The sequence below is a fragment of the Haemorhous mexicanus genome, chromosome 2 (assembly GCF_027477595.1).
Source record: "Haemorhous mexicanus isolate bHaeMex1 chromosome 2, bHaeMex1.pri, whole genome shotgun sequence".
NCBI classification, from domain to species: domain Eukaryota; kingdom Metazoa; phylum Chordata; class Aves; order Passeriformes; family Fringillidae; genus Haemorhous; species Haemorhous mexicanus.
Window position 1 is genome coordinate 119,745,535 of NC_082342.1, and position 60,948 is coordinate 119,806,482.

Genomic DNA, 60,948 nt, shown 5'->3' on the forward strand with positions numbered 1-60,948 from the left:
GGTTCTGCTCTCCATAGGAGAGCAGAGTGTGGGTGAGCACTCCTGTGGATGCAGGCTGGTTCTCCAGCTCCAAGTCATTCGCCCAGAGGGCAACAGTTTCATTTTATTTTAGGCAGGAAGAGAATGCAACAGAAGGACTGAAAACAGTGACAGCTTTATGAGGAGGTGGAGAGGAACAAAATGCTGGGAGTCTTTTTAATCAAAAGGTCAAAAAGGTCTTTTAAAATTGCTGGATCTGAGGCACAGCATAGTATGGCCCTGAAATGTCACTCTGCCACTCCTGACTGAGCCATTACTTCCCTCAGACTAAATTCCAGGCCAGCTTTATTTGCATTAATGTTCCTGGGATAACACCACAGAAGATTAAATGTGTTCAGCCTGCCAAAGAGAGGGAAAATTTTGTGAACAACACAAAGCACTGTTTTCCCCCTACCAGTGTGGAGATAATATATTTCTGCCCCCTACAAACACACCAGTGCACCCAGCTGCAGTTTCTAGCTCCAGTTATTAATTTTGTCTGGACCAAATAACACCAGCACACTCAAACTGGACTGAGAGGATGAGCAGGGTGAGTGAGAAATTGATTGCTTCATTCATTGATTCCACAGGGAAGCTTTACCCGACACAAGTCGTACAAATACTAAATGTAAAAGCAAATAATCAAGGTAATTGCAGAAGAAAGAAGGTGAAAGCCAGCGAGTCAGGCAATTTGTTAAAAGTGATCACAGAAGGAAAACAAGATGTTTCCCATTTAGCCACAGCATCCCCGCAATAGGAGCTTGCACTTCATTTCCATGTGAACGGCACTGAGGTCAGATTGCCTGCTCGGGTCAGCCTGAAATCAGCTGGAACTGATGGGCATTTATCACATCAGCTTTATTCATGGCTTGCAGATGTTGCTCTGTGTGAGAAGACAGAGATAATGAACACGGTACCAGGGGCAGCTGGGTGCCCTGGGGGCACCTGTGTGGCCGGTCAGGCCACCAGCTCCTGGTGTGGATCACCCCAGATTTGAGATTAACTTAGAAACGCGGTTTTAGAATTTAGAAACGGGGTTGCAGCTTAGATTAATTTAGAAACAGGGTTGCAGCCTCTTTGGTACCCACACAAATAACACCCAGCGTGGGTAGTTACACTTTTCCTTTCCCTTTCGCTATCTCTGGTGACCTGGGGTGCATCGGGATGGGCACTGCCAGCAGGTCAGGGCTGATCCTGCCCCTGTGCCCAGCCCTGGGGCACCTTTGGCTGCTGTGTCCAGCTCTGGCTCCTCAGCACAGCAGGGCCAGGAGCTCCTGGAGCTGAGCAAGGGCCTGGAGCAGCTCCGTGCCCAGGAAAGGCTGAGGGAGCTGGGGCTGCTCAGTCTGGAGAGGAGCCCAGGGAGAGGGGCCTCAGCCCTGCCTGGCCCTGTCTGTCCATGTGTCTGTCCCTGTGTCTGTCCCCTTATCTGTCCCTGTCTGTCCGTGTGTCTGTCCGTGTGTCTGTCCCTGTGTCTGTCCCTGTGTCTGTCCCTGTGTCTGTCCCTGTGTGCAGAGGTCAGAGCAGGCCCAGGCTCTGCTCCAGGCCCAGCCATGGCCCCAGAGCCACGGGCAGGGGCTGAGCCCAGCAATTCCCCTGCCCAGCAGGCACAACTTCTGCCCTGGGCAGTGCCCAGCCCTGAGCAGGGACCAGAGGGGCTCTGGGGGCTCCTCCCTGGGACATTCCAGAGCCATCTGGACCCAGCCCTGTGCCCTGTGCTCTGGGATGGCCCTGCTGGAGCAGGGAGGTGGCACCAGGGACCCTCTGTGGTCCCTTCCAGCCTGACCCATCCTGTGGCTCTGAAGGTCCATCAGTGACTCTGTATTCCAGAGGTGCCCTCTGAGGCCCTGGAAGGGTTAGGTGCCCATGCAGGAGGAATTCCCTTTGCTCCCAATCCCAAATTTATCAAACTTCAAGGAATCTTGTTGGGGACCCTTTGCTGTAGCTCTCTTTAGAGTCCTTGTAGAGAAACAAGAATAAGAAATATGAGGAGCCCAATATCCCATTACATAACAATCCACAGAAAGTTCTTAGGCCATTATCTTTTTTATCCCAACATTTGCAGAGGTGCAAAGAGAGTGGAAAAACCTCTCAATCCAGGCCATCTTCCCGTGCAGTGAATGTGAGCAGGTAAATCCTCCAACCCCCTCCACTGCCAGAGGCTGGCATTATATAAACCAGGGCTTTCTCCACTTCACCCTGCTGCTGCTGCTGATCATTTCAGCTTCCACCAGAAACCCTGAGTTACAAACTCACTGCCCTCTTGGGCTCCGGGGCTGTGTCCAGCAGCCAGAGGGAAATGTTTGTTCTGCTGCTGCTCCCTGTTGCCGGCTCGAGGAAGCATCAGATAAAATGTCTGTGATGCAGCTTCGTGTACAGTACAAAATACCAGTCCCACAAGCTGGAGGAGGAGTAACAGCTTGAAAATAAATGTTTTAGTCACCATTTCAGAGCTCAGTATCCAGTGGGAAAAAATTGTGTTTATATACAGGGGGGAAAAAAAAAAAAAAAGAAAAAAAAAAAGAGAGGTTTCTGTGCATCTCCCCCACTCCTCCTGAATGCACATTCCTTGTTTTGTGTTCCACATACCTCAGGTCCTCACTATTCATTTCACACATGATTCCCACACATTCTGTGTAGATGGAAATAAATATCCATTTGTTAACACCAAGGAGATCCATCTTGGGATACGTGGAGGTGTGAAAGTCAGAAACAAGGTCCAAAACTTCATCCAGGCCTTTTGAAAATCATAATAATCATCACAGAATCACAGAATCACAGAATCATTAAGAGACCTTCAGTGCCACCCCAGCCCCCCCACCAGCAGCACCCCGAACCCTGTCCCCAAGGCCACATCCAGACTGCTCTGGGACAATTCCAGGGACTCCAAACCTCCCTGGGCAGCTCAGCCCAAGGCCTGACCACTCTGCCAGGGACATTTTCTTTCCCAATCTCCAACCTGAGCCTCCCCTGGTGCCATTTGAGGCCATTTCTTCTCCTCCTTTCCCTTGGGACACAGCAGAAAAAAACAACCCCCACATCACTCCAACTTCTGCAAGTGACAATCCAGATGTAAACTGGAGGATTTCCCCCTTTTTTCCACACAGGCTGTGTCCAGGTAACTCTCAGGAATTAATTCTGAGCCACACTGAGTCTTCCACTATTAATATTTCAAAGGACTTCTCTTCTAAGGCTTCTCCTTTAGTGTGATTCCAGATGTGCCTGAAAGTTACACAGACTATGAGGAAATTTAACAGGAAAAAGCCTTTTTACTGAACATAATATTCTAGCTTTAATATTCTAGCTGAAAATCTATACATTTTCATCAAACTAGGAAATACTTTTCAACTAAACAGCAGCTTTTCTAAGGAGGAAAATATAGATATTGTATACTGAAATAATGTGATATTGGTGGGTTAGATTAATAAAGAAATTCAGGTGATATGCCCAAGAGTCAGAGAGTAAAGACCCTTCCTATCTCTCCTTCACCCCTCTTCACTCCCATCGACTATAAAGGACAGCCCAAGTTCAAATCCTGTCTTTGCTTTACTCCAAAGGTAAATCCAAGATTTCTCACTCCAAGTCTGCTGCATAAAAAGGGGAACATGTTTTATACCCAGCCTTTGCTCCTCCCTTTGTCATTTTGTCTGAACACTGGGTTATAAACCCAAACTGTTATTTTTGTCAGTAGAATTTGTTGGCTCTTATGTTTAATTACTAGATATTCTGAAAAAAAAATCCCATCTGCATCAATCTGAGGACATTTTCCATTTTTCTGCTCAAGCAGTGATCTGAAAGCCAGTTGTTTACAAAACCATGGTGTGAGGCAAATTAGGATGTCTGAAAAGAAATGCTCTGAGAGAACTGCTTGGAAATTTTGATTTTTGCCAATAAGTTCTTTGTGTCCATCTTGTTCATTGCTGGCTAATTACCACCTTTGCAGACAATCTGCATGCTTAGATCTCCTTGGAAACTAGCAAGGCTAGGAAAAAATAAATGTAAGACTCTATATTTGAACTCAGAAATTGTTTTTTTAGCACTGAATTAGGGCCAAATAATTTCTGATGTCAACTGATCACAGTATTTACATTAACAACATTCTCTCAGAAGAGAGGCAAAATATCTTGCTTAGCATCTGTCCACTTCTAATGAACCCCCTGTGAGCTCTGGAGAGTGTGCCCATGGCTACAGAAAGAGAAATGTGTGTATTGGGAAAATATTTTAAAAATGTAAAAATGCCATGACAGAGGGAGCACATGATCTTGGGGATCCATTTCTCACTTATTCCTGGGTAAGCTGGCATTAGAGCCCATGGAGGGTCTAACCCTGTCTATTCAAAGACCTTTTCTATGCTTAAACTGAATGAGGGAATGGTTAAATGGGATCTTGGGAATTGGGAATTGTTCCCTGGCAGGGTGGGCAGGGCTGGGATGGAATTCCCAGAGCGGCGGTGGAGCCCCTGGATCCCTGGCAGTGCCCAAGGCCAGGTTGGACACTGGGGCTGGGAGCAGCCTGGGACAGTGGGAGGTGTCCCTGCCATGGCAGGGGTGGGATGAGATGATCTTTGGGGTCCTTCCACCCAAACTCCTCTGTGATTCCATGATTCCATGGGTTATCCAGGTCCAAGACTGTCTGATGTCTTTCATCAGCCCAAAAATCTGAACAAGTTATCAGGTGCCAAACTCTCCTCACCAGAATAATAATCCAGCGACTCTTGAGCTTCACAGTTGTGGGTAGAAAAGCAGAATTTTGAAAGAGTCTTAACAGTGTTAATTATGGATGGCACTGGGTGATCTCTTTCAGCCCAGACCATTCTAGGATTCAATGGGTTTGCCAAACTTCCAGATTTCCTGACATTATCCAAATCCACAGCCTCCCAGAGGGAGCAAGCTACAGAAGCCACTCCCTGCTGTTAAATGAAAACTTGTTGGTTTTAAAACCAAAAAACTTCAGCTGTTTTGAAACCAAACTAATGGTGTGAGATCCATGGGATTTTCCATTTTCCACCTCCATGTCAACCCTTTCAGCCTTCACCCTCTTTTGGCTGAACATTCCAGGCTTTCCTTAACATTTGTTTGATGGCCTGTTCCACTATCCCAGGTTGCTCCAAACTCCATCCAACCAGGCCTGGAAAACTTCATCCTGGACAAAGAGAAGAAAGTTACAGCTCAAAGATAAGAGCTGTTTTGCCACCAGATTTAAGAGGAATGAAACAGAAATATTCTCCATAACACACAAACAACTGTCTCACCCTGTGAACAAACTCAGACAAGGCTGGATCCTGAAAATTCTTTCCTGTCACCCCTCAAATACAAACACAGCCCCTTCTCTCTGTTGCTGTAGTGCCTTTTTCCTTCTCCCTTCCCCCTTCCTTCCCCCTTCCTCCTTCCTCACCCTGCTTCTCTTTCTCCTTCTCTCTGTTAAAACACACACATTACAGCCTCAAATATTTCACTCTTCCCACCATTCCCCCAAATCTTGGGCATTCCAGCATCCTTATTTCTTTCCCTCACATCCATGTCCTCTGATGCTTCAATGCAAGCCAGAGCACAACCAGACCTCCAGGGAAGGCACTTTGAAGCTTTTACCACATCACTGAAAATGAATCCAGGTACATTTCTGGCATGGCCTTGAGAGGCTGCCTGGAACAGAGGCCAGGCAGAGTTAAAGGAATAAAGCAGGGATTTATTAAAAAGGTCTTTAAAGGATCCACCTTGGGCAGCACAAGAGCCCAGCTGGGGCTACACCCAAGATGGACCCTGGGTCACGAGTTTTCACACTTTTATAGGTTTTGCTCCATTTCCATATTGGGGTTAATTGTCCAATTACAGCTCCAGGTTATGCAGTCCCATCCTCCCAGACTGCTCTCCTCAATTCGCTGCTGTTTGTACTTTTTGAAGTTGCAAGAGTCCTTGCTTCTCAGGCTGGAAAAGGATTGTTTTGTCTGACTAAACTGTGAGGAGAACTTGCTAACACTTCATATGAAGTTCAGAGTTACACACTAATGCAGCACAGAATCTGGAAAATATGAAAGCTAAAACTTAAGGCTGCAGAATGTGCTCTGATCTGGAAGACTTCACTTGCAACTTGTCCATATTGAGAATGTCTGGGCATCTACAAAGCCACCAGTCCCACTTTTAAACCATCCAGGGTGGCTTTCATGGTGTTTGGGCACCAGGAAGGCAGAAAAAGCCCCATCAGCCCCTTCAGGTTGGACACCAGGAGCAATTTGCCCATGGAAAGGGTGCTCAGGCCTTGGCAGGGGCTGCCCAGGGAGCTCTGCAGTGCCCATCCCTAGAGGTGCCCAAGGAAGGTGTCAAGGTGGCACTCACTGCTCTGGGGTGGGGACAAGGTGGGCATTGGGCACAGCTGGGGCTCAATGATCTTGGAGGTGTTTTCCAACCCAGATGATTCTGAGATTCCATCATCATCCCTAGAAAAGCATTTCCATTCTGCCACTGGCCTCCACCTCATGGATGGGTCTTTGAGTTATCTTTACACAGAAGAAAACCAGAAACCTTCCCAACACACAGGCTAATTTGTTTGCAAATGTTCAAGCCTTATTTCATGCACTGAAAGCTGCTCTGAAGCAGCCAATGTCTATTTTTACCACCTCAGTTCTCCATTTAATTTGGGGTTTGGATGCACAAGAAGCCCGTTCTCGTTACCAGTCTATTCATTTATCAAAAGCTCCCCTCCGTGGGCTCAATATTTTTGTTTACTGTTTTCTCTTTAAAAGGTCAGTTCCTTTATCAACTATTTCTTTAAGTGAGTCTGTACCTGTCTAAAAAAGACACGAAATTCACATTTTAGTGCAGCGCATTCCTTGTCTCACGTAGCAGCTCTAACAAGAGCAATCTGTATTTCTGCTGTCCATGGCCACATCCCTGAAAGGCAGCTGGCTCATTTCACTTTCCCTGCACAACTCAGGAGAGATGGGAAAAGCAGAAACTCCCCTTTTTCTCTCAAGACATCTGAAGGCTACAAAGCTTTGAATTATTTGTGCTTCTGCTGAGCTTTGCCTGCTCCAGGAGGGATAGATGGGCTTTGCAAGCTGAATGTACCATCTAAAATCTCAATTATTTAAAAATCATAACACCAGTGCAGCCTGTTCTAGTGAGATCCATCCACACCACAGAAATAAAACATAACTCCACAAAAACATTTTATTTTTGTGTTAAACTCTCCACTCAGCCACCCAGAATCAAAGGCCATCAAGGCTCCCTCAGATATTTGCAAGAAATTGGATGTTGCAATCTGGGGTAACGGGAAAATCCAGCACAGCCAAATCTTTCTCCTTTTTCCAAAAGGTTCCAGTTAGCCCTCAAAGGACCTTATTTTTAGAGAGGAAACTGGTGACTCGTGCATGGAAAAATCCTGGGGAATGATGGATTATTTTTAGCCAGACTAGAAAAACCTACAGGAAAAATCAAGGGCAATCAAAAAGTCTTTTATACTTTTTAGCAAAGTAAGAAAAACAAGCAGAAAACCCCTACTTCACTCAAAATAGAGATTACAGAGTCTTTCAAATAATCCCTCCATTTCAAGTTTATTTCATTCTTCTGAACCTATTTGTTTCCTAAAGCTGGGTAAAATATTACTGTGAAAAAGAAGTGCAAATCTGAATTATGAAACTATTGTTAAAGGTATCAGAATTTCAGCATTTCACAGCCAAAATAAAAACTTTATGAAAGCTTGAAATTAAATTTATTTTTCCTTATCAGGTATTTTGGAAAATGCTGTTGATCAAATCAAATCCAATTTACAAAAAATATTTCCCCTCTTCTAAATCTTTTTTTTTTCCACTACTTATATCCCTATAGAAAAAGATAATGGCAATTAGAGCAATTCTAGCAATTTCACAGCAACTCATTTAAGATTTTTTCAAGCAAATTTATAGACCTATTTACTTTATTATGTATCTTAAGTGAAATAGCACAGTAAGTGGTAATTTAGACACCACTGAATTGCTTATTTCAAGACAAAATGTTGTTATTTGTTAACATGGAAAGATTTTTTTTGTGGTTTTAACTTATATTTCTGCTCTTGTTGGGTCTGATATTGTCCTTGTGTGAATGCATCTTTGAACAACTTCTTAGATGGGTATAAAATGAGTATAAAATCCTGTGGGGCTGATGCTCGTTGCAGAAAAAATATGAGGTTTTTTTCATTCAAATTAAACAAAAGTAAGAAAAAAACCTGGACTGAAACCAAACATATCTTTACTCAAACTCTTACTTAAAAATAAAAAGCACGAGTTGAATCAGTTTTATTTCCTTGCACTCCAGTTGTTTTGTGGACAAACCCACAAAGTCTGACCTGAACTAAGCTGAGGTTGAAGGTGGAGAATGAGAATCAGGCAGATGCAGCCTGGAAAATCCAAGCACCCAAAGCAGGAGCAGGGGTTTTTCCTCTTGAAGACACTTCACAGGGACAAGGAGGGGAATTGTGGTTTGAAAAAATATTTTACTGGAATATTTGACTGAAAAATATTTGCTGGAGCTTTGGGAGCAGCAGCACTCATGAAAAAAAAAAGAAATATTTCTTGCAGCTCCCTCTCAGAGAGATGGATTTCTTGGTGTCCAAAATTGTGGTTAACTCAGCCTGTTGTCATGACATTGGTAGGAATTTGGTATTTCTGAGGGCTCCAAAATCTCACTGAAGTTCTGAAAGGGATCCAAAAGCCTAAATACCAAGCACAGTTTCAGAAATGATTCAGAGGAGGCCAGACGGGGTGATGGATAAGGCTCATTTCCTTAGGAAACATTGCTGAAGTGCCATTCTGAACTCACCATTTCCAGGTTATCAAAACACCACAGCCTGAAACCAAACATGGACCCAGCTGAAATTATGCAGGGTTTTTAAAAATTTCTTTTTTCTGAATGTCACTTCCAGCCTGATTTCTCAGTTATTTTCTCCTCTGCAGTCTATAAACTGCACAAAAGGGGAAATCATCAGCAAGAAACCAGGTCTCTGTATTTCTCTGTGACTTCTTTTGGCAGGGAAAGGGGATGCAGGCAGTGATGGCCTCATTATTTAGCTTAAAAATGCATCCAAAATCTCATTATCACCTGAAAAAATGGTGAAGGAGCAGCATGGAAAGAACACTAGAGCTGCTGAGATAAACTAATTGTAAGAGGGGTAATTGCCTGGCCCCTGAGATCTTATTTGAGGCAACATTTGCATGCCATAGTTTGGGTTTGCGTCTTAGGCCACCTCAACCAACAGAAAACTGAGAACATCCAGCAAGGCACCATCATGAGGGACAGCAGAAGCCCCAGAAATGTTGTTTCCCCAGCATCCATGTGAAACATTACAGTAATTTTTCTTGTCAAGTGTGTAAAAAATAAAGTCCTGCCTGATTTTTGTAAAGGAGGAGCATCGTGCTCTCCTGAAATAGAAGCACAAGCCATTAAAATTCTCCTTTGGCTTTAGGGAAGTTGTCAAGAAAGAAATCTCCATTACCAGATTTAAAAAGTAATTCTTATCCTTCTCTGTTTCAATTTTTCCAGTCTTTTCAACCCCTTCTTTAACTTTGTGCAGCAGTAACAGCAGCAAGCAAACCAATATGCTTGGGCAATATCTGTGTCCTGGGGGCAGCCAGATGGGCTGGAAACAGAGAGAGGAAAAGAATATAATTTCAGGAGGGAAGTTTCTGACATGTTTTCATTCTTCTGTCAAGAATTGGAGGGCAGGAGGAATCACATATCTGTACTCCAAAGTCGTTCTGTTTCCTGTGGTCTGTATTTTTTTGGGAAAAAAAAAATAGGAATTGACATTTCTTCTTAGCTCAAACACTTTGTCTTTATCAGTGGGATTTGAGCTGTTCTCCCAAAATTTTGCTTCCCAAGGAAGCTGCAAAATTGGTATCAAAGGGCAGTCAGGAGTGTGGAAATATTTGCTTTGCATTGGTACAAGTGGCAGGGCTTTCCCCAGCCAGTGGCCATCCTGACCAGGAAAGGTTATTCAGGGCAAACAATGCTTTGCAGAGCAAAAGTGAACGCTCTCAAAGTCATCTCATATCCTCTAACCTGAAACTGATCAGATCCAAGGTCTTTATCAACATCTAAACTCTTCTGCCCCTTTTGGTAGGAAAGTGCTAGAAGCTCTTGGCCTTGCTCCTCAGCCTTAGACCATTGCATAAGTTATTGGTTTCACTTGACTGCTTCAGCATCTTGATTGAATCAAGCCCTTCCTTTCTGACCAAAAATATTCCTCTCCATCATTCCTCTGCCTTTTATTTAGGAGAGTTCATTGATCAAAGCCAAGGAGCTGTCAGAGTGTGTTGGCGTAGTCAAGGTGGTTTCAGCACCTGCCCAAGGAGCTCTGTGAATGTTCAGGCACAAGGCTGCCTCAAGGTTGTTCAGCAATGCAGGAAAATATTGGATTTGGCCATGCCAAGGACAAAGATTCAAGTGAAAACACCCTGACTTCAGGGGAAAGAGGGAGGAAAGGACAAGAACAGAGTTGGGATAGAAAACAGCTAGGAAAAAAGGGCTGGCTTCTCCTGCCAGCACGAAAATAGGTGAGAGCAACTCCTTCTGAGAGGTGCATTTCTCTCCTCTCTGGTGACCTAACAGGACACACAGACTTTGACAAGCTGCCTGCCTTGATTTCCAAACTTCTCCCATGCTCACCACCAAGCTGACTCCATCTACAATGTTAAATAAATGTTAAATAAAACCAGGAATGGTTCTACAGCCTTCAGACCAAGCAGTACAAGATGTCCAGGTCATACTGCAGAGCACCTGGCCCTGAGTCCTGTGGGGACTTTCTCTTGGTTTTAAGACATAATTAGTTTACTAACAGTGATTTTTTTTTTTTTTTTTTTTTTTTTTTTTTTTTGCCACTTCAAATTATCTGGAACAAGGTGAGGTCTGTGTTGCAGGCCAGGGGTTTATGTTGCTTGAAGTAGGGGTGAGATGAGAGCCTGGAGGTGTCTGAGAGAGCAAAGGTGGAACTGTGCTGGCTGACAAGAGTGAAAAAAGCCAAATCTGATTCAATCTCATCCATACTGCTGAATGGGAGCACATCCTGTCTCCCAAACCCTTCCCAGGTATTTTCTTGGAGCACTAATTGGTCCAAAGCCAAAACAATCAATTTGCTAAATTAGCAGTACAGTCACCACTGGACAGGGCAGCCAAACTCCTATTTACACTTCCAGAAACAACCAGGAGAACTCCCCAGATATCAGAGGGAAGAATTAAATGAGTCAGAATTATCTGTGTGAAATGTTTGGGCCAGAATTATCTACACAAAATAGCTCAGCTGATCAGCTCATTTTTATTCTTACAGTTTTCAGTCAGGAAAATTGTGATGGGAAAAAAAATCTTGAGAATCTCTTCCCACAAAAGTTGGGAATACTCCTTTTCCATGCAATCAGTAAGAGAATACATGGAGAAATCAGGATTTAGCCCTCATGTAATTTCTCTGTAAGACTGAGCTCAGGTGCAAAAATGAAGCTGCAGAGAAAATGAAGCCCTACTCTTCTCAGAGATGCACTCTGAAGTGGTTCTGTGTTGAGCAGCACATTGAAACCTTTAGAGGTTCCTTAAAACCCAGAATATTCACTGATTTAAGCAGATTTTGAATTAATTTATCCATTATTTCTAGGAGTTAAAGCATATAAACACAGTTCAAAATTGATAGCAATAAGGTCAGTACAAGTCTTTCATGCTTTCCCCTTTTCCTGGTACACCCCACGGAGAAGAAAAGCTGAGCTCTTGGGAGATTTTAGAAGAAATTTTGTAGCTGACAAAAATTCTGGCATTCAGACACCTGACAGCAACTGGCAGAAATAATTGGGGTTGAGTGACTGGAAAAAAAGTCTCAGGGATCACATTAGACAAGGACACCTTGCAGCAAGTTGGGGGACTCGTCTGACCCAGAGGCATCAGAAGCAAAAGTGTGGCCAGAATTTGCAGTTTGTCTTGGTTTGAAAAGCCAGGTGTCTGCTAAGGAAGGCAGGAGCCTCCCCTGAAATGGAAAATGTAAACCCCTTCCCTCTGAATTATTATAATTTTGAAATGAAGAGACTCTCAGGTAAAGATATGGGAGTAGGAAAACCAGTTCTTTACTAGGAAAACTAAAAATACAGTTGTAACAGTACAAACAAAAAAAAAACCACTGCCAGAGTCAGACCAGGCCCTGACCCCCTGTGTGTCAGGGTGGTGGCACAGTCCCATCCCAGGGGGGCTCAGGGTGGTGGCACAGTCCCATCCCAGGGGGGCTCAGGGGGGTGGCACAGTCCCATCCCAGGGGGGCTCAGGGTGGGAGCACAGTCCCATCCCAGGGGGGCTCAGCCCTCCTGCAGTGCCAGCTGTGGTTCTGCTGGAGCAGGGATCCTGCACAAGGGGGGAGTTTTCCTCTGCAGCTCCAGGGCTGCTGGAGATGGGCCTGCTCTCCCTCTGGGAATGCAGGGCAGAAGAAAGCTGCTCCTCTGGGAATGCAGTGGGCAAAGGCTGCTGGGCTGTTCCCAGCTCAGATTGGATCCAGGGAGGAATGCTTGGCTCCTCCCCTGGGCGGAGCATCTCCCCATGGGATGGTGGAATTTGATCAGCCCTGCAGGGACACTCAGTGGCCATGGACAGCAGAGATCTCCTGGAGGGAGGATGGGCTGTGGGAGAGATAAGGAAAACTGACTAATAAACAGCAGAGAACTGCTCCACCTTTAACAGAATGGAACAGAACACACACCCCCATTTCCCACCTCAGACACAGCTGCTGGATCCCTGGCAGCACCGTGACCATGACAGTGATCCCTGTTATCCCTCTGGCAGCACCTGGCACTAGTTTGGCACATGGAAATACCAGAGAGGAGCCCAGCTCTGGTGTTGCCAGGTGGCACAACTCAGGCTGGCACACCTGGGCTGTCTCTGCTGCTGTCCTTGTGCCACTGCTGGCAGCAGCACTGACAATAGTAAGCATTTACTGAGTGCAAAAAATGCTTTATCTCAGCTTTGTCACCTTGATAGAGGAAACAGGGCTCTGAGGAGGCTGATGTGTGCTGTGGTTGTGGATAGGACAAGGACATGATGGAATCACAGAATTGTCTGGGTTGCAGGAGCCTTAGAGGTCATCCAGTTCCAAGGGCAGGGAACCTTCCACTAGACCAGGTTGCCCCAAGCCCTGCCCAGCCTGGCCCTGGACACAGAAATACCTGCTCTGAAGCTCAGGCTCAAGCTTTTCTGGGAGGCAAAAACCTGTTAGAGCACTAATCTGACAGGAAACCTCTCCTTACTCCAGAAATCTGTGTTCAGTGCCAGGCATTTGCTCTAGAGGTGGCTCTGAATAAACGCTGACTCCAAGAGCTCAGGCTTCGGGGAGCAAACAAGTTTCATAATCTAATTTGGGACCCACAGCCTTGTGAAAGGCTAAAAATGTTGATAATCAACTCTCTCTGCACATCTTTGCAGGTTCACAACCTTCCTACAGCCAGGTGCAGACTTCCTACATTGCCCCATAAATGTCACCCAGCCAAGGCTGTTTGGCTTCCCTGTGATTCAAATGAAGATAAATTTAGCAAAGCAGATGTAAAAACAGCATTCTGGAGCCTTCAGTGGTAAATTCTGCAGTGAAGTTGGTTAGAATCCAAGACAAAAACTACAAGGTCAAAGGACTACCAAAAATGGAGTCATGTGTTTTTAAATTTGAGTTATCAGATTCGTTTTTCCACCCTTCATAATAAAAGGGCCAAGAATCAGGAGTGAATGGAAATGTTTGTACTGCAGAGACACAGAGTGTTACTCAGACTGATTTCTTGCAGCTGTACAGGCTTAAAAAGAATGAAAATAGTAGAACATTATTTTTATCAAGTTGGATTAGAAGGCAGTGATGAAGCAGGTAATGTGAAAAAAACAAAGTGTCATCCTTACAGTCTCTTTTCTAATCATAAATATATCTCATGTCATGTCTTTTTTAGCGAAAGCTGCTGCTGAGATAAATCTCAGTCACACGCATGCTCCCTCTGAAATTAGGTTTATGATTCCATGGGTGCAAAGAAGCAATCTGGGTCTTGAAGAGATTTGCCAAGTCAGTGTTTATGGAGCACTCCAACGTTTCAAAGTGAGGCCAGGCAATGCTTCCAGCTGAGTGAATAGTCAATCTTGCATTGATTCCAGCAGCACAAGACCAGATCCTAATTCTTTTCTTTTTCAGGGAAAAGGATCTGTGCTCTGTGATAATGACTGCTTACAGTTGTTAGCTGATCATAAAAGACTCCACTTTTTTTCTCTAAACAATTCTTTCTCCTCATATCTTGTGGTGCCTTGCAGTGTGGATTATCTGGCTGGGCTCATCCCACAGACAAATCCCCCTCTATTCCCAGAATTCCTGTGTTCCTGTGCCCCCCCTGTGCTCATCACAAACAAGTTTTTAAAGAGCTCTGAAACAAAAGCCATCCAGAGATGAGGTAAAGCATTCCAAAATCTCCCCTTCCCCGACTTCTTCCACTGCAATCAGGAGGAGAAACGGAACAATGCGGATTTAGGGTGTTGAAGAAATTCCTTGTGCTGTGCAAAGCCCAACAACCCCACAGGGGAGCCCAAACAGCCACCAGGTCCTGCCAAATATTCCACAGATGGATGCAGTGCCAGGGAGGTTGGGGACCACAGCAAATTGAGAGGTAAAACACTCAAGACTTCCCAAAAACCAAAGTTGGACCTTCGCTTAAAAGCAGCCCTCATCCCACCAGGAAAGGGGGGAACGCAGACAGGAATCACAGTGCCTGCCCAACACATTTCTCTACATGCAGTAAAGCCCATGAGAGCAATTTTTAGATTGTAAATGATTTTGGCAATCAGGACATTTCCAATGTATTTGCACGCCAGATGTTCACAACTGTGTTACAAGAGTTGAAATCACTAAATTGCAGTGAAACATCCACAGAACTTTCTAGGTCAGCTTCTGTTACAGAAAGGCCAGTTATGATTTGCAACATTCTCTGTTGGAACTCCTCATGATTTTGCAAATCATTCACCACCAAAATAGGCTTACAGAACTTAAACTGGACAAGCAGGCCCTTCATGTTCCTCCTTTTGCTTTGTGTTTGCACAGCACCACAGCAAGTTCTCTGCAGCACTACCAAAATACACCAAAAATCACATTGTTGATGATAAATTGATGGCTTAAGGGTTATAGTGATGTGTTACATTCACAGCCTCAGAGGGAGAGAGCGTGTCCTGTCCTGTTTTGTTGTTGACACTGGTTTCATGTTGTTCTACAGGCTCTAAATAAAAGGATGTGCTTGGAAAATCAGGACTGTGCCTTTCTAGTGCTGCTTGGAGTAGACCAGAACATGACAACAACATTTGCTGCAATTTTACTAGAAAATTAAAATGTTCTGAGCACTGGCACAGTTCAGAAGCCCCTGGCATGGTTTGGACCAGTGCAGAACTGAGCACACACAATTCCTGGCTCTTTTTCAGGACAGAGATTATTCCTGTTTGGCAGATTGTATGACACTAACCTACCTGGAAAACAATTGGAGTTCAATAATCCAAGTGTGGGCTGCACCACTCTTCACCCTCCACACTAAATAATAGGTCTGGGCACACTTAATTAGCTAATTTGGCCACAGCCAGGACACAAGTGAACTGTTCAGGGACTTGTTTAGGAGAAGTCCTTGTCATTTGCTGGGAAATTCAACAAATCACTGAAATCTCATATGTCTTGTAGGTTTTGCTTCAGAGAGTAACCAAAGCAGAACATTTGAACAGAATCCTCTAAATTGGCCTGGATTGGCTCATTACCTGGCTGTTGTGTTCAAACAAACATCATGGTTTTTGGTTTTGGTTTGGTTTTTTTTTTTTCAGTTCTGATTAATAATATGTATATATTTTTGTCAGGAAGAAAAGCAGAGAGAGCAAAAATAGCTCTCAAGTGAGGCTGCTGCTACTCACTCCCCTGTTCCTGGATCCATGACAGCCTTTATGTAACCAAAAGAAAAATTAGATGAAATAAACAGCAGAAGTTAATTGGGTTGATATCAAGTAAAAATATAATTAGTCAAAGTATTTTGTGGCAAAGGCACTGACAGTATGTGGCTGTTCCTCAGCCTCAGTGGTGAGCAGGGATCCTGCCGTGTGTTTAAAACTTATTCATCAGGCATTTCCATGGAAACACACAGATGCACAATCTTTGGATCACTTATTTTGGGAATTGCTGCTCCCAAGGTTCTCTCTGGAGTGAAAACTCAGTCCAAGAGAGGGTAACAAACTGTGGTTCTGATCCAGAAACTTCTCCACAAAGGAATTCATCCATAGCAGGATGGGGTGAGGGAAAGAAGGAAAGGGCATCTTGCAATAAAGAAAAAAAGACAAAAAACTTGACCTTAATTTTTTTTTCCTCTCAGATACTGAGAGTTGAGAAATGACAGCATTGGGAAGAGCCTGGAGAGTTTAGAAATGGCCAGATTCCCTCAGGAAGATTGAAATGTCTGCAAGAGTGTCAAATAAATGCTGTAATGAGAGACATCTTGGTTAAACACTGGGTTTGTTGCCCAAACCTGCCCCCTTACAAAGCCAGATGAGAGCCAGCCCCACTACAACTTCTCCAGGTGAAGAAAAACCCTCCCACACTGGAATTGTCACAAGCTGATCCCACTTACTGTGACAGCAGCTCCCTGCCCCTACAAACCCATGGACAAAATGTGGTCCTTCCCTCATGCTGTGAAAGCCAGGTCAGGCTGGTTGTGATGCACAAATCCACAAAGAGCCTTTGGAAAGCATCAGTAAAAATTTGCTGTCTGAATTAAAGGTGCTCAAAGTACCTCCACAGGAAATAAACACTGCATGGAAAGCAGGAGTGGTGTGGTGGGAGGGCAGCCCTGGGTGTCCCCTCACATTCCTCAGCACCTGGGTCTCCTCCCAGGATAATTTCTGGTCAGAGATGCTCAGACAGGGAGGTTTGGGACATGATTCCCTTTCACAGCAGGGCCAGGAGAAAGGAACATTCTCTAAACCAACAGGATTCTCCCACTCCTGGTCTCTGTGTCCATGCCAGGCTCTGACTGGGAAGGGAAAGCAAATTATTCATAATGCCTGAAAGATAATGAACCCCATTATATCAGCATTAGTAGTTTAACATAAAGCCTCAAAAGCCAGAGCCTTCAGAGGATGTTCATAATTATTTGAGGATTCTGTTGCTGCAGTGATGTGATAACTCCTGTGGACTGGAATTTCCTTAGGCACAACGGAGAGCTGAGCATAAAATGTGAAGCCTTAACTTCAAATTTTCTGGCTTTGGCTTAAGTCTGCCTCACAAAGGCCCTGCAATGCCTTTTGATTGTGTTTTGTCATGCATTGCCCAGCATCAGGGATAATGCAAGCTGTCACTGACTGGGGGAGTTCATTCAGAACTGAGGGCCCTGGGACACAGCTCCCAGTGCTGCCACTGCCATCAGCCCTGATAAGGCTCTCCTGAGACACACAGCAAACTGAAAAGGTGACAGGATGGGGGGCACAGCCTTAAAGCATGGAATTGCTCTCAGATTCTGTGCCACTGTAGGGCTTTGAGACTTTCAAAGAAAGAGGAGCAGGTCAGGAGGAGAGACAACCAGGCTACAACCCCCTTTTCCCCCTGGATATTTCTATAAAACTCTGCAAGAGCTTGTGTTCCCTCTCTACAGGGATGAACCTGCACATCATGAAAAAGCTGCAGGTGCTGTGAGACTCCACGCAGGATCTGCTGCACAGCACACATTTCTAGGAGTGTAAAAGGCTTCTAGAGCCACACTGACCCAACTGAGAGCAACACTCCATAAAGAATGGTGCAAAATCACAGCAGTGCTGCTTTTTAGATGGGATATTGGGAAGAAATCCTTCCCTGTGAGAGTAATGAGGCCCTGGCACCGGGTGCCCAGAGCAGCTGTGGCTGCCCCATCCCTGGAAGTGTCCAAGGCCAGGCTGGATAGGTCTTGGAGCAACCTGGGCTAGTGGAAGGTGTCCCTGCCCATGGCACAAGGTGGGGACTGGGTGATTTTAAGGTCCCTTCCCACCCAAACCATTCTGAGATTCTTTATTTAGAGTCAAGCACCTGGGCAGACCCACCAGAAGACTTTTCCCTTTACAGTCTGGCAGAAGAATGACAGCAGCTAGCCAGAAGAGAAGGAATTAGGAATTCAAGAGCTGAAATTCCTGCAGGAAGAAGCCCCAGAAAACAGAAGGATTTCAGCTGAAAACAACAATTACCCCAGACCTCACCATGTGCTCCATGCAAAACACATTCGATTAAAGCACTCTCCTCCTCAGTGCACTCTTTTTTTCTCTGGCACACAACCATAACAAAGCTATTTATCTCTAAAGGCTGGGAAACTAAAAAAAAGGCCCAGATCATTAGAGGACAAGGTACACTTGAATTAAAGGCCAGAGGCACAGTGAATTCAAATGAAATCTGAAGTACCGTAGGTTTTACATTGCTGGGAGAAGGACACACAATTCCTTGTCTCATTATCAGCAAGACATTGATTTTCTGTGGAAGTGTGCTTGAATTGCTCTTGGTAGATATTACAACTTTCCTTCAACAAGAGGAGGATGGGTTCTTTCTAAAAACTGTTGGCTTTTTTTTTTTTTTTGTTTAAATCCTCCTTGTGCTTATTTAATACTTTCCCCACAGCAATGCAATTGATGGGAAAAAATAGCTCAGCAATAGCTCATTTTCTCTGCTCACCCCCAAGTGAATCCATTGCCTCATTTATATCTTTTATCTCCGTAAGATCTTTTTTGGTGCATAAAAAATTTCATTCATTAAACTGCAAAGGGGCGAGGGGGGAAGGAATATCTGCTTAAACCCATCTTGTGGAATTTAAATATGGGTGTGGGTAGGATGACCTGATAAGAAACAAGAGTTTGCTTTAATTTTATTTCTCTGTAGCAATAAAATGAGGGTGCTTGGCAACTGATTAGCAAAGAACAAGGATGATCATTTTATTGATCAACACAGGAAAAGGATGTGTGTTGACTTAGAGCAGTAATAAGAGGAATAATGACTTTTCCGTGGTTTTTTGTTTTCCATGGCAGCCAACGTCCTGGAAGAAGACTCAATGGAGCAGGACATCGAGAGCCCTGTCACAATCCATCAACCAAAGTTGCCCAAACAAGCGAGAGAGGATCTGCCAAAAAACATCAGCAAAGAATGTGCCAAGAGGAAAATCCAGAGGTACGTTCGGAAAGATGGGAAATGCAACGTCCACCACGGGAATGTCAGAGAGACTTACCGGTACTTGACTGACATCTTCACCACCCTGGTGGATCTCAAGTGGAGGTTCAACCTGCTGATCTTTGTCATGGTTTACACGGTGACCTGGCTCTTCTTCGGCATGATCTGGTGGCTCATTGCCTACATGCGAGGGGACATGGATCACATAGGGGACAGCACGTGGACCCCCTGCGTCAGCAACCTCAATGGGTTTGTCTCAGCCTTTTTATTCTCAATCGAGACCGAAACCACCATTGGGTACGGTTACCGGGTCATCACGGACAAGTGTCCCGAGGGAATTATCCTGCTTTTAGTGCAGTCTGTCCTAGGTTCTATCGTCAACGCCTTCATGGTTGGCTGCATGTTTGTGAAAATATCCCAACCCAAGAAGAGGGCGGAAACCTTGGTTTTTTCTACAAACGCAGTCATTTCCATGCGGGATGGAAAGCTGTGTCTGATGTTCCGAGTAGGAGACCTTAGGAATTCACACATTGTAGAGGCATCAATACGAGCCAAGTTGATCAAATCCAAACAGACAAAGGAGGGGGAATTTATACCACTCAACCAGACAGATATCAACGTAGGTTATTACACAGGGGATGATCGTCTCTTTTTGGTTTCACCACTGATCATCAGCCATGAGATTAACCAGCAGAGTCCTTTCTGGGAGATTTCCAAAGCCCAGTTGCCCAAAGAGGAGCTAGAAATTGTTGTAATCCTAGAAGGAATGGTGGAGGCAACAGGTAACATTTCTTATACTTTGTATGAGGTAAATGCTTTAATTTTAGCAAGGAAAATCAGTGGTTTTGCTTCGTTTTAAAGGAATCACTTCCACGGTCGTTACGTTTGAAAAAGGCGTCCGTTCTCTGGTGAGCCTCAAAATTAAAAGCATGCCCAGTTTAATTGTCTGTTCCATCTTGCCTAACGGAATTAGTGTTGTTTCTGCTCTGCTTGGAAAATGGGATAGCATCTCTCATTTTCTAAATTTTTCACAGCATGTCACCCAGTTATTTGTCATTCTATTGCAGGAGCAGCTCAACCACAGGGACCTTGTGGGATAAAAATGCTTAGGGAAAAACAAAAAACATTTCAATGCAAAAACTCTGTTTGTGATTAACGTGGAAGCACCGTGGTCCTGCTGCTTCCAATCACCCCTGGGTATCTGCAGAACAACTGCCAGCCCTGTGGCATTCTGGATCCAGTAGGAAGTGATGATGTGTTCAGTTCTCTCTCTTTTTTTTTTTTTTTGGTTTTTTTGCCTGCTCGTTTTCCTTGGTTTTTGTTTTAACTTGTAACGTGGGGCTTGTTCTGCTCTAGCTCACAAAAGGTCTCGTCTGATTTGGTGCTCCACAGGAGTGCACAGAGCACTGGAAGCTGGGATGTACAAACAAGGAATGTTGTGTCACCGGAGTCTTGTGGAGGTGCTGGGTGGTTGTTCCCTGCAATTATGCAGCAGAACAGCAGAAATCACTTGGTGCAGGGGAAAAAAGTGCTTGAAATCCACAGCAAATGCACCACTAAAATAAGGTTTCTTTTTTGTATTAAAGCCAGAATTATAGGAGGGTACTTTTATCTGTGTTTTAGAAGCTGGAGGTGTTTTTTTCCTGTTAATAACAGCCTCAATGCTTAAAATGAGTAAATATAATCAACACATGGGAATGGCTATTATAAAATGAAGATTTGATGTGCTTGGGCGAGGAGAATGCACTGATTATAGAAATAAAAGAATGAGATTTGCCATTTTCCCCCACAACTGCAGCAAAACCCAGGGAAGTTTGAGCATGTGGATTCCACAGCTCTGACAGAGGCACAACCTTTCCAACCCTGACTCATGTTTTGCAACTGGAGCCAGGAAATAAAGAGCAGTCTCTTACTAGAACATGTGTGTGTGTTTCACACATCTATTATGTGGTGTCAGAAGAAAACTGCATTTGTCACCATATAATAAACGTGTGAGACAAAAATGGAGCAGGGAAAAAAAAAAAAACCAACAAAAAACTGAAAGGAACTTGGCAGGGAGTTTGAAGTGGTAAATGCAAGGCTTCCAAATTTTCCAGGAAGTAGGTGGTACTGAGGAGAAATCAAGATGAAATGTTTAGTGCTCCTGATCTGTGCAGTAGGCATGGAGATTTCAAACATCTGCATCACCTTCGGGTGAGACAATGAGGAAATTGCTGTTTGTTCCCTGAAACCATCCTGAGATCTCAGAACTGCAGCTGAAGGAACTCGACATCCCAAGGGGGTGGGGGATATTTTCAGGTTTGCTGAACAGCGTGTTTTCCAGCAAAGTGATTGGCAAGTAGTGGCAGAATAAAAAATGTCTCACCATACCACCTACAAGATCAAAAGACAGAATATTTCTGCAGTGCAGCAAATGTGGATTGGTTGGTTTAGAGTCTCATCTCTCTCAGTTTGTGACCCCCCCTTTCCTCACCTCATTTTCACCCCTGCACATCCCAGGGCTCTGTCCCAGGGGTGTTCTTTGCTGCTCTGGCCTGAGCACCTCTCCCACTCAGCTATCACCAGCCTCCCCTGCAGCACAAAACCCCTCAGACTGCTTGGGCTGGCAGGGTTTGAGATAAAATCACATTTGGCATTATCTCAAACCTTTCCAGTCCCTATCATGAGAAGAAGTGAATGCAGTGATTTGGAAAACCATGGAAGATATTCAGAATTAAAGAGTTTCCCCTGCACTGGATGGGTCCATTTCCCATTTCAGGCTGTTCTGTTTGGGTAGAGTCTCCTGCTGAGTTAGATATGAGCAGAGGGCATCAAATAATGTCAGAATTACCAGCACAATTTCTAAAACATATTTGTGAGGAAGAAGCTTCTTGTGCTGGGTTTGACCCCTTGCATTGAGTTATTTTTGTTGAAGGTACAATCAGGCCAACTTTCTCCCAACACTAGGAATTTTCACTCTTTTAATTTACAAATATTTACACAAATTTACACAAATATTACAAATATTTATGTTTATTTGCATCCTGGCAAACACTGAAAGCCAATCTAGGCAGTCAAATATTCCCCTTTCCTTCCTCCACCTGCTGCAGAGTGAGAGCAGGGAAAGAAGCTGCTCACAGCAGCAAAGCCCAACCCTGCATTCCTGCCAGCAGAGTTATGGAAACTGAAACTATAAAAGCTGAAGCCAGGAAAATGTGATGTCACCTACAGCAGTGTCCTCAGTTGGCGTCATTGCAGAGGGATCCAAACCAGACTGAGGTCAGCAGGTTGTGTCACCCATCAGAAAAGCCACTCCCAAATCTGAGCAGGAAAAACAATCCTTTGTTCTCAGAGCTTCCCCACTCAGATCTAGCTTCAATGAGAAATAAAATGGGAAATGATAAGGGTAAAGCTTTGCTAATATTGGTGTTAATTATTGATTCTGCTTAAATTTGACTCAACAGGTAAATACATTTATAATGGTTTCCACCCTAAGTGCTCCAAAATCACATTTATCTGTTGTATGAATCACAATTTTTATGGATTCTCATGGAAATTCTGCATTGCATGTTAGGACAGGAAATGAAGGATAATGCATGCTCTTAAGTGACATTAAAATAATGAACCAAATTAAAATTCAGCAGAAAGTTCAAGTCAAGGAGCCCTTGATTCCCCATGGAAGCATTGCCATAACTTCCTGAGATGCAAAAAGAAGTGGGTGTGTCTTTTCTAAGGCACATAACAAAGCATTATCCCAGAGACAATCCCTACACCTTGGTTATTCCCATTCTTTCTACCATGAAAATCACTTTGAGGGAGAATCCTCAGCAAGGCATTCTCCAAAAACATGAAGTCAATCTGACTCCTTCATCCAGCACCATCAAAACTCAAAATAAGGTTGGTTTTAAAAAATATTTGCTATGGATCCTTTCAATATGCATTTTTCTTGATTTATTTACAACAATATTCAAAAATATCTCTTTGGATTTGAAGGCTAAAACTTTTGCAAAGATTTATCTCTGTGCTTTTCCTGGTGGTGGTGCACATCTCTCCAGTGTCCAAAAACATTGATTTTGGGACAGCAAAAGCACTTTAGGCTGCTGTGGCACCACTGAGGAGCCTGGGGGAGTGGGGGAAAAAAAATCCAACCAAACCTGACTGCAGCTGGGGGACACATCTGGTATTTCCACATTCTGCAGACCCATTTCCCAGAGTTTTAAATGTAAAATAATCTACAGTTAGGAATATCTTATGATAATTGAATCCTAGCCATGGGCTTAAAAAAGCTTAAAAAGTTTTTCACCTGGTGAAATCTATTTCTAAGGGAAGCCTTATCATCACAAGCAAAGTAGGAATTTTTAAAAATTAAGCAAATGTATAATTCTGATAAGGAAATAGACCCATAAGCGGGTAAGGAAAGCCTTTTAAATTTGGGAAGGTCAGGCAGTGTACAAGAGCAAGAGAAACTGAGAGAAAGGAACTCAAAGAGAGAGAGGTGAAAAAAGAAAGGTGGGGGGGAAATGGTGAGAAAGAGGAAAATTCTGAACAGGACTTGTGAAGTTGTATCTGGCCAGTGGGATGCACTTGGTGACACTCTGGCAATTCCCTCTGCCTAAAAATAAACATTTGAGCATTGAACAGTTCCAAGGAAAGAAAATGATCTGCACAGTTGTAGCTGTCAAAAAAAAAAAAAACCAAGCAACAAAGCCAGGCAGAGAACTTCAGGTTCAGAGGGATAATTTTACAAATAAACTCAGAAAAGGGTTCATTTATAATTCTGACACTGGGGCAGCTTTGAGAGCAGCATCTGCAGGAGGTTTTACAGCCACAGAAACAACCACATTTGCCAGCTGTGGAAAACATGTGTGCAAAGCAATAAAATGTTCACTTGGATGGTTATTTATCCAGCAAAGAGTGCTATCAACCAGACAAATATTGTATAAAGCTGTTCATCTCTTCACTACAGCCCCTTGGACTGACTGGTTTATTGTGGGTTTGATTTCTCTGGGATGAAATGCTATATTTACCCCTTAGCCTTGCCCAGTCCTAGCACACATCTCCCTCTGGTATGGATTTAAGCAGTTCCAACCCTTCAAAACCTCTCAGCAGACTTTGCTCTCTCTCCAAATAAAAATTGCTGGGGTTAGAGTTTCTCACTTGAATTTTCTACTGCTCTTCAAGGAAGAAATATTTATCCTCTCCAGCTGCTTCTTGAGGGCATGCAGGTGACAGGAAGAAAAACACCAGGATTTCTCCCACCTGAGTGTTTCTGCAAGACAAAGAACAAAAGTGGGTTTCCTTGTGCTGCAGGATGTGACTGAAATGCAGCTTGAGCAGGGTCAGGAACAAGTGGCTTCTGCTCCAAACTGGGTCATCTTCATTCCAGAAATGATCAGAACACAAGGGCTCTCCAGTCTGCAGCTTTCCTTTCTATTTTTAAGAGTTTTAACATCTCCTGCTGCTGGGTGCTAGACTTGGACAAGGTTTAACTTCTCACACATCCCCACTTCCCTGGAGCTGCCAGCAATTCCTTTCATTTCCATCCCATTTTGATTTTACTGAGCCTAACAAAGCATTCCTTTGTTATTTATTCTCACACAGAAAATTACAGGCATTAGCAGGAGAGGAGTTCTAAATGCCAGCAGGGAAAGGAATTCCCATCTCACTGGCATCTTTCCTTCAGGAGGATTTCCCTACAGGTGGAAAAGATGGGTTTCATTGCTGAAGAGGATTGTAAGACTTAAAGGAGGCAATTACAATTTCACAATAGTCAAAACTATGAGGAATAGCAAGAAATCAGGGAGCAGTGTTTGTGGGAAATAGAAAGGAGATGCTGATTGGGAGTATTTCAACTAAAATGTTGCTGTATCTCACTTTCAGGGAAAAGGGATTGCACATTTGTTGAACAGCTTTATTCTCTGGGTAGTGCTGTACTTTGCAAGCCTGTTATGAATGTTTGAGAATGGCTTTTTGTCCATCTCTCACACCTTTCTCACCAATTAATTCCTCAGCTTTTCACAGCTCCAGCTGCTCCCTCAGCCCTAAATGTTCAAATATAAAATTCAGATTCAAGCAGTAAGATCTCTAAAAGACAGGTATTTGGGGATTACCAAACAGATCAGATATTATGAAATAATTCTGTGCTGACCACATATCAGACTTGCACAAGAAGAGCTTCATTTTGCACCTGCTGTCTTTGCAATCCCTCCAAGATCTCTCTGGGCATGGACAAAGTGCAGGTCCCTGCTCTTTCCACACTCCCACCACCCTCCCCTTCCAACACTGTTCCTTCCTAAACCAGGGCCAAGCACAGAGAGGTGCCCCAAAATCCTGTATTTGCTCATCACTGCTGAGCCTACACAGGTTGTTCCCTGCAGGGCTCATGATCTCCATGGCCAGAGCAGTGACAGGATCCCAAAATTTGCTTTAATTTTGGCCCTGCTTCTGTTTTCCAAGCAGAAAGGCACAGTGGGAGGCTGGGCTGGCACCCTCCTCATGGACCAGCAGAGTCTTCCTAAAATACTGTGATTCCAGGCACATAAACTCTTCCCAAAATGCCACGATTCCAGACACTTAAACTCTTCCTAAAATCCTGTGATTCCAGACACATAAATTCTTCTTAAAACCCCATGATTTCAGATACTTAAACTCTTCCTAAATTCCTGTGATTGCAGACACATAAACTCCTCTTAAAATCCTCTGTTTCCAGACACTTAAACTCTTCCTAAAATCTTGTGATCCTAGACACTTAAACTCATCCTAGAATCCTCTGATTCCAGAAACCTAAACTCTTCCTAAAATCCTGTCATTCCAGGCACTTAAGCTTTTCCTAAAATCCTGGGATTCCAGACACCTAAACTCTTAAAATCCCACGATTCCAGACACTTGAACTCTTCTTAAAATCTGTGATTCCAGATATATAAATTTTTCCTAAAATCCTGTGATTCCAGACACTTCCACACTTCTGAAAATCCTCTGATTCCAGACACCTAAACTCCTCCTAAAATCCTGTCATTCCAGACACTTAAATTCTTCCTAGAATCCTATGATTCCAGACACTTAAACTTTCCTAAAATCCTGTCATTCCAGACACTTAGACTCTTCCTAAAATCCTCTGATTCCAGTCACATAAATTCTTCTTAAAACCCCATGATTTCAGATACTTAAACTCTTCTTCCTAAAATCCTGTCATTCCAGACACAAAAACTTTCTTAAAATCCTCTGTTTCCAGACACTTAAACTCTTCCTAAAATCTTGTGTTCCTAAACACTTAAACTCGTCCTAGGATTCTTTGATTCCAGACACCTAAACTCTTCCTAAAATCCTGGGATTCCAGACACCTAAACTCTTAAAATCCCATGATTCCATACACTTGAACTCTTCTTAAAATATGTGATTCCAGATACATAAATTTTTCCTAAAATCCTGTGATTCCAGACACTTCCACACTTCTGAAAATCCTGTGATTCCAGACACCTAAACGCCTCCTAAAATCCTGTCATTCCAGACACTTAAATTCTTCCTAGAATCCTATGATTCCAGACACTTAAACTTTCCTAAAATCCTGAGATTCCAGACACTTAAACTCTTCCTAAAATCCTCTGATTCCAGACATCTAAACTCTTCCTAAAATCCTGGGATTCCAGACACCTAAACTCTTAAAATCCCACGATTCCAGACACTTGAACTCTTCTTAAAATCTGTGATTCCAGATATATAAATTTTTCCTAAAATCCTGTGATTCCAGACACTTCCACACTTCTGAAAATCCTGGGATTCCAGACACCTAAACTCCTCCTAAAATCCTGTCATTCCAGACATTTAAACTCTTTCTAAAATCATCTGATTCCAGACACATAAATTCTTCTTAAAACCCCATGATTTCAGATACTTAAACTCTTCTTCCTAAAATCCTGTCATTTCAGACACATAAACTTTCTTAAAATCCTCTGATTCCAGACACTTAAACTCTTCCTCAAATCTTGTGATCCTAGACACTTAAACTCATCCTAGGATCCTGTGATTCCAGACACCTAAACTCTTCCTAAAATCCTGTCATTCCAGACACTTAAATTCTTCCTAGAATCCTATGATTCCAGACACTTAAACTTTCCTAAAATCCTGTCATTCCAGACACTTAAACTCTTCCTAAAATCATCTGATTCCAGACACATAAATTCTTCTTAAAACCCCATGATTTCAGATACTTGAACTCTTCTTCCTAAAATCCTGTCATTCCAGACACATAAACTTTCTTAAAATCCTCTGACACTTAAACTCTTCCTCAATTCCTGTGATCCTAGACACTTAAACTCGTCCTAGGATCCTCTGATTCCAGACATCTAAACTCTTCTTAAAATCCTGGGATTCCAGACACCTAAACTCTTAAAATCCCATGATTCCAGACACTTGAACTCTTTTTAAAATCTGTGATTCCAGACACATAATTTTTACCTAAAATCCTCTGATTTCAGACACCTAAACTCTTCCTAAAATCCTCTGATTCCAGTCACATAAATTCTTCTTAAAATCCTGTGATTCCAGACACCTAAACTCTTTTTAAAATCCTTTGATTGCAGACCCTTAAACTCTTCCCAGAATCCTGTGATTCCAGACCCTTCCACTCCTCTGCATCCAGCCTAATTTCAAGGCAGTGTCCCAGCAGTTTCAGCCCAGAGCTCAGCCCTGCAGAGCTGTCCCTGCTCAGTGCTTGGAGCTCCAGACCCAGCTCAGACCCCAGGGAATGACAGGAGGGACCAGTGCCCGTGTCCCACACAATCCCACCTGGCAAAGCAAAGGGAGGGTGCTGTGCAGAGGGCACCCCAGCCTTGTCCAGGCCAGAGCAGTCCCCAGGCAGGATTAGCTCACTGAACATGTCCCACCTGCTCTCTGAGTGCAGATGTGATTCCTGAGCCCCCCAGAGATGTGCTGGGGGCCACTGGAGTGCCTTTTCCATTCCAGAGCACTTCCCAAGATGACACCAGGAACTTGAGCGTGCTCAGCTTCCCCCCTTGCTCCAGGAGCAGTGTAAGAAAAGGGTCAGCACTGAAATATTTTCCTGGAAAAGGAAATATTTTACTGGTATTTCTAATTTTAGACTTTCATTTTTGGTCACCCGGGGTTCTTACCTGCCTGGAGATGCTGATGGTGAAATCCCAGCATGGATTTGTGTCAGTCTCACCCCTGGAATTTTGCTGGAATGAACTGATTCTTTCAGGCTGATTACCTTGTTTGCTCAGCTTGATTTCCACATATGAAGTCTGTCTGGGTAGCCTGCAGTTCAAAACCCTGGGAAGTATTTTTGGTGAACTCTGCTCCCTCCCATATTTCTAAAAGATCTTTTCCCTTCTCCCCTTGGTGCTTATCTACTTCCAGCTGGATAATGTTCTTTCCTCCTGTCTCCCTGAATTGTAATGAAGGGAAAAATGAAGGATTTTAGGAAGATTTTAAGTGTCTACAATCACAGGATTTTAAGAAGATTTTAAGTGTCTGGAATCAAAGGATTTTAAGATTTTAAGTGTCTGGAATCACAGGATTTTAAGAAGATTTTAAGTGTCTGGAATCAAAGGATTTTAAGATTTTAAGTGTCTGGAATCACAGGATTTTAAGAAGATTTTAAGTGTCTGGAATCACAGGATTTTAAGAATATTTTAAATGTCTAGAATCACAGGATTTTAAGATTTTAAGTGTCTGGAATCACAGGATTTTAAGAATATTTTAAATGTCTAGAATCACAGGATTTTAAGATTTTAAGTGTCTGGAATCACAGGATTTTAAGAAGATTTTAAGTGTCTGGAATCACAGGATTTTAAGATTTTAAGTGTCTGGAATCACAGGATTTTAAGAAGATTTTAAGTGTCTGGAATCACTTTGCACTACACTCCCTGATAACCAGAAGGCCCCTCTAAAATTCCAAATATTTACATCTGTTTCTAAAGAATGTGAGCAGAAAGATTATCCACCTCCAGCAGAAAGTTTTCACAAAATTGAACAGAGCAGCAGCTGTAAAGCCAAAAGTGACCTAAAAGTTTCAAGAATGAGCAAAGTGAATCAAACCAGAAATTCAAACTCAGCAGTTGATAGATTGAAAAGAACAAGGCTATGGACTGCAAATACACCTTTGGCTACATAAAGGACATGAAAAAAATACAGAAAATTCACGAGTTTAAATTTTTTATCCTAGAAAGCAGCTGCCAGCACTAAAAACTCCCATCGTGGCACAGTTCTTGGGATTCCCAAGACCTCTGAAAAAAGTCCTCAGGGAATTTAAGGAAAAAGAAATCACAAAGAATTGCAGTGATCTCAGTGGTCTCAATCACAGCATTCCAAGGAAAACCAGACAAAGTTTGGACTCCCTGCTGTGCCCTTGCTCACTCACTCCCTTTCCTTCATTCCCAATATTCCCAAGAATGATGTAAAGAAAGTCACAATTCTCTCCAGGTTTTCTTTTCTTCCTCATTTTGGCAATTTTCCTTAGTTGGGATTTCTGTAGAATGGCATAAACCTTTAGCTTTAAAAAAAATGGGATTTTAATAAATACAGGATTGTTGAATATGAGATATCCCATTCCTACAACTCACACCAGAAAGAAACCAGATTTAAAGAAACATTTGAAACAAAGCAAAAAGGAAGGAGATCTCCAACACCAAAATTCCAGTGCTTATGAGGAACATGTTTGAGATACCTGAGGAATGCTGAAATTTGATTGAGAAAAATGAATTCAGAGGGAATATTTGGCTAAATTCCATGAACCTCCCAGAAGTGAGGAGTGGGGAGGGTACCTCACACTCTGAGGTATTTCTCCCATCAGTTTGAATTTACAAAGTGATGAACTGGACAAATAATTTCCACTGGCAGGTCTGATTGGGATTTATCTCCCACCAGGAGCAAAGGGAGGTCAGAGCAGCCCAAATTTCTTCTGGAGGACACTCCAGGGCAGGGGCCAAGGAAGCCAAAGCTCCAGGGATTTGTCAGGGAATTCAGAGATGTAAGAAACAGAGCTGGAAGAGGGTGAGGATATCCAAGAGGATATCAGGGTGTGCCTGATACCACACAAGTGGATAGAAATCCCCTCCAGCCTAAATTTGCCTGTGATTATAAAACTCCAAGGTGGCTCCTCCTTGTTTTATTTACAGCTGTGAAGAATTGAATGGCTCTGAAAACTTCATAGCCCAGCTCAGAGCTTTCACTGCTCTCCTCTGTCACCCTTGAAGAAATTGTGGTTTATGCAGCTTTGGCATCTTTTGCCCCTCTGGAGGCTGAGATGAGTGTCCAGCATGGATTGGCCATGGATTGCCTGCCCCTCTCTCCTTGGGACAGGCTCCCTGTGATCCCAGCTGCCAGCAAAAACCCAGCTACAAACAAGTGCTGAGTTGTCCTTATTATTATTATTATTATTATTATTATTATTATTATTATTATTATTATTACTATTATTATCATTCTCATCATCACAACTGTGTCTGACAGGACATTCCAGACTGTTTGAGGGGAGCCTTAAGCACCATCAAGGTTGACAACTTTGATTCCACATTTCTGACTGCTGCAGACCAATGTGAACTGAGGGGGAGAGAGAGAGAGAGAGAGGGGGACTTCCCCTAAAAAAAAAAAAAAAATTCCATCTGACTGTGGCAGAGCTGCCAGGCACCACCAGAACAAAAAAAGATTAAAAGATTTATGAGTCAGCCACTCCAATTAAATTGTGCTGGCACTTTTTTTAACCAGCCATTAGCTTCTCTTTTTTTTTCTTTTTCTTTTTTTTTTTTTTTTTTTTTTTTTTTGCAACCTTGCATAAGTATTAATTTATTACACTTAGATCTCCAGAGTGGGGAAAACCCCCATCCATTTTCATCGTTTTCCAATTCTGTTTCCATTAATCTCCTTTTCCAGGGGGAAGACAACAAATTAGCCTCTTTTTCAGATATTAAGTGTAGCAATGAGTCTCCAGCTGCCAATAGGGCTGTGACAGATGCCATGAAAAAGTGCAGAAGAGTCCAAAGCCAAAGGTTTTGAGGCAGTCAAAGGTTCTTGTCTGGCCAAAAATCTGCTTCAAAGGCAGCAGCCCCAACTCCCTGTGAAGCTGTGAAGGGGAGGAGGTTTTGCTTTGCATTTTAAAGAAAGTGCTCTTCTCCCCCCATGAGTCAAGGGCTGAATCTCCTCCCTTAGACACTCCCATCAGGGCTTGATCCCAACTAAATCAGGATTTTAAACCCCTCATAATTAGTCAAGATCCAAGGTTTGAGACATAAAACATGAATTTTAACCTTGCTACATCTTCCTTTACTCTCCAAAGGGATATAAAATACCCATCAAGCATTCAAAAGCCACCAGTGATAGAAATTCAGCCCCAAACCATCCCCTCCCAGCGTGGATCCAAGGTTTAATGCACACCTTTAATCCAAAGCCCTCCCAAACCTGTGGAGCAGGACTCAGTCTCTGGTGGCCTCTGAATTAGGACCCTAAAGGACTGAATTGAGCTGTGCAGAGCCTGTCAGCTCCTTAATGGTCTCAGAGAAGAAGCAATTAAGGCTCTAATTAAGAGGCAAATGGAAGGTTAGAAGCAGATGAATGTTTATAATTTAGATAAAGTACCCACACTGGAAGTTTTGGCTTTGCAAGATCTGAGGTGACTTCAGAGCCGTGGGAGGAGGAAGGGTGGATCCATGCAGGTGTCCTTCCCTCAGGAAATCTGTCCTGCAGATGGATGGAAAGAGCCATTCCACAAGGACAGATCCAACAAACCTGGAATATTTCATTGTACAAACTGGTCCATGGCAAATAGAGACACTGGAATGGACAAAAATTCTCAGTTTGTGGAAGTTCTCCTTCCTTTTTTGCCCTTCCTTGGGTTCTGAGTTCATCCCTCCCACCACACCTTCCATCCATCATCTGTGGTTTGATGCTTAATTTGCCATCAAGAAAGGAACCAAAAGCCAAAATTCCAGCAGGTGCAGCAGGTCCATTCCAAATATGGGCTAAGAATTCCATTGGAAAGGTAACAGAACTGGAGCAGATACTTCTGAAAACACAGATCTCTGAAATTCAGATTCTCTGTCTTTATGGCAGCCAAGACAGATATCACATCTCTCCTAAACCTCTTTCCATTAGATTCTGTAAATATCACACCCAGCAGAACAGAGTAACATGGTAAGAAAAACAAAAAATAAATAAAACACTTCCAGGAGCTCCCCTGGAATTTTTTGGTGCAGATTAAACTCCTTCACCTCCTTCTAGCAGGACCCAGGAGGCAGAGAATCCTAATATTTCAAAGTGGTCTTCTGAAGAGCCTCTGATGCTGGAAAGGACCTCTGATGGGGAAGAGACACCAGTCAAGCTTTACTGATGCCTACAAAGTGGCCAGAATCCAAAGCACAGACAGCTTTAAATATTCAGAGCAGTTTCTGCCCAGCACCTTCTCCCCAAGGGCTGCACCACAGCCAGGGCACGAGGGGCTGCTGCTGCTGACCCCTCCTTCTCCAGCCAGCTCTGATTTCCAGCTTTACCCCCTGGCACATGGAAACAGCCTGAGGGCAGCACAAAATGAGCCTGATCATCCTTTAGGGGCTGAAACAAATCCCCAGGGATGCAACAGCAGCCAAGGCAGAGGTGAAAATTCTTGGCTGATTTGCACCAAGTAAAGGGGAGCTGTGGGACTGAGGAAAAATGGGAAAGAATTTAAAAAAAAAGAGAGGAGAGTATGGTTAGATGGGATCTTGGGAATGAGGAATTGTTCCCTGACAGGGTGGGCAGGGGCTGGGATGGAATTCCCAGAGCAGCTGGGGCTGCCCCTGGATCCCTGGCAGTGCCCAAGGCCAGGTTGGACACTGGGGCTGGAGCAGCCTGGGACAGTGGGAGGTGTCCCTGCCATGGCAGGGGTGGCTCTGGGTGACCTTCAGGGCCTCTTCCAACCCAAACCATTCCATGACTGTACAATATTTTATTAATATCATCCGTGCCAGGTTACCAGGCCCTTCTCTCCTCCCTCAGTGTCCCACAGGCACCTGGGAGAGGGGAGGACACCAAAATGTGTGCACTGTTCTTCAGGGATGCAGGAGGGACCCCATGGAATCCCCAGAACTCCAGGAAGTGCTGAGGCAGCTGGAGTAGCATCCTTCAGCCTGATTCCCCAAAATTGCAGGGGGATGTCAGCATCCCCAGGCAGGGGGATGGTGTCAGGATGCTGATGTCAGGATCCCCAGCACAGGGATGTCACAGGGAGAGCAGTTCCCTTCAGCCAGACACCTTCCAGGTGAGCACCACAAACCTTATCTGCACTATTCTCCTCACTGCAGGACTGGAGAAGATAAGGAAAAATCCCATTTTAAAGCAATTTCATGGAGGATGGCCATAGCTTGCTTAAATGGACAAAATACTCAACATACCTGTAGGTTGTTTGGACAAAAGGAGAAGAAAGGAGCAGGAGGAGCAGGTGTAATGGCACAAAAATGACACTTTGTGTGCAGCTGGGGCCATGAAAGCCCAGAAAATGCAGGTTGTGCTATTAATCCAGGCTGGTGTTTATAATATGTGCTGTAAAGTGTTTATCATGAGACCCCGTGGCATGGCACTAGGAGGAAATGATGAAACCATGCTGATATAAAGAGGATATTCCAAGCAGGTGGTGGCATTAGGCAGCAACTGTGTTTTCCATAGATGTCATGTAATCACAGCCAGCTCAGGCTGGGAAATCTTGTAAAAAAGTATTATTTGTGCTGGGGTAGTTCTCTTCTGTTCTCCAGGCTGTAAAATCTTGCTTTTTTCATTATTGTGAGCCCAAAGGCCTGGAGTTAAAGAGATCCTGGGAACAGTTGGAGTCTGTTAAGGAAGAAATGTGATTTTATCAGTGAGTTTTGAGCCACAGATTGCTGGAAAAGCTCTGAGTTCATAAGATTGCAATAAACACCAGGAAAGGGCCTGGGCTGAGGCCACAAAAATAGAGATGGTCACTCAAATCCTTCAAAATGAGTGACAAGGTCCTCTGACTCTTCTTGGGGATGTGTGGCAAGAAAGGTTGGAGGAAAACAGAGGGATTGATACAAATCAAAACTCACTTGCTAACACAGAGCACCTCGTGGTTGTCATTTGGGTTAAGGTTTAATGTCAACCAATTCCTCCACTGCAGACTCAGAGACCAATAATTGTGCTGAGAAAGGAAGGATCTGCTCAGTATAAAACATTTTCAGCACAAATGATGGTTTATGTTCTTCTCCTGCCAGTTTAAAGGTTGTCCAAGTCTGTCAAGGAGGAGAAAAGGAAATTTGTGGTGCAGAAGGGTTTGTTTATGGCACAAAAGCATTTTGATGGTAAAACACACCCTTTGGAAGGCCTTGCTGCTGCCCAGAGGACACTTTTTTTTTGTCTCAAAATGCCAAGATCCTGAGCTGGAGCAGTTTTCAGGGCATGTGAGAGCCCTGTTTTTGAGTTCACTAAATCAGCAGAAAGATTTGTTGCTTTGAGTCAGGTCTGACCATGTCATCACCAGGGATTTTGCATAATCACTGTGCTGAGATTCCACATCCAGACCAAAAGATAGCCCACTAAATCTATCTCAGATGTTCTTTTTATTAGGGGTTGGTGCAGGTTTTCCACTTCCTCCCCTCTGTCTCAGAGCAATGGAACAAAAGATCTCTTGATTACAAAAAAAATGTGAGCAGTACTTCAAGTTCTGAATTTGAATGCCCAAATTTCACACAATGGGCTTTTCCTTCCACACTGGAATGAGATTCTGAGGAGGAGAAATGCTCAGTCCCAGTCTTTTTGGCCTTTTTGGCTTTGGGTTGATCCCACAGAGAGAAAGCACAAGCCCAGCACAGGTGCCATGCTCCAAAAAGCAGGATGGGCAGCAAAGAGAGGAGCAGAGGGGCTGCAGATTCAGAGGTGGAATCTGCTTCAAACAAGAACAGAACCTTTCAGCATCAACCCAACATTGCTGCCTCTGCCCTCCAGGGGCTCCTGCTGCTGTGGGCACGTGCTGAGTTATCCTTTGTCTGGGTTTGAAAGGACAGGTGTCTGCTAAGGAAGGCAGGAGCCTCCTCTGAAATGGAAAATGCAGACCCCCTCCTTCCAAATTATTATAATTTTGAAATTAAGGTGCTCTCAGGCAAAGATATGGGAGTAGGAATAACAGTTCTCTACTGGGAAAATTAAAATAGTACAAACAAACAAAATAGTACAAACAAACAAAAAAACCACTGCCAGAGTCAGAGCATGCCCTGTCCCCTGTGTGTCAGGGTGGTGGCACAGTCCCATCCCAGGGGGGCTCAGGGTGGTGGCACAGTCCCATCCCAGGGGGGCTCAGCCCTCCTGCAGTGCCAGCTGTGCTTCTGCTGGAGCAGGGATCCTGCACAAGGGGGGAGTTTTCCTCTGCAGCTCCAGGGCTGCTGGAGATGGGCCTGCTCTCCCTCTGGGAATGCAGGGCAGCAGAAAGCTGCTCCTCTGGGAATGCAGTGGGCAAAGGCTGCTGGGCTGTTCCCAGCTCAGATTGGATCCAGGTAGGAATGCTTGGCTCCTCCCCTGGGCGGAGCATCTCCCCATGGGATGGTGGAATTTGATCAGCCCTGCAGGGACACTCAGTGGCCATGGACAGCAGAGATCTCCTGGAGGGAGGATGGGCTGTGGGAGAGATAAAGAACAAACTGCCCCAGGAACAGCAGAGAACTGCCCCAGCTCTGAGGGATGGGAATGGAGCACACACAGCCCCAGACACATCTTGTAACCTGAGACATCCTTGCTGGAGCAGCAATTTCTGCCCAAAAAATAAAGGAAGAGCATCACACAGCCTTGAGATAAAACTCAGATTGGGCCACAGGAATGAAACACTTTCTGCCAGGATCAGAAATGGATCCCTGGTGTGACACAGACACTGGTGTGGCCCAGGTGGACAGAGCAGATCCCTCCCTCCCCTCTCACCCTCTGCCTGGTGTTCCCACACCTGAAAAAGTGAGCACACAGCTCCCCCAGACTTCAGCTGCACAGCTCAGTGATAACTGAGACTCATTTTTAGGCAATTTGCATGGATGGGAGCAATTACAGCCAAGGCACATCAACAGAGAATCAAGCCCTGCATCTAATGTTGGTAACGCTCTTAATAATAACAACCCCCCTTTCCTGGAAGAGAACATTAAACCTGTTCAAAATACAGTATTTTTTCCAAATGATAGTATTTCTCCCCTCCTACACCACATCTACCTTAATCATCTGACTCCCACGTAGCTGGCTCGACTTCAATGACAGTCTCCTCTACTTGTTTAAAAGTCATGTTATTTCCACTGCCATCAAAAAGGCAGGATTTTCAAGTGAAGTTATTAAAGTTTCCAACACAAGGAACAGTGCGTGGGTACTGCTGAAGTCACCTCTCAGGAATGAAAAAGAGATTCCTTCACTTCTCCCAGAGGATTGAGCCTCCCTTCTCTCTGGGGCCAGCACACACCTGTATTTATGATGATGTTTTTTCTGTCTGCAAAGCATCTCAGAAGTGTTTTCTGTTCCACAGTGAGACCAGAGATACAAACCTGAATTTCCATCAGAAAAAAAAACCTAGGGACCAGTCCTTGCTGGTGCTGGATGAATGGAAAAATACTTGGGAATTAGTGTGTTCAAAGTCTTCTAGCCAAAATACAAAAGTCTTTAAAAAAAAGGCAGTGGATGAACCAAACTTCCCCCTGGAGGCTCCACAAGGCCATCCCATCTCCTTATCTGCCACCCAGAGCCCTGATTTGTTACAGCCCAGAGTAATTAGGTCTAATCCACTGCCTGATTCCCACCCAGCTGCTAAGCCACTCATATTGGACACAGAAGAAGGAAATTTTAATACTTTAATTGGAAAAAATCCCTTCAGTGCTGACCTGCAGCTGTTCACCTCCAGCTCTGTGTCTGTGCTGACACATCGAGGGCTTTCATCAACTTTCCTGAGTTTCAACAAGTTTTTGCAGCAGCCCCCTGTGCAAGCACAGGCTTTGTCAAGGGACAGTGGTTTGTTCACTTTGTGCCACTGATCGAGCTGAGAGATGAGGAATTAACCTCAAAGCAATTCAGTGTTTTGGGAGGGTTTCAGCTCCTTTTCCACACAGCTTTCTCAGCAGCTGTCAGATCACTGCAGGGCTTCATTTGCTGAATCCACCCCCCTGCATTTTCACCTCATTATCTGCCCTCTCACAAGTCCTGTTCAGTCCCCCTGAATCCTGCAGGATTGGAAGGTGGGGGGATGTTCCAGCTGCTGCAGCAGGAAAGGTTCATGAAAACTGCATTATGCAGCACCTACACTCGTAATGAATTAAATCCTCCAGGTTCATTCATTCGTTGTTTCAAAACCTGCCAAACCCCTGAATCAAATTACAGCCTTCACTCAGCTCAGGATTTCACCTGATGGTCTGTCAGTCTGACATTCTGCCATCCTTTGATGAGGAAAGAGAAAAGAACAGACAAAAAGGAAAAGGAAAGAAAGTTTTTTGATTTCAGAAGTGGTCCATCCCTTCCCTTCATCAGCACAATTGTGTGCTAGCTGTGATGGCTGTTGGGGTTTTTTTAACTTTGATCCATTCTATTTTGTGTTTGTTTTAAAAAGAGAAGATAGGAAATATCTGGCACTTCTGGTGGCAGCTATTGAGTTTCAGCTGTCTCAGGAGTTTGTTCCTCAGTCTTGCCTCTGTACAAACAGAAAGGTTCCATTTTGGCCTCCTTTCCCCAGGATGGAAACAATCCACAGTTCCTTGGGTCCCACAGAATGATCACCCTGAAGACAAGCACAGGTTTAGATTCTCTGTAGAGATGGAATGGCAGGTGAGGTGTTTGGCATTCAGCATGGATTGGACCCCTGGATTTATGGCCTGTGTTGCCTTGGGAAGGAGATGAAGAAAGGACCAAAGTCAGTTGATTCACCTGAGATGCAGTGGAACCACCAGCTGCTCTTGAGACCTGCCCAAAATCTTTAATTCTGGACTAATTCCAATGAAAATCTTCCTTCAGGAGAAAAACACCAACAGCAACCTTAAGCTCTTGTGTGGAGAACACCTCTGGAGAGCAGACTGCCTGTCTGGAGTGTGAGTGGTGGCAGAATTCAGCTGCAGCAGTGAGGTTTGACCCGTTGCTGTGTGTGGCAGTGCCCAGCCTGATTGCCCATTCACTGCTGCTCCTGATTTGGCTGCTGTGGTCAGCTTGGTTTGTCTCCTCATGGCAAGGCTGAGCCACAGGGAGAGCAGCCCTTGGGCTCTCACAGTCCCTCCTCCAGTGTCTCTCCCTGGCCTGTAGCCTGATTTAGAGCAGCAGACTAAAATTAAAATTGAAATTGAAGTTGTCCAGTTGAAGCTGTCACAGCTGATGTGGCAGTGCCCTGCTGGGTCATCCTCCTCCCCCTCCCAGCCCAGAGCAGCTGGTGCCCTGCTCAGCCCCACCACAGCCACGTGCTGACACCAAAAAGGAAGAGGGGATTGTCTGCTCAGTCAGCACAGCTGAGGGAAACAGCACAAGGGAATTTATCCCTCTCTGGTTTTCACGCCTCCCTCTGAGCCTGCAGTCCAAAGCACAGGGACCTGCTTTGGGTGGAGGAGTGGTGGTGATGCCAAACTTGGACTCTTTCAATGCTCTTCCAGTCCTGGGGAATGTTTGTTCCTGCAGTAGCTTGTAAAATCATTTCTCCCTCAGCCTGCAGCCCCAAAGCAGCCCCCAGAATCAGAGGGGGTGGTGGCACCTCTCACCCCACCCCTTCCCCAGAAGGATTTGCTCAGTCTCTGGGCTTTTGGAGGGTCTCTTCTGGCTGACCCCTGTTTCCTGGGACAGGGGGAGAGCTCCAGGAGCAGGAGCAGATTGCTTTAGGGCTGTTTTGCCCCTCTGAAGCAGCACAATGCAGCACTGGCACAGGGAAGGATCTGCTCCATTAACTTTTGAAATGAGCTTATCAAGGGAGATGGCAGCGCTGGTGGGAAAACAAGACAGTCAGAGCTCCTTGCAAATCCAAACTCTCCTCCTCTAAAGCATCACACCTCATCAGCTGTGCTTGGAGCTCTCTCTCCTACAGATGACAGGGTAAAAAAAAGGCTGCAAAGTGGATTTTTTCCTCTGCTTGTCATCTTAATCTCCATCTTTCTCCTGTTAGCAACAAGCTCCAGCATTATCCCAGAGTTTTGAAGTGTCAGGGCTCTGACTGTGCTCCCTCTTTGGAGAGAATTGTTCACAGCAATTTAGCTCAAGGCACCACACAGCAGCAGCAGGCCAGGCTGGTTTGGCTTGAACACGGCACAGGATACAGTGGAAACTTGTGGGATTGTTGCCACATCATTCATGGGGTGAATTAAACCTTCTGGAGGTGAATAACACCGGGCATGGCATCCTCACCTTGGGGTTGTTTCCTTTGGAAGGTCCTTTCTGTTGTCACTCTGACACATTTGCATTCAGAAAACATCCAGGGGATTAAGCAGCCACGTGAGAAACTGGAGAATTTCCCCAAAGATCCCAAATGGGATCCTGAAGAGTGATTCCATTCCCTCAGAGAGCTTTGCTACCTGCTCTCATCCAGACTTAATCCACTCCCTGCTGAAAGCCAAGTGGTGCAGCAAGGAGATAATCTGGGCTTTTGTGAAGCTTGGTTTGGGTCTTTGCCTTGTTGGTGACTTTGGTCCCTTTGGCTGGCTGGAAGCCTGGACAGTGGAGCCACTGCTGGGCACAAACAGCACCAACCACAAGGAGCCTGTTCCCAAGGGAATCCCAGTCCAGAGTGTGGGGGAGCACAGCTCACAGACCCACAGGATGGGCTGGGTTGGAAGGGACCTCAAATCCCACCCAGGGCCACCCCTGCCATGGCAGGGACACCTCCCACTGTGCCAGGCTGCTCCAGCCCCAGTGTCCAGCCTGGCCTTGGGCACTGCCAGGGATCCAGAGATGGAATTCCATCCCAGCCCTGCCCACCCTGCCAGGGAACAATTCCTCATTGCCAAGATCCCACCCAGCCCTGCCCTCTGGCACTGGGAGCCATTCCCTGGGTGCTGTCCCTGCATCCCCTGGGAATTGTCTCTCTCCAGCTTTCCTGGGGCTCCTCCAGGCCCTGCAAGGCCACCCTGAGCTCAGCCCAAAGCTTCTCCTGTGCAGGTGAGCAATGCCAGCTGTGCCAGCCTTTCCTCCCAGCAGAGCTGCTCCAGCCCTCTGCCCATCCTGGAGCCTCCTCTGGGCTGGCTCAGTTTCTCATTCTCAGTCAGGACAGTGAAGGATGCATTAATCACCTCCTCTTTCAGTGACCAACACCCCCAGGGACACACAAACAACCTGTCCACGTTCCCAGGGGGATTTATTAAGTGAAAGCCTTCATACCTGACCGAATTTTGAGGCATGCTCCCTGAAATGCTGGCCCTGAATTCTGTGCCCAGCCATGGCAGCAGCCCCTGATTAGCTGGGCTTTCATCCCTCTGCTGCCCTCTGAGAGAATCACAGGAGGCTGCATTCATACTCCTGCTGAGACCTGAGCAAACCCTTTGCTCTGTGATTAATAAAGTGTTAAGCCACAGTTCCAAATTATTTCAACTTTTCAATGGTTATGGGAACATTTACAAGACTGATGGCTGGGCCTTACACTGCCAAGAGGCTGAAAGAGCTGCCATTTATTACAGGGATTTCTTGTAGCCAAATTGTGTAACAATACCCTGCTAAACTGCAGAAAAAGAATTATGAGCTTTGCCACAGCATCTTCCCAAATTAGAAATCGAGTGAAGCTTTCAGCACTACCAATGTTTTTGTGAGTGGGGAGAGGGAGGAAGTGAGGAAATGCCATTAGACCTCAAAAATGCAAACCCCCAAACGTTTCTGGACTGTGGTGGTGCTGCAGAGATTCACTCCTTGGGTTGGCTGATTTAATCCTGTCACACCACCACACTTTGTGGTGATGTTTTGCTCAGTTTCACCATGTGTTTGCAATCATGGAATCCCAGAATGGTTTGGCTTGGAAGGGGCCTTAAAAATCATTTTGTTCCAGCCTCTTCCCATGGGCAAGGACATCTTCCACCATCCCAGGTTGTTCAGAGCTCCATCCAACCTGGCCTTGGACACTTCCAGGGATGGGGCATCCACACAACCTGATCTATTCATGATTTCCCAATTATTTTCTTGTAGCAACTTCTTAACCCTCCCAGTGCCACTCTGGGGTCTGTTGTCTTCTCCCTGCTGCCAGTTAAATTCTCTTCTCCTCCCTCCTTATGACACAAGGAATTCTCTCCTTTGATGAGAATCCACAGATCTCATTAAGCACTTGAAGGGACTGAGGATTTCCAAGGCTCCCACATCAAGGATTTGCTAATTTTGGGCACAGGGAAGGTGGAGTCCTGCCCTGGTGTCCCTGCACATGTCACAGCCCTGTGTCACCCCAGCTCCTCCAGGCAAAGGCTCCATTATTCTGGGAGCAGGGAATTTTCAATCTTAATAAAAAGAAGGAGAGAGCTCCACTGCTCAGAGAGGAGGGAAAGGCTGAGGAAGCAAAATTGCTGCTCCAGGAAAACACTTTGGTGTTCCGTGACTGTTTCATCCGATCTTCCTTCTGTTCTCCAAAAAACCCATCCCCTTTTGCCACCCATACCCTGCCCTGCTTAAAGCAGAGGAGAGAAAAGGTCTTGGGGAAGATGCTGAGATCTGCTGAGACCCCAGCACTGAGCCAAAACTTGTGTTGAAATAGCAGGACCTGGGGGAAAAAAAAAAAAAAAAAAAAAAAAAAAAAAAAAAAAAAAAAAAAAAAGTTGTTCCAAAACTGTAGTTCTCCATGAAATCCAAATCAGTGCTCCAGGCCAAAAAATCCTCCTGGTTCCACCAAAGACCAACAAAAATCCAGCTGGCCAAAATTCCACCTGGCCATCAGGTGTTCAGCTCCTCACCACAGCCTTTCTTTGCTGAACACCTTCCACGAGGCCTTGGGGCAAGTTTGCTGCTCCCTTCCTCAGCTTCCTCACTGGAACAGAAAAATAATAACAAATCCCTGCCTCAGAGACCTCCAGATAAAAAAATATTGAAATTAGAAATATGAGGTCATGAAATAAGAGCCAAATATTGCTGGTCCTGTTCTTCCTGAGCTTTAATAATTCACTCCCTGCTGGGCTGCTGGGTCCTCATGCAAATTTACAGGCAAAGTACTTTCTGTGCCTGTTTTGTTGTATTTCCATTGACCTGCACTTCCAGCAGAATTGGAATAAAATGTAATTGGAAAATTGATAGGAAACACAAGAACAAAGTGATCTGGGTTGTACTGAGTGAGTTGCATTCATGCTCTGTGGAAGCAGGGCCCAGCATGTGCCATGTGGAATGTCAGGATTTAGGTTGGGATGGGGTTGTTATATTTCCAATTAATTTTCAGTACTCACATTCCTACTGGGAAGAAGCAATTGTTGGTTTGTCTCTCTTTTCCCTCTAGAAAGGTGTGATTAAGGTGAAAAAAAGAGCCTTCATTCTTTGAGACAGCTCTGAGAAGCTGAGCTCAGCTCAGCCAGGCAGGAGCTCAGCCTTGGTGGGTGAGGGAGCATTTCCTCACCTCGGGGCCCAGATGTTCAGCTGTGTTTGAGGAGAAGCCAGGGTGGCCCTATTGATCTGCCACCTGTCCCAGAGCACCCCCCAGCTTTAGGTAAAGGGCTTTGTGCACCATGTTTGCTTCTCTTGTCTCTCTGGTTAAAATAAACTCCTCTTCTTGGAGTTCAAAGTGAGGGCAGCAGCTGGGTGTTTGGTTTGGCAGCCAGGGAAAAGTTCATCGTGGTGGGAGGAGAGAAGGACTTAGAGCTGGTTGGATTCAGCATCATCCCAATGTCTTCTTGAACATCTCCCAGACTCACACCCCTTTTGTCACCTGCCTTGTGTCCAGCCTGTCCCATCAGGGAATAAACTCATCCCTGAGCTCCCCCAGTACCCAACCTGATCCACTGCAAGCATGAAGGAGAGAATCATGGAATCCTAAAATGGTTTGGGTTGGAGAAACCTCAAAGCCCACCCAGTGCCACCCCTGCCATGGCAGGGACACCTCCCACTGTGCCAGGCTGCTCCAGCCCCAGTGTCCAGCCTGGCTTTGGGCACTGCCAGGGATCCAGGGGCAGCCCCAGCTGCTCTGGGAATTCCATCCCAGCCCCTGCCCACCCTGCCAGGGAAGGATTTCTCCCTGATATCCCATCTAACCCTGACTTTCTGTCAGTTTGAAGACATCCCCCTTGTTCTGTCTAAGGACTCGGGAAGTTTCCAAAGAGACCACACCAAATTTTATTTCTCTTTCCCACCCTGGAGGTTAAACAGAGCTCAGGAACTCAGCAGGAGCCAGGGGATGCTCCCCCAGGAGCAGATATCTTAGATTTGGTTGCTTGGGACTTAACAAGGATCCTGTGGAGATGTAAAACTGTGGAGATCTGAGTCAGGTCTGCAGTGTGGAACAGCAAAGTCCCCATTCACAGAATTCCCAGAATCCCTGGGTTGGGAGAGACCTCCAAGCCCATTGAGTCCAGCCCAGCCCCAACAGCCCAACTGAGCCCTGGCACCCAGTGCCACCTCCAGGCTTTGTCAAACACACCCAGGGATGGGGACTCCACCACCTCCCCGGGCAGCCAGGCCAGAACTTTCTCCTCCTTGCTGGAAAAACCTTTTCCCTGCTCTCCAACCTGTATTTCCCTTGGTGCAGCTCCAGGCTGTGTGCTCTGGTTGTGTCAGTGCTGCTGGAGACAGAGCCCAGCCCCAGCTGAGCACAGGCACCTTTCAGGAGCTGTGAGAGTGATGGGGGCACCCCTGGGTCTCCTTTTCTCCAGGCTGAGCACCCCCAGCTCCCTCAGGGCTCCCTCTCAGGGTTTGTGTTCCCAGCCCCTCTCCAGCCCTGCTGTCCCCTCTGGATGTGCTCAGTGTCCCAAGGTCCTTCCTTGGAAGGTGCTGCTGGTTTGACCTGCTGCTGACTGGGGCTAGAATCAGGAAATTTAAAAATTCCTCATTAAACACTCACATGAACATTAGAGACAGAGGGTTTTAGCCAGAAATGCCTGGGTTCCCTTTTTCCCTGTTTACCTCTGAGCCTGGGAGCCCTGATTTTGGTGAGGCAGGACACCTGGGACTGAGGGATGTCCAGTTTATGCTCCTTGTCCAATGTCTGGACCAAGGAAGGTTCCAAAGCAGCAGTGAAAGCTGCAGGAGAGAGGCTGTGGCACTGTGCTTGCCGTGCAGGAGGACACGGGCTGCAGCTGCTGCCAGGAGTGCCTCAATCCCACCTGGGAATCAGGAGGGAAGCAGGGAGAGCACCATCCTGAGCTCAGGGAGAGTTCAGCCAGGTGCATCCTCCAAATAACCCATCCCTGCCACAGCCACACAGCATCCTCCCTGCCCAGACATTCCCAAAGAAACTTTTGCAATAATCCCTCGGCAATATTTTCCAGGCATTGCTGGTTTTTTTTTTTTTTTCCTTAGACACACTCTCACTTCCGAGGTATCTCTGCTGGGAGAAGAGTGCCACCTCATGACTGCTGCTGAGGATGGAGCCAGCCCCAGCAGGGAAGCTGGGATTGAGCAGGACAGGGACAGCTTTTCATCCAGCCCCACCGCACCCTGAGACCATCACCCCCCTCCAAAACTCTGCTGAACACAGAACCCCGGGCTGAGCAGGAATTCATTCATTCCTTTCATACATTAAAAAGATTTTCCTGCTTTGAAAGCCCTCTCATTTAATTCCAGACTCTTTTCCATCATCTTAAGCACCTTTCCTCTGGGAATTCTGCAGTTTGGGTGTGAGCACCCTCACCTTGCTTCCCTTTCCACGCACACTCTTCTCAAGTTCTTTATTTTTTCCTAACTAAAACCAACAATTTTTTCCTCAAACTTTTCATCTGAGATAATTATTGTTAAACTAAGAAAAGTTTAAAACTCCTAATGACTCTTTCTTGCTTCCACATGTGAGGTGCAGGTGTCGAAGAAACTTAGAATTTCTCTGCTCCATCACCAGTTTGGACTGTCTGAGGAAAATGTGACACATTTTGCAATAAATTGATTTGTCTGCACTGCTCCAGAAACAATTTGTTTAAATATTATCAGTTTAAATATGAAAAAATAGAAAAAAATAGCTTTATGCTGGCTTTTTGCTGTTTTTTGCTCCCCTCTTCCCCTACTTTAAATGAATTCAGACATTGAGGAAAGTGCCAGACTGAAAAGCCCAGAGCTTGAAGGTGTTGTTCCTATTTTTCTTTCCATAATAGAAATATCAGGAGAGTAGAACTGAAGCTTTCCTAAAGTCCCAACCCTATTCCTGCTCTTGTCCTTTACTGGACCCCTTGCTAATTGTGGGCAGTAATTAAAGATCCCAATCAGCTTCTTCCACACCACCTCCAATACAGCCACAGTCAATGAAGGCCAAGTGAATATTAATTTTTCCAAAATGCTCATTGATCTACCAGCAGGTGTATTAATAGCTTCTACTATTGGTCAGGATGCCAAGCAGATAAATATGGATACAAAATCTGACATAACTCGAATGTTAAATAGCATTTCACAAGTGAAAGATTTTGCATCTCATTCCCCCAGGCAGCCACCTTCTGCTCCCTCCTGCATCTCAAAAATATGCTGCTCACATTGTCAGATAGCCAAATATTATTAACCTGAAAGCATCAACTTCGTAAGTCTCATCCCATGAACAGAAAAAAAAAAATAAATCAACAACTCAGAATAAAAATCAAAACCCACTTGCTGCTCAGTGGGAGGATTTTACAGCACAGATGATTTTCTGTGCAGAACTGCAAGAAGGCCTGCAAAGGTTCACCAAAAATCAGAGCTGCAGGGAGCCTGGCATTGGCTGAGGCTTTTGTTGTGACCAAGATATCAATAAACCCTCATTTAAATTTTAATTAAAGACCGTGGTTGTGTCAGATGAACTTGGAGCTTAACGTGTTTAATGCTTCCCCTTAAAGAGATTTTTATAAAGGGCTTGATCAATCACATTAAATAATGACATGGACAAATGTTAGGTTGCCTAAATTCTCTCCCACTAAGAAAATTAAAGGGGATAAGATCTACTACTCAAGCCCATCACTTAAAACAGTGACAAAACCAGCCCAGATATTCCTCCTCCTCCTCCCAGAGCTTGGGATTCAGAGCTTCCTTCTGCAATCCATGGAGCTCCTCTCCCCCAGCCCTCCTGCTGCTCTTTCAGGTGAAGCAGAAGACAAAAATATCATCTCTGAACACGGGGTATCTTTAGAAAAGCTGATTTCTTCAAGTTTTCTCTTCTAAAAATCAAGTTTCACCCACCCACGTGTGGCTTGTCCCAGCCCACCTAAAAGGAGGCAGCGTTACAAAACCGCCCGGGCCACCCCACTGAGCTGGGCTGTGGTTCCCAGAAACTCCAGGGATTTTGGAACTGGAATTGGGCTGTGCCTTCCCAGAAATTCCAGGGATTTTGGAACTGGAATTGGGCTGTGCCTTCCCAGAAATTCCAGGGATTTTGGAACTGGAATTGGGCTGTGCCTTTCCAGAAATTCCAGGGATTTTGGAATTGGAATTGGGCTGTGCCTTTCCAGAAATTCCAGGATTTTTGGAATTGGAATTGGTCTGTGGCTTCCCAGAAACTCCAGGGATTTTGGAACTGGAATTGGGCTGTGCCTTCCCAGAAATTCCAGGGATTTTGGAACTGGAATTGGGCTGTGCCTTCCCAGAAATTCCAGGGATTTTGGAACTGGAATTGGGCTGTGCCTTTCCAGAAATTCCAGGGATTTTGGAATTGGAATTGGGCTGTGCCTTTCCAGAAATTCCAGGATTTTTGGAATTGGAATTGGTCTGTGGCTTCCCAGAAACTCCAGGGATTTTGGAACTGGAATTGGGCTGTGCCTTTCCAGAAATTCCAGGATTTTTGGAATTGGAATTGGGCTGTGCCTTCCCAGAAATTCCAGGGATTTTGGAATTGGAATTGGGCTGCTGCTTCCCAAAAATTCCAGGGATTTTGGAACTGGAATTACGCTGCAGCTTCCCAAAAATTCCAGGATTTTTGGAACTGGAATTAGGCTGCAGCTTCCCAGAAATTCCAGGATTTTTGGAACTGGAATTGGGCTGTGCCTTCCCAGAAATTCCAGGGATTTTGGAACTGGGCTGCTGCTTCCCAGAAATTCCAGGATTTTTGGAACTGGAATTGGGCTGCGGCTTCCCAGAAATTCCAGGGATTTTGGAACTGGGCTGCTGCTTCCCAGAAATTCCAGGGATTTTGGAACTGGAATTGGGCTGTGCCTTTCCAGAAATTCCAGGGATTTTGGAATTGGAATTGGGCTGTGCCTTTCCAGAAATTCCAGGATTTTTGGAAATGGAATTGGTCTGTGGCTTCCCAGAAATTCCAGGGATTTTGGAACTGGAATTGGGCTGTGCCTTTCCAGAAATTCCAGGATTTTTGGAATTGGAATTGGGCTGTGCCTTCCCAGAAATTCCAGGGATTTTGGAACTGGAATTGGGCTGCTGCTTCCCAAAAATTCCAGGGATTTTGGAACTGGAATTACGCTGCAGCTTCCCAAAAATTCCAGGATTTTTGGAACTGGAATTAGGCTGCAGCTTCCCAGAAATTCCAGGATTTTTGGAACTGGAATTGGGCTGTGCCTTCCCAGAAATTCCAGGATTTTTGGAACTGGGCTGTGCCTTCCCAGAAATTCCAGTGGTTTTGGAACTGGGCTGTGCCTTCCCAGAAATTCCAGTGGTTTTGGAACTGGGCTGCTGCTTCCCAAAAATTCCAGTGGTTTTGGAACTGGGCTGCTGCTTCCCAGAAATTCCAGGGATTTTGGAACTGGAATTGGGCTGTTGCTTCCCAGAAATTCCAGAGATTTTGGAACTGGAATTGGGCTGTTGCTTCTCAGAAATTCCAGGGATTTTGGAATTGGGCTGTGCCTTCCCAAAAATTCCAGTGATATTGGAACTGGGCTGTGCCTTTCCAGAAATTCCAGTGATTTTGGAACTGGGCTGCTGCTTCCCAAAGATTCCAGTGGTTTTGGAACTGGGCTGCTGCTTCCCAGAAATTCCAGGGATTTTGGAACTGGAATTGGGCTGTTGCTTCCTAAAAACTCCAGGGATTTTGGAACTGGAATTGGGCTGCTGCTTCCCAAAAATTCCAGTGATTTTGGAACTGGAATTGGGCTGTGCCTTCCCAAAAAACTCCACTGATTTTGGAACTGGAACTGGGCGGCTGCTTCCCAGAAATTCCAGGGATTTTGGAACTGGAATTGAGCTGTGGCTTCCCAGAAATTCCAGGGATTTTGGAACTGGAATTGGGCTGTGCCTTTCCAGAAATTCCAGGGATTTTGGAACTGGAATTGGGCTGTGCCTTTCCAGAAATTCCAGGGATTTTGGAACTGGAATTAGGCTGCGGCTTCCCAGAAATTCCAGGGATTTTGGAACTGGAATTAGGCTGCGGCTTCCCAGAAATTCCAGGATTTTTGGAACTGGAATTGGGCTGTGCCTTCCCAGAAATTCCAGGATTTTTGGAACTGGAATTGGGCTGCGGCTTCCCAGAAATTCCAGGGATTTTGGAACTGGGCTGTGCCTTCCCAGAAATTCCAGTGGTTTTGGAACTGGGCTGCTGCTTCCCAGAAATTCCAGGGATTTTGGAACTGGAATTGGGCTGCTGCTTCCCAGAAATTCCAGTGATTTTGGAACTGGAATTAGGCTGTTGCTTCCTAAAAACTCCAGAGATTTTGGAACTGGAATTGGGCTGTTGCTTCCCAGAAATTCCAGGGATTTTGGAATTGGGCTGTGCCTTCCCAAAACTTCCAGTGATATTGGAACTGGGATGTGCCTTCCCAGAAATTCCAGTGGTTTTGCAACTGGGCTGCTGCTTCCCAAAAATTCCAGTGATTTTGGAACTGGAATTGGGCTGTGCCTTCCCAAAAAACTCCACTGATTTTGGAACTGGAACTGGGCGGCTGCTTCCCAAAAATTCCAGTGATTTTGGAACTGGAATTAGGCTGTTGCTTCCTAAAAAATTCCAGTGATTTTGGAGCCTTTGCCTGGGCTGCATTTCCAAGCATCCCTTCACCAGCATCTGCCTGGCAGGAAGAAGTGCTTTACCCTGAGCTCTCTTCCATCTCCCCCTCTGCTCTCTTCAGCCACAAACCTCGAAACAACCCCCGGAATATTTGGTGGGTGATTCACAGATTTTGCTGTCAGAAAGTTCCCAATCTTGCCTTATTTCCTGGATTTTCCAGCATGCCAAGCTGCGTGTTCACACTGTTTTGTCTTTAATCCTGGCGTGGCAAACGCTTCCACAGGAAAATGTGACATTTTTATAAAAAGCTCCAAGTTGGGAAAGTTCAGCACGGAGCAAAGCTTGGATGTTCAGCATTTTAAGGAGAGGAACAAAAGCCCCCCAGACATGCAGACTGGAATGAGGTGTGGAAGAAATGGTGGAATAGATCACACTTCTATTTTAATGAAATGTTCATCCCCCAGCCGTGACAGCACAAGTGTGCAGCAGGTACAAAGTGTCACAGAAATGTTTCTTTTGCAGAAAACACCATTCCAAGGAAAAGGTTTTTTCTCCCAGCCATCCTTTGGTATTAATTCCCATGAGTAGGAACTGAGCAGTGCCTTGTTTTGGTGTCAGTCCCATTGCACTGGGATTTGAGTTCCTGTTCCCCAGGAGAGGTGCAGATGTTGAAGGTTGTGTTTATTTTTCCACTAAAGATTGACTTTCCATGCACATTCCTTGAAGGATGCCATCTTGCAAGAGCTCCTGCACAAAAAATGTTCAATTCTTTCTCAAGGCCAAATGCACTTCACAGAATCTCAGACCCACAGGATGGGTTGGATTGGAAGGGACATCAAAGCCCACCCAGTGCCACCCCTGCCATAGCAGGGACACCTCCCACTGTCCCAGGCTGCTCCCAGCCCCAATGTCCAGCCTGGCCTTGGGCACTGCCAGGGATCCAGGGGCAGCCCCAGCTGCTCTGGGAATTCCATTCCAGGACCTCCCCACCCTCACAGGGAAGGATTTTTCTTCCAACATCCCACCTAAACCTGTAGTTTTTCAGTTCAAGGCCATTCCCTGGGTGCTGTCCCTGCATCCCCTGGGAATTGTCTCTCTCCAGCTTTCCTGGGGCTCCTCCAGGCCCTGCAAGGCCACCCTGAGCTCAGCCCAAAGCTTCTCCTGTGCAGGTGAGCAATGCCAGCTGTGCCAGCCTTTCCTCCCAGCAGAGCTGCTCCAGCCCTCTGCCCATCCTGGAGCCTCCTCTGGGCTCTCTGCAGCAGCTCCAGCTCCTCCCTGGGCTGGGGCAGCTCTGCAGGTGGGAAATCACCTGTGGGGGCTCAGGGGCATGACCCCAGTCCCTTTCCTGCTGCCCACCCTGCTTTGGATGCAGCCCAGGTCACATTTGCCTTTCTGGGATGCAAATGCACATTTCTGAGTTGGGCATTTTCTATTCCTCTCTTCCTGCTTGTATTTCATATGTGCCCAGTTCCCATCTTCTGCCTCTCCAGCAAGGAGTGGAGAGAGAGGAACCTGCTTCTGCTCCATCCAGGATCCTCTCAGCTCCATCCAGATCCATCCAGGATCTTCTCAGCTCCATCCATATCCATCCAGCATCTTCTCAGCTCCATGTATATCCATCTAGGGTCTTCAGCTCCATCCAAATCTATCCAGGGTCCTCTCAGCTCCATCCACATCCATCCAGGATCCTCTCAGCTCCATCCAGATCCATCCAGGATCCTCTCAGCTCCATCCAGATCCATCCAGGATCTTCTCAGCTCCATCCAGATCCAGCCAGCATCTTCTCAGCTCCATGTATATCTATCTAGGATCCTCAGCTCCATCCAAATCTATCCAGGGTCCTCTCAGCTCCATCCACATCCATCCTGGTCCTCTCAGCTCCATGCAGATCCATCCAGGATCCTCTCAGCTCCATCCACATCCACCCAGGGTCCCCTCAGCCCCTCACTCTGGTGGCTCAGCTCCCACTGCTCACTGACAAACCCCACAGGACCCTTCTCCAGGGAGGCAGCAGCTGCAATCAGAGCCTTGCTGCCTCTTCCTGGACATTTTCATGGAATTGTGGAGCAGGATGCCTGAGAACCATGGCAGGGGAGAACATCCCACCTGCAGGACTGGGGAGAAAGCCCTGGGGTTATAGCAGTGTGGTTTTAGAAGGTCAGGACAGCTCTTCACTTACTGAATGCTTTGGAAAATGGAGCTGCAGCTTCTTTTAACCAAAATTCCCATCAATCCCCCCGTGGTGGGCGCCCAGTAGGGAAAATAAAGCTCTTGTGTGGTGCTGATCTGAAATCTGGGGAAGCTCTGGATCCATAAATGCATCCCAAGAGCCAAACACAGAGCAGGGCACAAAATCCTGGCATTTCACCTTCCAGCTCCTCTGAACTGAGCTCCCAGCCTTGAAGTGCCAGTTCTGGAACCAGCTTCTCTCTCTCTGGCCAGACATTGTTGGATTTAATAAGTTTCCCAGATTTAGGTGACAGAAAAATGGAACCATCACCCATTGGGGAAAGATCAGCTGAAAAACATCATCAAAATTCAGGCACAGCAGGATTTTCTGGGCACAGCCTGAGTATGAGGCTAAACTGATGTAAAATATGGTAAAATTGCAATTTTTGGGTAAAATTACCATCAATTTACAAGCAGTTTATTGAGAATATGTTGGTACATTTTGCTGAAAGTGGCAGCACATTTGAGGCTGGATCAGACAAACTCTCCTGCCTCAGCAGGTACCACTTGTCAGAAAGCAAAAAATTAGACACAAATTACCCAGTATTTAATTCCTGATAGGAGAAACAGTAACCAAGTAAATCAAGCATTTCTAATCCAGCATTTTTCCACTGCAAAATATCATTTCACTGGCATTGAAATCTCCTGCTGGGGGAAAAAATGCATTTTAACAGTTTGTGAAGGACGAAAGCATGCCCATTTTTTTCTTATTTAGGTGTTGCATTACACAATATATCACATTTGAAGAAGTCAGAATGAAACCAGAATGCTTTGACCGATTCAAGTTAGATTTTGTTTAGAATTTAACTTAATGTAAACTTCATTTTTTTAATGCCTGTTATTTGTTTTAGCAAGAAATAGAATTCAGAGCATCAGAAAGTTCACCTGACTTGAAATTATGGCTTCAATTTCCTTTGCATATTCATCTCTGTGCAAATGGGAGCTGATAATCTGCGTGTTCTCCTGCAGAGCTGTGATTTTCTTGCAGGGTGGGGTGGCCAGAGCAGCTGCTCCAGCCCACTCACTCCATGGCAATTTGGATTTTCTGGATTGAGCTGGTCCCTGCTCCCTCCCCAGCTACCACGGAGACCCCTGAGCAGCATTCACAGATGGTGGCAGCAAATAAAATCTCAAATATGGTGATCTCTTCCCAAGTAAGAAAGGTGAAAACAGAAATATCAAATTACACAAATCGTTTGCAGGGGAAAAAAAAAAAAAAACACACCAGTTTTAACATTGTAAAAGGAAAAAGAAAACAAACAATACCCAGCAAAAGTTAACTCCTTGTAGTCTAATAATGATAAAAAACATCTGTCCTCACTCCTCTCCCAGTCAGCTCACAACCCCACAACACAAGGGTTCCACACCAGACATGCTGAAGCAAAGATATTTAAAATATTTAAAAGGCTCCCAGGCACCTGTGCAGTTTTGACTTCTTTCAGGATGTTTTGACATTTCTCAGGCTGAGATGAACAACCAGTTTCCAGGTGTGCTCTGAACCAAGTTATCAGAACCCCTGGGAATTCCCCTTTGCTACCTCTATATCATATACATCATTTTATATATATTTTTTATGTGTATATATATATATATATAAATATAAATGTATATATATATATGTGTGTGTGTATATATATATGTATATATATGTATATATATATATGTGTGTGTATATGTGTATATATATATGTATATATATGTATGTGTATATATATATATATATATATATATATATATATATATATATATATATATATATATATATATATATATTTGTGGGGTGTTAACTCAAATAAACTGAATTTATTGTCAGCTGTACCTAAATTCTCTGATTTTATGCTTCCAGCTTTAAAATGCTGCAGTGAATTCAGGGTCCAACACATTTTGCTTCCTTCTTTTTAGCTTGATTAAAGAGGACCAATTAACTCCCATGGAATCTTCTGACACCGACTTGGTGGCACTCTGGAAATTTTTATTCCAAATTGGAAATTTTATTCCAAATTTCTGTCTCTTTTTCTTTTTTTTTTTTTTTTTTTTTTTTCCTTGAGGCAATCATTTTCACAGCAGGGAGAGCTGTTTAGTACAAATTTGACAGAAAAAAAAAAATTAAAAAAAAAACCTCTAGAAGAGGAGGAAGGAGGAAGAGAATCCACTGCCAGCACATCTCCTGCTTTTCCATCTCAGCGTGTTCCTGGTGGCACAGCAGTGAAACAGAGCCAGCAAAGCAAAGCTGGGGAATTTGCCAAAGCCCACACAGGGTCTGCAGGAGAAGAGGGGGATCAGGCAGGGGGTCCTGACTCCGAGCCTTTGGCTTGTTTTTAATAGCCCACACTGCTTTCTTCTCCTGAGCACCCAAAACCAGCTGAAAAAAAGTGACAAATCCTTCAGCAAACAGATTGGAGTGCAACAGGTCAGTGGGGTCAGGTGGGTCCTGGGAAGGATCCTGGAATTCCACCTGGGCCTCCTGGAGCTACAGGAAAGGTGCAGGTTCATCCAATTCCCTCAGTTTTGGGGTGATTGGAGAGGGATTTCTCTGCAGAGGGACCTTTCCCACCAGCCTGAAGGGACAGGACACAGGGAATGGCTCCCACTGCCAGAGGGAGGGAAGGATGGGTGTCAGAACCCAGGACATCCCTCTGGCTGCCCTGGAGGACTCCAGACCCTGGCAGGGGCTCAGAGACCTTGGCACAGAGCCATGGGGGTGGTGCTGGTTGGTGGTTGGGCTTGATGATCTGAAAGTTCATATTTCTCTGATTCCCTGATCTGACCAGAGAACCCTGGATGGGTTTTCCCAAAGGAACGTGCCAATCCTAAAAGTCATCTGTTCCTAATCCCTGTACTGCTGAAATTCAGCTTGGGAGAGAGTTGGAAATTTGGAATTTTCATTAAAGGAAAGCAAGCACTCAGAGATCCTGCTGCTTTGCTTAGGAGAAATTGTTCTGCCTGGTGGGAAAGAGGAGGGACAATTTTCTGCAGAAATCAAGAAGATTAATTGGACTATGTGAAAGTTATAGCCCATTAAAAACAAACCCTCCACTGAAATGTTGATCTCCATTTTTAATTGAGGCTGCCATTCACCAATGATTTAATTCCTGGTCCTTTTCCACAGCTGGATGAAACACTTTCAGCGCTGGAATGGAAGTTAGGATTTTTCAAGTCAGTGAAACTAAATTATGAGTATTGGGTGAGGGAGACTTTTAATTTTAGGGTAATCTATTATTTTATGATACTATATTATATTAAAGAATGATAAACTATACTAAAGAAGAGAGAAAGGACACAGACAGAAGGCTAAAAGATAATAATGAAAACTTGTGACTCTCTCCAGAGTCTGACACAGCTTGGCCCTGACTGGGCAATGAGTAAAAAACAACTCACATGTTGGATAAACAATCCAACCACATTCCAAAGCAGCAAATCAGAAGCAAAGGAGATAATGTTGTTTTCCTTTTTCTCTGAGGCTTCTCAGCTTCCCAGGAGAGAAATCCTGGGCAAAGGGATTTCCCAGAAAATATGAGCACAAACCCCGTGGGCTGGAGAGAGAAAAACAAGCAGGGTGGGAGTGCCTGGGCTAAAGCTGGGCTGGGACAATGAACTGCAAGGTGCAAATGGAGCAGAGCTGATCCCAGGGAGAGACCCCGTGCCCGGCCGTGCATTTTGGGGCCATTTTGGGTCATCTTGGGTGCAGCCCTGGCTGGGCTCTGGTGCTGCCCAAGGTGGGTCCATGCAGGAGATCCTTGGAATCAATCCCTGCTTTATTCTTTAGCTCTGCCCAGCCTCTGCTCTGGGTCAGCCTGCACAAGGCATCACCCTTGGCTCCCCTAAAGGTGGGAGTCACCTCTTAGTTACCCTGATCTGAGAGCTGGGCTGGTGAGCAACACAAAAATATCAATAAAACTCCTGAAGGATATTGGGATAGTGTTTGTGTGGAATTGGGATAACTGGAATTAATTTCTTCGTTACTTCTGCTCACAGCTGTGCTGAACCTCACCCCAGAGGGCAAAAAAAGGCTGAGCTTTGTCCAGAGGCACAAAGAGAGGTGCTGATCCGAGCTCAGTTCACATTCCAGAGCGTCCTCTGGGTGAAGAAATCCCTGGGAATGGCAGGGACCTGTGACTTGGAACCTGCTCCTTCCCAGACCCACAGCTCAGGGAAGCACTGCAATAAAATAATAATGCACAGGAGAAAATCCCAGCTGCCCAGGAAATATGGGAAACCCTGATGCCCAGGCAAAAATAGCAGGAGAAGTGAATTTAAGAGGCCAAAAATGATGCCAGCTTTGATTACTGCACATTATTAGCACTGTACTCCCAAGCTGAACAGCATATATGGAATATTTAGGAAATAAAATTGTTTAAGCCCTAGACAACCCACACGTCAGTTGTTTAGAAGGCAATCACAAACTGTTAAAAATAATAAATAGAATAATAATATAATAAAAATAATAAATATAATAAAAAATAATAAATATAATAAATCTAGAGAGCACACATGGCAGACTGTAGGAATGCCCTTTGTCTCTCTGTGCTGGTGCCATCGGGGAAAGTCACATGGAGGGTCCTGTGAAGAGCCAGCACTGGGAGTTCAATGTCCCAAATATTTTTCAGGGCTGTGATTACTGTTCCAGGTAATTCCGCCCTCATTCTTTAATGCCTTCTCTCCCAAGGTCTCATTTCTCCCTTCTGATGGCTGAAAACTGCTGTTTCTCTGTACTTAACAATTATATTGTCACCTTTAGGAAGGCATTTACCAGCTGTCACCACATTGTGACATTGCTCCAGTGTTTCCCTGCCCTTCCTGCAGCACCTTGGACCCGTGGAGTGATGATTTCCAGAGAAAAAAAGTGGGAAAGCTCCTCTTCTGGACCTCCCTGCTACAGCCAGGCAGGAACACCAGCTCAGCCCTCCTTCTTTAGGCCTCACACAAATATTGAAGCCTTCATTTGTCTCTTTGTCCTTCCAGGACAAGTTTGCATTTCAGTTCTCAAGCAGATGCATGTGTGGAAATACAAAGCTCCCCCCTTTTTCCTGCTCTTTCACAGGTGGGAAGGGTGGGAGGAACCAAGCCCTGTGACAAAATCACCTCTAGTGACATTTCCTGTGGGATTTTGAGTTCTAATGGATGTTTTGTTTCCCTCAAAATGGCAGAGGAATGTGGCAACTCACAGGGCACTGTAAATAACAACCCCAGGGAGCTCCAGGCTGGGCAGAGGGGCTGGAGAGCTGGAAAAGGCCCTGGGGGTGCTGCTGACAGGGGCTGGACACGAGCCCAGGGGTGCCCAGGGGGGCAAGAAGCCCCTGGCAGCTGGGCTGGATGAGGAATTGTGTGTCCAGCAGGGATTGTGTGGTAATCACAAATCCTCTGAACAGAGACAGACACAGTTCTCTGCCAGGATTTTCCTGGGAAGCTGTGAGAAAGTTCAGAGGAGAGAATGAGAAACAATTCTTATCTCCATCTGCTACACCTGTTGTTGTGTACCTGTAGAATGTGTTAAGGAGATTATTTACCAAAGAATGATTTCTTAATTAGACAATGGATGGTGTTTGGAGGGATTGGCCAATTAGGTCAAAGCTGTGTCAGACTGTTGGTAAGAGAAGTTGGTTACCAACTTCTCAGTGAGATAGTGAAGTATAGTACAATCCTATGGTAAGCTTAATGAAACAATTGATCAGCCTTCTGCAGTCATGGAGTCAATAGTAATTACTGCCCACTCAGGGGACCATTACCACAACAGGATTGTCCCTCTGTGCTGGCTCTGAGAGCCCCTCAGGGCTGGGTCCAGTTCTGCTCCTGCAGGAGAGCCCTGGAGGGGCTGGAGCGTGTCCAGGGCAGGGAAGGGAGCTGGGAAGGGGCTGGAGAATTCCTGAGGGAGCTGGGAAGGGGCTGAGCCTGGAGCAAAGGAGGCTCAGGGGGCCCTTGTGGCTCTGCACAAGTCCCTGCCAGGAGGGGACAGCCGGGGGGGTCGGGCTGTGCTCCCAGGGCACAGGGACAGGAGCAGAGGGAACGGCCTCAGGCTGGGCCAGGGCAGGCTCAGCTTGGCCAGCAGCAGGAATTTGCCCATGGAAAGGGTGCTCAGGCCTTGGCAGGGGCTGCCCAGGGAGGTGTTGAAGTCACCACACCTGGAAATACCCAAAAACTGTGGATGTGGCACCTGAGGACGCTGCTCATTGCTTCTCCTGTTTTGCTGCTTTGGAATGTGGTTGGAGATTGTTTATCCAACATGTGAATTGTTTTTACTCATTGCCCAATCAGGGCCAAGCTGTGTCAGACTCTGGAGAGAAAGTCACAAGTTTTTCATCATTATCTTTTAGCTTTCTGTCTGTATCCTTTCTCTGTTCTTTAGTATAGTTTATCATTCTTTAATATAATATAGTAATATAAAATAATAGATTAGCCTTCTAAGAACATTGAATCAGATTCAGCATTCCTCCCAACGATGGGGGACCCAGAAAATACCACAGTGCCCAGCTGGATCAGGAATTGTTTTGTCTCCCTGCTCTGTGCACAGAGCTCACCATCCCATAATATGAAGCCCAGACCCACAGACTAAAGCAGCACAGAGTGTGAAACATAGAAAAGCTCAAACCTGAGGCATCAAGGGAACCCTTGGATTGTGGGATCAGGGTGGGCTCCAGCACAGGGAAGCTTTGGTGACAATTCCTGTGCCCTGGACACGTGCTGAGCGTGGCAGTGGGTTTGTGACAGCCAGGGGACAGAGGATGGCACAGTGCCCCATCCCACCTGAGACCCACAGCAGGTGAGTTGGTGAAACACAGGCAGAAGAGCAATGTTTAATAAAGAAATTGTGATTAAAATCTTCACTGGCAGGCTGAGCCCTTCTCATTCAGCACAGCAGGGAAGGGCGTCAGCTGACGCTCCCTAAACGGCTGTGTGAGCTCCACCTCGTGTGATGGCAAACCTCATTCTGTCCTTCTTACAGACAGGAAAAAAAACCAAATTAAAGACTTGGGGAAGCCGTGGGTCCTGATTACAGCACCTGTTCCTTCTCTGTTGTTGCAGGGATGACCTGCCAGGCTCGCAGCTCCTACATCACCAGTGAGATCCTCTGGGGCTATCGCTTCACCCCCGTGCTCACGCTGGAGGACGGCTTTTATGAGGTTGACTACAACAGTTTTCACGAAACCTACGAGACCAACACCCCCGTTTACAGTGCCAAAGAGCTGGCAGAGATGGCCAGCCGAGCAGAACTGCCCCTGACCTGGTCTGTTTCCAGCAAGCTGGACCAACACGCAGAGCTGGAAACGGAGGAGGAGGAGAAGAACCAAGAAGACCAAAACGAACGAAACGGAGACGTGGCCAACTTGGAGAACGAGTCCAAAGTGTAGAACCAGAGGAGAAATAAAGGCCAGCAGCTCCTTTATCTCCTCCCTCTCTGCTCCCTGTTTCTTTCTGCGACACGCCTTTAATTTTTTCTCTTCCTGTTATTGGTAACTCACGGAAAAGAAACACTTGAGGTGAGAAATCCCAAGTTCAACCCAAGAGATTCCCAGACTAAGCCAAGGCGTGGGTTAAAGCTGCAACACCCATCAGGGATGGTGGAATCTCCCCCTGGCAGTGACTGGTGGCCCCTCTCCAGTGCAGACCTCCAGGTTTTTCCACATCAGCCACACAAAACCCAATCCCTGAACACAAAGGAAATGGATGCAAGGGATTTTAAAGGAAAGACTAATTAATGCCCATCAGAGCAATGAGCCTTGAGTGAGTTTTTATGTATTTCAGGACAGCTTCACAGACTGGGTGACAGTGGAATGGGCCTTGCAGCTTTAAGAGGAAGGTGAGCAGAGGGACCTGCAATCCCCCACCACCCTGTACATATGCCTTATGTAACTATTTCTCTCTACATTTAGTAATAAACGCCGCATGTACAAAAGTACTGTAGTAAAGAACTTCTAAATAATGTACACAGCTGTGTAATTAATGTAGGTTTAGAAACAGAGCTCTAGAAATATTGGGATGCAAAAACTAACTACCCATCGAGTAGGCATTTCTCTTCAAATATTTGCAGTGTAAAATTGATTTCAATTTATTTTTCTTTCCCCTCCCTTCTATGACTCTTCTAGTGCATAACATTTTCTTCAGTGTACCAGACTGGCAGCTATTTAGAGTACCTCAGTGTTGGCCAAACAGATTGTTTCACTCACTCTAAAAAGCCATAAGTCTGGGAGAGGGCAGGGTAGAGAATTGTCCTCCTGACATACTGTGAAAATGTTTACAAATAAGGCAAAACCCTTCCTGGTTACTCTTTTCTGGGGGCAGTTCAACTGAAAAATTGAGGCTGTGGCAAACTCATGGCTAACCAGAATTTCCTGTGTACTCTTCAGAGAACGAGCATGTGTCATGTGGAGGTGTTATCCTTAACATGCAATATCCAGGGAATCTGCTCCCGTGGGATTTCAGTGGAGCAGTTTGCTACACACAAAAAAAAAAACCCCCCACACACAAGCCATTGGAAAAGGAATGTTGCACCTCAGCCAGTAGATTTTAGCTACTTCAGCTGGGAAACAACCAGCTGGGTTTCGTGTGAAGCTGGAATCCATGAAATTTGCAATTTGCTGGTGCTGAGGCGCGGGGGGCACGACATCCACCAGGATTCCCAGGAGAACACACAGGTGGATCCTGCCACCCACTCTCGGGGGAGCCCTTCCTCAGTGAGTTCCTCCACCTTAGGTGGCTCCCTGGCTGTTGTAAATCCCTGGAAAACCCTGGGCATTCCACCTACGGGGCAGAGGGAACTCGCGTCGCTTCCACGGCAGTGGGGGAGCTCGGCCCCAGCATGAACAGCATTTCTGCCAGCAAAGGAGGAAAAGCTGCAGCCTTAATTTTGGGGGGTTTTTTCTGCCTGCCTACTCTGGGAAGAAAGAAAACACTGAAGAGAATCCGAAGCTCTTTTTTTTCTTTTTTTTTTTTTTTTTTTTGTACAGAAAACTTTACGTTTAAATAAAAGATTAAAAAAAAAAAAATAAACCTCAGGAGAAACTTGGTGGGCAGGTGGAAAATTTGCACTGTGATATAGCTTTGGCATTAAATTCACACCTCTTTCCCTTTTTTTAAAATTTTCTGTTTTGCTGGTACAACTGCCCCTTGCTAATTTCCAGAGAGGGTGGCTGATCTGTGCCTCCAGGTGAGGAGGGCACAGCAGGGCCTGGGGAAGGGAAGGGAAGGGTTGCACACCAGGGCAGACCAGGCTGGATGGGAAGAGGGTTTTTGGTTTCAGCACTGACAATTTTGCCCTAAAAGGCTTTCCCAGGACACAAGGAATGGTGCAGGATGAGGATTTTGGGCAGCTCAGTGAAGGTTGGGACATTGCTGAGAGAAAACACTTGGCCACGAGCTCATCCTCCTGCCCCAGCATCAGCCCCGTGCTCCAGCCCATCCATCCCCACCCCCATGGCTCCCCAGCGGGGGTGCTGAGGGTTTTTAGGGGTTTTAGGGTTTTTAGGGGCTCCAGAGCCCCTCTGGAAGCGTCGGGGCCGCGGAGCCGCCCGCGCGCGTCCATCCCGCCAAAGGTGCATGAGCTGAGAGCAAAGCTTTCCCTCCGAGGACAAACCTGCTTTTCGCTCTCACAATTCACTGGGCCACTCTAGAAGTCGTTGCTGCAGGTGGAGAAAACTTGTGTTGCAGCT

The 60,948-nt window shown here is 45.4% G+C and overlaps 1 protein-coding gene across 1 annotated transcript; it reads left to right on the forward strand.

Annotated features, from left to right (window-relative positions):
• The first annotated feature begins 19,024 nt into the window (after positions 1-19,024).
• Positions 19,025-58,650, forward strand: KCNJ6 (potassium inwardly rectifying channel subfamily J member 6). The gene is made up of 2 exons (XM_059840401.1): positions 19,025-19,952; positions 58,325-58,650. The coding sequence occupies exons 1-2, from the start codon at positions 19,025-19,027 to the stop codon at positions 58,648-58,650; spliced, it is 1,254 nt and encodes a 417-aa protein (XP_059696384.1).
• Positions 58,651-60,948: the final 2,298 nt, after the last annotated feature.

What these genes read in the sequence shown, in the direction of transcription:
- KCNJ6 (XM_059840401.1), top strand. Translation starts at nt 19,025, where the DNA reads ATGGCAGCCAACGTCCTGGAAGAAGACTCAATGGAGCAGGACATCGAG. An exon ending in AGGAATGGTGGAGGCAACAG is followed by an intron (nt 19,953 to 58,324) that starts GTAACATTTCTT and finishes CTGTTGTTGCAG; the next exon opens with GGATGACCTGCCAGGCTCGC.